General features: G+C 41.3%; 4 protein-coding genes and 2 long non-coding RNA genes across 8 annotated transcripts; 4 read left to right on the top strand and 2 right to left on the bottom strand.

Annotated features, from left to right (window-relative positions):
* The first annotated feature begins 7,161 nt into the window (after window positions 1-7,161).
* On the top strand, window positions 7,162-9,512 carry LOC133718300 ((R)-mandelonitrile lyase-like). Its single transcript, XM_062145110.1, has 2 exons — window positions 7,162-7,658; window positions 8,329-9,512. Exons 1-2 carry the CDS (start codon window positions 7,553-7,555, stop codon window positions 9,267-9,269), a joined length of 1,047 nt encoding a protein of 348 aa, XP_062001094.1. The 5' UTR covers window positions 7,162-7,552; the 3' UTR covers window positions 9,270-9,512.
* Window positions 9,513-37,770: 28,258 nt separating this feature from the next.
* Window positions 37,771-41,616, top strand: LOC133714660 (uncharacterized). 3 transcript variants are annotated; one of them, XM_062140825.1, is made up of 8 exons: window positions 37,771-37,999; window positions 38,313-38,782; window positions 38,971-39,136; window positions 39,227-39,277; window positions 39,375-39,557; window positions 39,693-39,786; window positions 40,125-40,855; window positions 40,954-41,616. In XM_062140825.1, exons 2-8 carry the CDS (start codon window positions 38,319-38,321, stop codon window positions 41,308-41,310), a joined length of 2,046 nt encoding a protein of 681 aa, XP_061996809.1. In that variant the 5' UTR covers window positions 37,771-37,999; window positions 38,313-38,318; the 3' UTR covers window positions 41,311-41,616. The 3 variants fall into 3 exon arrangements, with proteins under 3 accessions (XP_061996809.1, XP_061996808.1, XP_061996807.1); XM_062140824.1 differs by having other exon boundaries at window positions 37,777-38,098; window positions 40,951-41,616; XM_062140823.1 differs by having other exon boundaries at window positions 37,778-37,999; window positions 40,951-41,616.
* A 1,241-nt stretch (window positions 41,617-42,857) lies between these two features.
* LOC133714477 (G-type lectin S-receptor-like serine/threonine-protein kinase LECRK3) lies at window positions 42,858-44,027 on the top strand. The gene has a single exon (XM_062140600.1). It carries the CDS (start codon window positions 42,858-42,860, stop codon window positions 44,025-44,027), a length of 1,170 nt encoding a protein of 389 aa, XP_061996584.1.
* A 638-nt stretch (window positions 44,028-44,665) lies between these two features.
* Window positions 44,666-47,065, top strand: LOC133714476 (G-type lectin S-receptor-like serine/threonine-protein kinase LECRK3). The gene has a single exon (XM_062140599.1). The coding sequence runs from the start codon at window positions 44,666-44,668 to the stop codon at window positions 47,063-47,065; it is 2,400 nt and encodes a 799-aa protein (XP_061996583.1).
* A 5,485-nt stretch (window positions 47,066-52,550) lies between these two features.
* On the bottom strand, window positions 52,551-53,378 carry LOC133714481 (uncharacterized). Its single transcript, XR_009848690.1, has 3 exons — window positions 53,252-53,378; window positions 52,774-52,837; window positions 52,551-52,634 (listed from the first exon to the last, which is right to left on the bottom strand). It is a non-coding gene; the product is annotated as an uncharacterized LOC133714481 (long non-coding RNA).
* Window positions 53,379-53,431: 53 nt separating this feature from the next.
* Window positions 53,432-53,893, bottom strand: LOC133714482 (uncharacterized). The gene is made up of 3 exons (XR_009848691.1): window positions 53,824-53,893; window positions 53,565-53,708; window positions 53,432-53,482 (listed from the first exon to the last, which is right to left on the bottom strand). It is a non-coding gene; the product is annotated as an uncharacterized LOC133714482 (long non-coding RNA).
* Between the last annotated feature and the right edge of the window lie 1,168 nt (window positions 53,894-55,061).

The raw sequence follows: 55,061 nt of genomic DNA, 5'->3' as shown, positions 1-55,061 counted from the left end.
AGATAGTTGGTTAGGGGGAATACCTCTTCGATTGGGGGCTCATACACAATGATCGCGAGCATTGTCTCTGGGCTAGCTTCGCTGGGAACAGGAATTGAGTCAGGCGCTATCTGTTCCAGGACAGGAACGTCGCTTGGTTCCTCGCGAGGGGCGTCCAGTGGCAGTACTCTATTTTCAGCCTCCGGCGAGCTGTCATCTATGATCTGCACTGGTATCAAGGCCAATTGTGCGTTATCTACAGCGCCCGCAGGAGTCGGAGAGTGGTTCACAACAGTTGGCGCTGGAGCTTGGGAGGCAGATGTGCCTTCACCAACAATTGAAGATCCTTCTTCAACATGTCTCGAAGACCTGTGGCGAACCTGCAAATGAGGATTGTTACAGAGTCGCACAGAATGAAAAGAAATTTCTAACAAATGCTTAGTGTGCTTGTGTCTTACCAGTCGGTCAGCGATTGGTTCATCTTCTGCCCACAGGTCAGTTCGAGGATCAGAACGAGCGCGCTTCCGAGCCGAGAGAGCAGCGATCTGTTAGAGGCAGGGGATTAGGTATGACTCGTAAAGAAAGCATGACTTGTACAAACAGAGGGCTCTTACCGTTTGCATGTCATCATCATCAGAGGAGGAGTCTTTGTCCTCAGGCTCTATCATTACTGCCTTTTGCTTCCCAGACTGGCCAGCGGCTTGGGAAGCGTTGGCTGCGCGACTGCCAGAGAGTGGCGCGCTCCCCTGGAAAAACAAAGTTTGAATTTAAAGGGGAAGGGATAAAAGAACAAAGGGGAAAAAACATGAGTCAAGATTAGTTACCTCTTGAAGGGGTTCGCGGATTACGATACCAGCTTGGGCCTGACGTGGGGCTCGCGCGGGTCGCGGAGCCGGTTCAACAGCGGGAGGAGGAGCTTGTGCAGCGTCTTCAGGGATGCGAGCAAGTTGATCAACGTCGGCGGCGTAGGGATATCGCAGTTCCCCGAAGATGGCAGCGAATACCTCATCGTGTTGTTGCCGCCAGCAGTTAACAGAGACTTCTGCCCACCATGCATCATATCCTTCCTCAGTCGCGTCCACAGAGTCAATCTCTTTGGCCCAGTCAGGAAGATCAACCAGCGCGAGCGTGCTTTGTGCTGGCGGAGGCCCAGAAAGGGGCCCAATTCTACGCCAAGAAGTGTTGTAGTTCCAAGCATCATGTAGAGGGAATGGCACTAATTGGACAAGACCAAATTGACGAGCGAAATGGTTGGGAGCGTAGAGCTCATAACTGAGTTCGTCAGCGGCAATCCTGATGTCGGAACAGGAGATCGCGCGGCGAAAAGCCAAGCGCGCGCGATCACTGTAGCGAGAGGCGCCAGGGAGGAATCCATGTTCGAGCGGAGCTGGGAATCTTCTACTCAGCACTAAGTCGCAGTACGGCATCTCGTGCAGTAAGTACAAGTATGTGAAGCACTCAAAATAAGGAGGGGATGTGTACCTTTCGCCGCGACTGAGCCATCGACCCAAGAGTTGGTCAGTAGGCGGAAGTAATGGGATGTCGTCGCGACGAAAGTATGGAAAGTAAATTTGAATCCAGAAGTCAAGGATCCAAAAGGGGCCAGAAATGCTAGTCTCAAAGGGATGCATTGTGGCTTGATACAAAGTACGGTAGAGGGCACCTAATACTGGTTGTCCTAGTCCCACACGGTGGCCGTTGTAGAGGGCCGTCGCCAGAGAAGTCCAGGCACCAGTGGGCTTACAGGAGGAAGTACAGAAAATAAATTTACAGAGCCAGTACTCCAAGAATGCAATCCCGCCAGTCGCATTGTGCTCCTGGCGGTAATAGGCCAGCCACCGCGGATAGGAGCCGCTGTGGGCGCCGCGACCATGTTGGGCCATGGTGGAGGTGAAAGTATCAGAGTCGAATTGGCCATGCAGATAGGGTTCACCATCAATGGGTAGGCCAGTAATGGTGAGAATGTCCAATAAAGTGACACTCATTTGGCCAAATCGAAAATCAAAGGTGTTGGTAGCAGTGTTCCAGAAACAAAGAAAGGCAGCGAGTGGCGAACGATTGCCACCGCGCGGAAGACGAAAACAAAGATCAATAGTATGGGTGATACCTGCTGCGTTCCAGCGGGCTAGATCTAGAGCGCGTGCTTTCTGGTACCAAGAAAGCTCTTCCGCACTGATGGAGGATGGCCAATGCCCTATTTTCGATCGATGGTTAGGGGCACTCCAACTGGTAAAATACCCAGGAGTCCTTCGGAGGACGGGGATGGGGCGACGAACAGGTAGACCATAAAAGGCGATGGCGTCGGCCGGGAAAGCATCTCGCGGTGTTGGGCCCAGTCCGGCATGGTGGTTCGAAAGTCGGAGGAGCAGAGGTCTTTGGATGGCGGTCTGGAGAATCAGGCTGGCGCCAATCCCAGTTCCCCAAGAGCGTGCAGCCTGTTCATTCAGTTCTTCTTCTTGGTCGATAACCATCTTTTTCGGGGGAGCCATTTCTGGGTTTCTGTGAGAAGGATGTGTGCAACAGAGGGTTTCTGGGTTTAGGAGACTAAAAGAGTTTCTGATGTGACAGGTCTGGAGTGGCTGCGGATTTAAATAAGAGATTTTGTGAGGGAAACGATGCGACAAAAAGGCGTTTCGCGAGTGAAAAGACGCAACCCTTATTAATGACATCGTTTCGAGCATCGAACGCGTCGTTTTAGTCCCCTTCAATCAGTTACACTTTCATGGGCCTGATTTCGAGGCCTGGGGGGCAATGTTTGAGCCCAAAAGTAATTTTGGCAATATCCTTCAGTGGATCTAGCGCAGCGGGCCGATACCTGCGGCCCAAAAATAAACATACTTGGTTTTGGGCTGCAACTCCGCCTATTCCGGAATCCATGAGGAGAGCAAAGTCCTATTGGAATCAAGTAATAGAGATTGACTAGGAAACTCCAGTCAATAATCCTTCTACGACAAGGAGCGGTCGAAACCCTAGGTATATATACAAGGTTTCGAGGACAGATTAAGGACCTCTCTCAAATCAATCAATCCCAGCGATTACAAAGCCTCCCAGGAGCAAACCTTCAACCTCGTTGAACCCCGGTGACCGCGATACAGTCCCAGTCTCCCAGCGAGCCGACTGCTAGCATCACCAGATCAACCCGGCGACCGTACTTCCAGTCCCAGTCTCCCAGTGAGCCGACTGCAAGCGCAACCGCCATTGTTACTTCCAGCGAAGCAAGGGTAACGCCCTCGCACCCAGCGAAGCTAGAGTCACGCTTTAGCGCAACCCCGTGCTTCTCCCAACTTCCCAGTGATTGCTCTGCTTAGTCTACAACACTAAGTATCGATTTGGTGAACGCAAGAGACCACAACCAAAGCCCTTACCCAGTAAGGCAAGAAGTCCTTCTCCGGAAGGCTAGAGAAGAACCCCGTGACGAGGTTGGTGCTCTCCTCGTCCACGGTCGCTTGAAGAAGAAGTCAGGTCAAGGGACTACCCCGACGACTGCACCCCACGGTGCTGGCACGCCTGCGCAATCACACGCTCAAAAGAGACAGTTTGCAAGCCAACTGGTTTTGGAGCCAAACAGCCATAATAAATAGTGATTGATTATCCTTAACCTGACTGAGAGTCCAACCATCAAGTTTCGACCTGATATTCTAGATGTTCACAGAGAATTATTAAACATCAACCAGAAACAAAAGGACAAACCTTTGGACGTTTATGAATAAAAAGCTTGAGACAATCCCGCTGCCCTTTACAGAATGGCCTCAGCTGATGGTTCCATGCGCCAGGTTGTAGATGGTTTTCAAGAATAGAGATGTTCAATTTTCATTTACTCTGTAACAACATAAAAATATGCATCAGCCGTCCGAGGCCTGAACTAACAAATTAATGAACCATCGCTAGACCACTCAGAGATGGAGAGAAGCAGCCTCATCCGTGGTCGATTAGAACAACATCTGTTGAATGAAACCGCCACTCAATGGTCCCTGTGATGCATTTCTTCCTGCAGCAGACAACACAAACATATATCAAACTATTGACTGCTTCGAAGCCTCCACTTTTGCAATGATTCAAGTCAAACGTATTGCTAATGAAGAATCATAAGAAAAGTCTACAAACATGTAATCGTCAAGGCATGTTGTAGTCCATTTCATGAAATAATATATGAGATATTCAAAATCATCAGATTAGAACCAAATCATTAGATATCATGCTTGTCGTAGAGAACAGAAATTTATTGCATCATACCACAAGGACATAGAGTAGCAAGTGAGAAGAGTAAAGTAGCATTTGGATGAAACCCAAAGCATTCTACCAATCCAGAGTGGAAAGAAAGGTTTGAGAGATTAACTATGTCTCGAATCGAGTCTGATTTATCTCCCTTTTTGACATTCCAGTGGGTAGAAATAAGAGTTTCTTTCTCCCTTGAATGCATTGGCTTTGCACTCTTCGCATAACAGGGCCTTTGCTTTTTCTCCCTCCTCCACACCACTCACCAGTTTGCCGCACTGCAAAACCAGAACAGAGATTTTCTATAAACCATTGGTTTGGGTTTTGGGCGGGCAGAGAATGGGCTGGGTTTCCTATCCAATCCAATCCTTAATCAAATACTTTATATTTATTTTTTTCATTTTCTCCCAAGGGTGATTCTATTCATACCTCCAAATTTGCTTTTTAGACCTCTCTTAATTTTTGTAAACATTGAATTTCCATTTTAGCTCTAGAACAAAATGAATAAAGAAATAAGTATATAAAAATTCAGAAGAAGAATCAAAATTGAAGAGATACCATAGTTATTTCTCCTCCATCTCAGGGCGTTGCTATAAACATGATTACCTTCATTCATAATTTTCTTTAGTGATTCATAATCTTCTTCATTCATAATCTTCCCACGTCATTTAATACTGCAATTAACTCAGACGTTGTATACTAATATGGCACTCAATAAAACATCTACTATATATTATCAAGGAGCAAATAAACTCTAATCTGGGTACGTAGATTCTTGGCGAGTTGCTGCACCACGAGTCCCTAATTCTAGAATTTCTTTGCACTCAATTTGGTTGAATCACACCCAATAGACCATATATGATATATCAACTATGAATCAAGCAGCAATGAAACTTTATCTCAGTTGGCTTGGTGAGCTGCCACCCAAGTGCTCAACCAAATCTGATGGCCGGTGTCTATTCGGTTTTAATCTAGTGGGTTGTTTTTCTTTTTTAATTTTATTATGGGGGTAAGATAGGAATTAAAATTTCACAAAAATTATGGGAGGTTCAAAGAACAAATTAGGAGGTATGAATAGAACCACTCTTCTCCCAATCATTTAATTTTCTTTCTTAATTATAAAAAGAAGTCTCCAGGTAATACAATTTTGGAAAATATAGTTCACCATTTCTATCCAACAAAATGTTAATAAAATTTTCATGTTCAAACTCTCCCTCCCGTTGTGATCATCTATCATACTTATACCCGTTGTATTTTTCTTCCGAGGGTTAACCTCTAGTAATAAAATATCATGTTTCAACAAAGAAAAAAAAAACACTCTCCCCCCCCCCCCCCCCCCCCCCGTTTTGATATGTGTTCTATAATTCTATTACACTTTTAGAGAAGAAAAATTCTTAGGTAGGGCAGACGTGCCAAGTGGCTAATACGCCCAACCAAACACGTTTCTCTGTTTTCTAATTATATTTCAAAACTACTCATGTATAATTAAAATGAAATATCCAATACACCCCTTGCATAGGTACTGATTGGTTGGGCATACCGCCATGTGGCATGTCTGCCCTACCAAAGAATCAGGCCTATTTGACAGAGTAATTTACCTCCTATATTTTCTTTCAAACTTCCAATTATACTCTATGCTAAAACTCAATTCTAAAATCACTGTTCATTTTGTTTGTCTTTTAGCAAAATGAATAGTGACTTAACGGTTTTGCCCTCCCTTTATTTGGTATTTGCATGGTTTAGCGACATCTCTATGAATATGAATTTACGCTTCTACCCCTTAGTGTTATTGTGATTCGCAGAGGACTGTTGTTAACACTGTGTCTGCCCACAGCAAATCAACTCTTCTTTGCCGCCTCCAACTAAATTAGTACCCAAAAGCCACTACCTTCTTCTCCCTCCCGTTGTGATCATCTATCATACTTATACCCGTTGTATTTTTCTTCCGAGGGTTAACCTCTAGTAATAAAATATCATGTTTCAACAAAGAAAAAAAAAACACTCTCCCCCCCCCGTTTTGATATGTGTTCTATAATTCTATTACACTTTTAGAGAAGAAAAATTCTTAGATAGGGCAGACGTGCCAAGTGGCTAGTACGCCCAACCAATCACGTTTCTCTGTTTTCTAATTATATTTCAAAACTACTCATGTATAATTAAAATGAAATATCCAATACACCCCTTGCATAGGTACTGATTGGTTGGGCATACCGCCATGTGGCATGTCTGCCCTACCAAAGAATCAGGCCTATTTGACAGAGTAATTTACCTCCTATATTTTCTTTCAAACTTCCAATTATACTCTATGCTAAAACTCAATTCTAAAATCACTGTTCATTTTGTTTGTCTTTTAGCAAAATGAATAGTGACTTAACGGTTTTGCCCTCCCTTTATTTGGTATTTGCATGGTTTAGCGACATCTCTATGAATATGAATTTACGCTTCTACCCCTTAGTGTTATTGTGATTCGCAGAGGACTGTTGTTAACACTGTGTCTGCCCACAGCAAATCAACTCTTCTTTGCCGCCTCCAACTAAATTAGTACCCAAAAGCCACTACCTTCTTCTCCCTCCCGTTGTGATCATCTATCATACTTATACCCGTTGTATTTTTCTTCCGAGGGTTAACCTCTAGTAATAAAATATCATGTTTCAACAAAGAAAAAAAAAACACTCTCCCCCCCCGTTTTGATATGTGTTCTATAATTCTATTACACTTTTAGAGAAGAAAAATTCTTAGGTAGGGCAGACGTGCCAAGTGGCTAGTACGCCCAACCAATCACGTTTCTCTGTTTTCTAATTATATTTCAAAACTACTCATGTATAATTAAAATGAAATATCCAATACACCCCTTGCATAGGTACTGATTGGTTGGGCATACCGCCATGTGGCATGTCTGCCCTACCAAAGAATCAGGCCTATTTGACAGAGTAATTTACCTCCTATATTTTCTTTCAAACTTCCAATTATACTCTATGCTAAAACTCAATTCTAAAATCACTGTTCATTTTGTTTGTCTTTTAGCAAAATGAATAGTGACTTAACGGTTTTGCCCTCCCTTTATTTGGTATTTGCATGGTTTAGCGACATCTCTATGAATATGAATTTACGCTTCTACCCCTTAGTGTTATTGTGATTCGCAGAGGACTGTTGTTAACACTGTGTCTGCCCACAGCAAATCAACTCTTCTTTGCCGCCTCCAACTAAATTAGTACCCAAAAGCCACTACCTTCTTCTCTCTCTCCCCCCCCCCCCCCCCCCCTTCAAGCTCACACATACTTTTCTCTCCGAGCCCTATTTGGATTTCGAAACACAAGAATTCCATTCCTTCTTCAAGAAACACCGCGAGACTTCATCAATGGCGTCGAGACTAGCTTTGCTTGCATTTGTTTTTGCGCTGGTGGTGAATGTCGTCGCCGCTTCTTCAAGCCCGTCCTCTCAGCACCGACGTCGGCCTCGTCAAGGTAGCTCCATTCTTTTTCTCTCTCCGTTTCTTCATCTTTTTATGCTTAGCTTTTTGTTTTGGTTTTGTGAAATTGTTGAAATTTGAGGCAACTATGGTTGAAATGTTAGCAAGATTGAATCTTTGCGTTTTTTTCATGGTTTCCGAATTAGGATAAAGCTTGTATTGAATATGGCGTAGCTATTGGTTTTGTAAAGATTGAGAAATGTTTTTGTATGGTTAGTTTATGATGATATTTTGGTTTTGGGAGGGGGGAGGGTTTGTTTTCTCCATTTTGAGTTTATGATTTTTCGAGTGGGTTTTGTGTTTGATGAAATGAAACTGAAACCCTGTTCTTGACTAAAACTATTGCCTAAGGTGTGTTAGTTAGTCTTTCATAAATATTCAGTAATTTACTTGCTTTGAGATTCTGGGTTTTCATACAGATGTTAATTCCTCTTGTTATTGTAGAGAACTAGAGGTTCTCAATTGTTAGTTGGTTTAATAGTTTCTTTGAGCTTTCTAGGTTTTCATACAGATGTTATTTCCTCCTTTTATTTTATTGTAGAGAACTGGAAGATATCACATTGTTTTCGAAGCCATATGTATATATATATATATATATATATATATATTTTTTTTTTTTTTTTTTTTTTGTGAAATTGATTTATTGGTAACTGAATTTGTAACAGAGCCAAGTTACCTGAAGTTTGTTCCCAACGCCACTGACTTCCCATCGGAAGACTACTATGACTACATTATCATGGGAGGTGGCACTGCTGGGTGCTCTTTGGCTGCGACACTATCATCCAGGTTTCGGGTCCTCCAACTTGAAAAAGGTGGTGTTGCTTATGGCAATCGAAACTTGATGACCCAGGAAGGTTTCTTGGCCGCACTCATGGATGTCAACAACTTTGACTCCCCGACACAAGCCTTCACATCTGAAGATGGTGTTCCAAATGTCCGAGGACGCATTCTTGGAGGCAACAGTGCCATAAATGCTGGTTTCTATAGCCATGCAGATCACGAATCCTACAAAAGGTCCACTTCCAAATGGGATCTTAAATTGGTGAATGACTCCCATGAGTTGGTTGAAAGAGCAACTGTCTTCAGGCCTGATCTTAGGAATTGGCAGTCAGCAGTTCGAGATGGCTTATTGCAAGCTGGTATTGATCCCTATAATGGGTATTGTTTTGATCATGTAGTGGGGACCAAGACTAGTGGTTCGACATTTGATACTTTGGGAAGGAGACACAGTGCTGCTGACCTTCTTAAATATGCAAAGCCATTGAATATTCGAGTTGCAGTGCATGCCACTGTGGAAAAAGTTTTGTTGGCTTCATCTACTTCATCTCCAGTGTCGAGGCAGTCTACTGTTGGAGTTGTTTTTCGTGACAGAAGTGGGAGGTATCACCATGCTATGCTACGAAAACATGGAGAGGTCCTTCTCTCAGCTGCTTCAATTGGAACTCCACAGCTGCTTCTACTTAGTGGTTTTAGCCCTAGGCCTTGTCTTCCATATCTGGAGATCCCAGTCCATGCGCATGCAGCTGAATCAGCCAAAGCCATTGCATCTCCTGCCCGCTCTGTCCACTCAAACCCTGGCAAGGTTCTAAAAATCGCTAAGCGCTAGTCGGGCGGAGGCTAGGGGACTAGCGCTCAGGCGCCTAGGCGGATTTGTATTTTTTAATTTTATTTTTATTTTTATAGCATTTATTTACATAATTAAGAATATTTCAAGACCTAAAACCTTAAGAAAAAAACAAAGACTTAGAGAGTATATGGGGAGTGTGTTATTGTCTCCATCTATTAAAACAAAACAGGTGTGTGTTACTGCACAACTTCATCCCACGTGCCCTGGACCTTCTGGATGTATATTAAGTTATTAACCATTAATCCCACGTGCCTTGATATGAGATAAACTTTCTTGATTTTTTTCCTTATCTCCACCCACTTAAATCTCTTCTTTGATTTTTCATTCTTATCTGCAAACAAGCCAACAACAATGGCGACTCTCTCCAGACCTCACCCAACAACGATGCCATCCACCTCCGCAAAGCCTTCACGAGCTTCGGCTGCAACACCTCCCCCGTCATCAACATGCTCTAAGGACCTCACTAAGCGCCTCTCCTTCGAGCTGAGTGGAAATACTAAGAAATCCCTCCTCCTCTGGATCCCGACCCAACCACTCGAGACTCCACCATCCTCCGTCAAGCCCTCACCGCCCAGGCGCCTAGTCGGCTTCCCAAGCGCCTAGTCAGCCGCCCAAGTCAATCCCGCCCAATCCCGCCGATTTGGCATTAATCGAGTCGGTGAGCCGCCGCCCAGCGCCTAGGAGGGCTGGGCGGCCGAGTTTTAGAACAGTGAACCCTAGTAACACCAGTACAACAGAGTCCACTAGTCGTGCCAGACGGGAAACCTACGGCTGGATGGGAAGGCTATTGATGGCACTCGCAGTCTTAGCTTACCTCAATGATGATACAGAGGTACGCCTCTCATTAATGAATAATCTTTACTGATTATATCTTTGTATAGTCTTTGTGTAGCTAGTAATCTTTACTTATTTCTGGTCAATACCTTTATTCTAGTGACTGTGTTTTCTAGAAAACCATTGATGAATATTTTCTTTTTCTTGCAGTATATTCCCTCATACCAATCTGATCGGACTAATATTTCCTATGTTTTTAGTGCATTTCTCTTTACATTTTACTTTGTTATTCTCTAAACATTATCATTTCTAACTTAGTTTGTGTTTTTAGGTACTTTTGAGTCGAAAATGAAGGCAAGGAGGAAATGAGGCGTAGAAATGATCAGAAATGGAGAAATGAAGTTTTCCCAGTTCTACTAGGAGAAGGAATCTCAGTTGAAGTAGGAATCCTGAGTCAACTAGAAGTCAAGCTTGTGGAAATGATGAGAAATGGCGGAAATGCAAGAGTCCTAATTGGACTAGGAAACCTGTTGGCATAAGGAGTCCTGATGATACGAGGATTTCTGAGTGGACTAGGAGAGCCCAAGAACATTCATGAAGCTTCTAGATGATGTCATGGACGACATGTGCAACGCATGTGGCGGCAAAGCAATCAAGATTAGACAAGGAATCCTAATTTGACACAAGATACAAAGCATCAAAGTCAAATTCGTTTCAAATAGGAATCTGACGAAAATTAAGAAAGTTGTTGCTATTTTATAATAAGTACATATTCTATTTTATTTCTTGTCATATAGTAATAATTATTTGTAAAACTGGGTAGTTTTTGTGTACCTACATTTGCTTCCATGCTAGTGATACACAAATATTTTTTTTATTTGCTTATTTGTATTATATTAACATCAAGACGTCCACTATGAGTTTTACAATTCATTAAGGAATTCATTTGAAATACTGGGCGTATGCTATATCATTAACTAACCTCACTATTTTCGACGGTGAGCTTTTTGGTCGGAAATATTACATATATTTTCCGACGACAAAAAGGTCTCATCGGAAAATGATCTATTATTTTCCGACGATATCCAGTGTGGTCAGAAAAGTAATTAGGGGGAAATTTTCCCACCAAATAATAATTATTTCCAACCAAAATCTATACTTTTTTCGAGGGATTGGTGGTCGTCGGAAATAATGGCCATCAAAAAAGTGTATTTCCGACAGACAATTTTTTTTTTGTCGAAAAAATGATATTTCCGACCAAAAGTAGGATCCGTCGGAAAGATGTGGTCAGAAAAGACCATTTCTCTTGTAGTGCTCATCAACATCCTCCACCCTTTTGAAGATCATCATGCGTCCTTGAATCTCTTCAAAAGTGTAACTATGTCATTCTATCTTTTATTTTTGGTTTCTTTGTTTTGTAACGTTAAAGACAATTTCACTAGCGTTCTAGATTCTTGTTTTAAATGGATGTTTCGATATTTTGTGAGAATAAAGTTTATGTATTGATTTTTAGTTTTCTATAACCATAAAGCATGATAAACGTTTTAGGATTTTCAGATTGTTAATTGCGATATCTCTATGTGATGACGATTGTTTGTTGATTTTGTGCTTCAATCCCACCTTTTATGTGTTTATCTTAGTTGGTTCGAAACAATTAGGGTTTGCATGTAATTGAATCCAAATTAAGATATACTAGCGTTCTAGGTCTTAATTTCTTAAGTGGAAAACATATAATTCCTTAGGTAAATCAACAAAGAGAATTGCATGATAAGATTAGCGTTCTAACTTGTTGTCTTTGCTTAAATCAATCAAACTTTCTAAGTGTTTAATGCGTTAAATATGTTTTGTTAGTGAGTAGCGTTCTATGACTAGTATTGCATGTTTAATAGGGTTAACTATGGTGCGTTCATCTAGTTAATTTAATTAAGGGAAGTAATAAGGACTTTGTATGCGTTCATCTTTGTTCTTGATTGATTTCTTTCATCTACATATTTTGATTCGTGATTCGTGATTTGTGATTTGTGATTTGATATTATGTTTTCGTGTTAATGGTTGATAACTATATCTTGCATCTTTTTCATCCACTACTTCTATATATCTAGATTCATGGTTTGATCGATCATATGTATTATATAGTTAGATTAGAATACAAACACTTTCGAAATTCCCTTATCTTGTAATTTCGTAAATATATACTTTGTTTTATTTATTTTTTATACTTTGTGAATAATACTAATTTGTTTAACGTTTTTGACAGAAAGTATACCCCAATCCCTGGCCTAGAATGATACTATACTTACTCTTACTACAATTCAATGCAGGGTTTAAATTGACACTCACCTTGAGCGTATCACAATCTGACAGGGAAGATGACGATATAGATACCATGTCCCTTAAAGAGGAAGACTACGACGTTGGTCCGCTTGTTGATGAGAATCATTCTGTTGAAAATCCACCATCTGACGGCCTGCGAAGAAATGCAAGGCGGACTTGTAGAGGTCTTGTTGACTTTATCAGGATCAACAGAAGCCATTCGGAAACCAATGGCAATTCAGCTGCATTCAAGGGAGGCAATAGAAGGCAATCGACAAGCAGTGGCAATCCAGCTGTTATCAGAGGAAGAACCGAGAAAGCTAGGAGAAGACGTAGAGGAACTCAGAGTCAGGAAGTCTCAGCTGCAGTGAACGAGGGCACATGTCCAGAAAACCCTCCCCCCAATCCAGCGAATGAGGCCACACAGAAAACCCTCCCCCCAATCCTCTTGCTGAATTGATACTGGTCCTCAGAACCCCACCACCACTCCCACCTCGATTGCCACAACATGAGTACCTCAGGACACCGAAGCTCATTGTCTGCTTGGAGAAAACTCAAAGGGTGTTGTTTTATCACACCCCATGAGTTTGGGTACCAGCATTTGGGTCTTCTCCAGATTTTTAAATAGTGTTCAGTACAGATATACAATCTGCACCTACTTGGGACATTTGATCTAATTTCAAATGCTTTGTGACGCGAAAAATAGTGTTAAATAGCTGCATATTAGACTGATTTGGAGATTTGATTTTATACTTTGTTGTAGAACAGTTTGTATGGTAATTCAAACATCCAAGTAAATGATCAAGTGTAATTTTGTCCATATTGTTTCATTCAATTCAAAATATAGAGCCTGTATTGAAGAACTAAGAACCGTGTAGATACATGTAATGCCTCAAGCTACACCTCACCAGCCTAAGCTCGTTACAGTGCTGCGAGTCTCTAAAACACAAACCGAACGCTCGATTTACATCCTAGAGAACCACTAGGCATTTTGTTTGAAAAACTTTTTGTATAAACACAGCAGAAGCTACAAATATTTTTGAGGTGAAAATTTGTTTCATTCATCTAGAATTTGATGGAAACGCTCACTCAAATGTTACGAACTCCAAAGAATCAGATTTCAACAAATTTGACACAAGGTTGACTTTCAACAAATCTCGGAACACAAAGTTCAAGAAATACAATATATAGTAAAGTCCGGAAGATGGTTTACCGAACTTGCATCGCGCACCCAGCTCCGTCCACTACAATCCCATTTACCAGTGCACAGTACCTGCACATACACTGTTGTAGGGGTGAGCTTTCGTCCTCTCTGCTCTATGGGACCTACTCTGGCTAAGTTTGAAAATCAACTCAACTTTGTAATAATTTGGATTTGGGCCCAGTGTGAAAACAAAGCGAATAGATATATATATATATATATGAACGACAAACTTAAAATATTTTTCATCTTAAAACCCGATGCATGATTAGAAAACTACATGCGCTTTACCTGATGGCCTGGTTCCGTAGAACCAATATCCGACCTTACCAGTCACAGAGCGCCGAACTTAACACACTAGCTACACACACAGAACCGGGTTGTCGTTGCGATTGTGCAACCTCCGACCGGTGTAGCTAACCCTCCGAAGGTTTAGGGGTGGCTAATCCCTAAGGAAGTCATCGAACACCCTTCCGCTCTTTGTTTGACCAATCGGAATATTTAATGTTTAGATTGATTTTGTAATGCTGCATTTCAATGCTTCCGAGTTGTTGTATGAAATGTTAGCTGAATTAATTGTACATTTGAAACTTGAATTTTCTCATGTGGAACACAAGAAAATTCGATAAGGATGAAAAGGCCTTTAGATTTGGAAGGCAGTTTCTTAATCTTTTTTCCAAGAAGGGTTTACCCATTAAGTTTTACTTCTTCTTTTCTTAAAGACAGTATTTTTCATGTTGATCATTGGGGTTATAACTCTCATAGTTCTATTCAATTTCCCAAGAAGCTGATTTGCTAAAACTTAATTGGGATTGAAATGAATGAATATTGAATCCAATTTTAAGCTTTTGTTTTTTTTTCTTTTGAATCATACTTGAAGCTTATTCAAATAAGTTGGTCTTCTCATACATTGCTAATGTTGTTTTAAAAGACATGGAAGTTGAAATTTAATGGTGTTGTATTGTTTTTGGGAATTTGATGGTTGCAGTCTCCAGTACTACAAAATGGTTAAAATAAAACTTCAAGCTCAACAAAAGGAAAGCATTTTGTTATGTTGATGAATTAGTACATAGCCAGAACAAGAGGAGGTGTCCTAGCTGCATGTTCTATGTCGAAAAGTCCGTTGGTTGCTCCTACATGAAGTACAGGTGCTGAGCTGAACTTGGTTCTCTACTAGCTGATTGTGTTGGTTTGGATTTTGAAAATTGAAATGCTTAGCTTGATTGAGTACGGGTGCTTTTCTGATATTGCTTTCATTGTTTCATCTACTAGATGCAGGGCCGGCCCTGAGGGCTGCCACCTAAGGCAGTCGCCTCAGGCCACCGGCTCCCGGGGGCCTCCGAAGTTTCTGCATATATGATATAGATAGTATATATAAATATTGTTTGCTTTAGTAAACAAGAAACGGCGTGTTGCTGTAGCGGAAATGAGGAGAGTTTGCGTCCGTCCCACCACAGTTCGAATCGCGTTCCAATTTCCCTTCTCTTTTTCAGTTCCTTCAATAGTTCCTTTAATCAATTAAGCTATTTACGGAGGGCCCAAAGGCCTCATCAAACTTGCTTCATCCTTTCAGTTTATTTTTTTTTTAATTACTTATTTTTCTTGGACCCCGTAGCCCAGCTCACTGTTTTTTTTTGTTTTTACCTTTTCCTATTCCATATAAACTTTTCATTTCCTTTTTCCATATGAATAACTATTCCCTTTCCTTCTTCTCCGTATGGAAACTAACCCAAATTAAACTCTATATATTACTTGTGTATGCATAGAAAATTTCCCACATTAAACAAGATTGATTCTTTATTTTTAATATTGATATACTTTTGTTTTGTTATTAATTTCATCTTTATTTTTATTCACCATGATATTGTACGGTTATTTGGCTCAAATATATATATATATATATATATATATATATATATATATATATATATATATATATACAGATCTTATCTAGAGTGGAGCTCCGCTTTGAAAATTAACGTGTGAAGTTCGAATTTTGGGTCACTTTTCGGTTGCATATCCACATCTCGACCGTTCAGTTTTTAGGTACTAGTGTATAGATCGTCTCTGCAAATTTTCAGCCAAAATGATGATCGCTAAGGCATTGATAATTGCCTTAAAGCTAGTATGGTTCAGGTTGACAGATTCAGTCCGTCCATTGGTTTAAGCGAGTTAGATACCTTAACGATCATCAATTTGGCTGAAAATTTGCAGAGATGATCTATACACTAGTACCTAAAAACTGAACGGTCGAGATGTGGATATGCGACCAAAAAGTGGCCCAAAACTCGAACTTCACACGTTAATTTCAAAGCGGAGCTCTGCTCTGGATTGGATCTGTATATATATATATATATATATATATATATATATATATATATATATATATATATATAAGGCCACATTTTTACTCTTTGCCTCAGGCCGTTAGAATCTCAGGACCGACCCTGACTAGATGCCTCATATATAGATGTATTTTGTGTTAAAGTAATAGCTAGTTGTGAAAGATAGTAATTTTCTAACTGGGAATAGTGTCTATTTGCTATATAAGTGGAACATGTTAGTTTCTATATTTTAAAGGGAGTGGTTTTTGATCTCCACTTGAAACTACTTAAAATGGAGTTCAAGTATCAAAATGTGTTGAAATGTGGAGTGACTATTTTAATGTGTCATATTCGTATCATATCAAAACCACTTAGACTAGTTATGACTCCTTCAACTTAGAATAACTTTCTCTTTTGGGTGTATATATAATGTTTTTTTGTTTTAATATTGTTCATCATCAAAGATGTTTTGCAACAGGTGTGAATTTCTAGATTGTTTCTTTGTTTTACTGATGGATTGCAAATGTAAATTCTGCATGTGTGGATATGCATTCTGTTACCATTGTTGAGTACAAGTTGTCACTCATACAGCTACTTGTCGAAGTTGTCATAAGTAATGCTATTTGGCTTGCTTTTTGTTAATTGTAAGATTGCAAATCTTTTACGAGAAATAAGTTCTGTGGTTGGACTGATATGAGAAAATTATATGGTTTCAGGATTTTTTGACATTGCTTCTTCATATATTAAGTGATTCTTTGGTTCCAAAACAGATAGTCAACTGAAGTATGAAATATATTACATACAAAATTTGGGGAGTAAAAAAAACCCGCAGTGTCGTGCGGGTTTATGCACTAGTATCTATGAAACTTTATTATTTGATAAAGTAACGGGTTATCACAAAAAAAATGTATAGTTTAATGAAAACAATGATGATTGTGACATTAATGATTTCAGCATTGTACATGGGTAGTATGAAAACAAAGATAAATCATAGAATTGTTAATATCATTTTCATATCCACTACTTCAATGGTACTCGAAGATTTTTTTAGAAAAATAAAATTAAAGAGAATAAAAACTTCATGAGAGATGAAAAATTAAAAATGGAAGTAGTTAGTCAAAAACACCGCTTTAAAAAGGAAAATGTAGGGTTGGTTAAATTGAGAGATTTGCTCGCACTTGTCCAGTATCACCCTCGCGGTGGCGGTAGCTTTTCACCTCGTCTGGGTGCGTTAGGTGCAGCCATACATGCCTGCTTTTTGCATGCATGGTTCTGTAAATTGGCCTAGGCGCTAGGCGCCACACTATCGTTCGGATTTTTGCCTAGTCATTTGAGCTAGGCGCTGGGCCAATTTTCTGCCGCCTAGTCGGGCTGGGCGGAGTCTAGGCGTCCTGGGCAGGTCTTCCTCGGTGCTCGGCGCTAGGCGACTAGGAGCTGCCTACTTTTTTTTTTTTTTTTTTAACTCGTTGATAAACTCAACAAACCAATCGTAGTAAACTAAAAATTGAACCCAAAATCGACTCTATGTTAGTCTTGCAGTGACTGCAGCCGCCATCTCTCCCCCCGCTCTCTCTATCTCTCTCTCTTTCTGAGTCTCCGGCGCGGCCGCGTGGCCTCCTTTGCTCTCCAGCCTCTCCTCGACGGTGGTACTTGCCTAATTGGTAAGATCGAATTTCTGGGTTCGATTGCTCTCCAGCCTCTCCTTTGCACTCCAGCCTCTCCTCCTTTGCTCTCCAGCCTCTCCCTTTGCTCTCTTCCATATTATGGGTTCGATTCTTCAATCTTCAGTCGAAGTCTTGCTTGGACGCTTGGTAAGTTGCTGCTTTGCTCGGTATTCAATTATTCTGGGTTGCTCTTGTTTTGCCGTTTTGGATGATTGTGTATGGATATTTGCTTTGCTGCTTTCTGTACTAATTTGGCAATTGAATTGTATACGTGTTTAGTTGTATAATTGATTAGTTGCATGGTGTTGGATCGTGGCAGCATTGCAGCAAATAATCCAAATAAATATTTGTAAATAATCCAAATAAATATTTGTTATTCTCTTTTGAATTTTTGAACTTGTATCTGGTTTTGGGAATTTGACATTTTGGCATTTGGCATATGCTTTTCCAATTTTGAAATTGTATCTGATAATGATAGGAATCATGGGATTTTAAGTATTTTTTTTCCCATGCATATTTTAAGTATTTTCATTATTTTCAAACATTATAATACATTTTATAATTTTTATTTATATAATTATATGTTATAAAAATAAAAATAAATTGAAAAAAAAAAAACCGCCTAGTCCCCGCCTAGGCTCCCGTCTAGGCCCCTCGGCGCTAGTCCCCGAATTTCCTCCCGACTAGCGCCTAGCGTTTTTTAGAACCTTGGCTTTTTGGAGGCGGCTTCGGATATTAACAATTGATTATCAATTATAAGTGAGGGGTTGGGTTTAATCTTGGATAATGGTTGATGTTGGGATGAAGTGTAGTATGGAGATCAGTCGCTGCCAAAATTTGGGCTAGTGTCGGTGATGCATGATGTTGCTGTTGGAACGGATGGGTAGATTGGCTAGGAAACTTGTGATTGTGGGATCCATGGCGAGGTGCTTTAGCGATAGTTGACTGGTCAAGTTGGGAAGGCCATTTGCGATAGTTGTTTGGAGGTTTGGGTCAACTATGATTTTAATGGTGACTTAGTGTGTTGACAGAGTTGCTACTGTTGGGTGGTTGTTGGTCATGGAGGGTTTGCAAGTGTGGATTGAAGTCAAGAATGAGTTTTGGGTGAGTAGGATCAAATCGGTACTAGGTGAGGAACATGTTGTGATTGATTACGGATCCCACTGGCTTAACTACAGTAGTGGTGTAATGGTAGGGTTGATGAAAGGGAAGACACCTATGGCTGACTACACGTCCTACTTTGATACAATCTTGTTTTTTTGTTTCTATTTATTTTTAATCTCTTGGTCTTGTTAGTTTTTGGATCTGTCTTCAGATCTCGAATAAGTCCATAATTTTTCGAGTCAAGGTAGTCGTCATGAATTCCAGTGTGTGGTTGGACTTAGTTAGTGGGTAATGGTCAATAAAACCCAACCCCTTGTCACAGCTTAAGGCTGCACAATTTAGTTCCAGCTTGCTCTTATGTGATTAGGAGATCCTGGGATGGACCACACAACATGTCACTATTGTGGTAGACCTGTAAATCGACCAGATTTTGATTCGTATCCACTCCGGATCTGTGGTTATTGAACGGGTTTGGATTGAAAATTTGATCCGTTGATCCGTTAGTAGTTCAGATCCGTTAATCATTTTATTTAACCGATCAAACACGGATTTAAGTTGATCCGATCCATTAGTGATCCAATCTGTTTTTATAATAATTCAGTATTATTTTTATATTAATAAAATATTACTTTTTAAAATATTGACTATGTTGTAGAGAAACTGAAATTGAGAGGAATTTGCTGTGTATTCTCATTGATAATAGGGGCCTCTTTATATAGAGAATTACAATGCATAGAATCTCAATCATACAAGGAAAGTAATTCTACATTGATTAGGATTCTAGATCTTTCTAATTAAATCCTATTACCACTAGGTCAAGTAACCTAGAGTTTGGGCCAAACACAAATAAAGATATCCTTAAACACTCCCCCTTGTGTTGTCCAAACGCGGTGCTTCTCTCGTTGCCTCATTAAAAACCTTGCCGAGTAACAAAAACCCAGTGGGACAAAAATAACCTCGGTCGAAGGGGAAAAAGAGCACAACACACCCTTCACGTTTCGAGGTGAACATGTAGACATCTCCCCCTGATGTCTGCGCCTCCCCCTGATGACTACGATCATGGGAGTTCAGATAATTTCCGCAAGCCAATTCTTGCCACATGTTTCTCGAACGTGGATTTGGGCAATGACTTAGTAAACAAGTCTGCCTCATTGTCCTCAGATCGAACCTGGTTCACTTTGATCTTGAGGAGTTTCTGTTGTTGCTGATTGTAGAAGAATTTGGGCGATATATGCTTGGTGTTGTCGCCTTTGATGTAGCCTTGCTTCATTTGTTCAATGCAAGCAGCATTATCCTCATAAATGCTCGTTGGCTCATCTGTGGTAGACTTCAAACCACAATTGCTTCGAATATGCGTAACTATGGATCGAAGCCATATACATTCACGAACTGCTTCGTGAAGAGCAATAATCTCTGCATGATTCGAAGAAGTAGCGACTAAGGTCTGTTTTGTAGACCTCCAAGATATCGCGGTCTTTCCCATGGTGAAAACATAACTAGTTTGGGAGCGACCTTTGTGTGGGTCAGAGAGGTACCCAGCATCAGCAAAACCTTCCAAAACACTTATATCGTTTTGGGATGGGGATAGGGGACGCAGTCCACTATGTGTGGCGTCCCTGGCACTTGATGGGTCCGAATCCATCTTCTCTCTGTAGGGATAGAACAAGCCCATATCGATCGTACCACTTAGGTATCGAAAGATATCTTTAACACCAGTCCAATGGCGTCGTGTAGGCGCAGAGTTATATCTAGCTAGCAAGTTCACAGCGAATGAGATATCCGGTCTTGTGCATTGAGCTAAGTACAATAATGCGCCTATTGCACTTAGGTAGGGCACCTCTGCCTCTAGCACTTCTTCATCGTCATCTTTTGGACGAAATTGATCCTTCTTTGGATCAAGACTACGGACGACCATTGGGGTGCTTGAAGGCTTAATCTTATCAGTGTTGAAACGCCTAAGCATCTTTTGGGTATAAGCTGATTGATGAATCAGGATACCATCTCTACGGTGCTCAAGTTCTAAACCGAGGCAAAACCGTGTTTTCCCAAGATCTTTCATCTCAAACTCGGATTTCAAGTGTTCAGCGGTTTCCCTTAACTCTTTAAGGGTGCCAATTATGTTCATGTCATCGACATAAACCGCTACTATTGCAAATCCGGAACTTGTCCTTTTTATGAACACACATGGGCACAGTTCATTGTTGACATATCCCTTTCCAATCAAGTAGTCACTTAGACGGTTATACCACATCCGTCCGGATTGTTTCAATCCATATAGTGAGCGTTTCAATCTAATCGCAAACGCGCTCCGTGGTTTAGAGCCACTTGATTTGGGTAACTGAATTCCGTCTGGAATCTTCATGTATATCTCCGTATCTAGATCCCCATATAGATACGCAGTAACCACATCCATAAGCTGCATGTTCAGTTTTTCGGAAACTACCAAACTGACAAGGTAGCGGAACGTTATGACGTCCATTACGGGAGAATAGGTCTCCTCGTAGTCGATTCCAGGGCGTTGTGAGAAACCTTGCGCCACAAGGCGAGCTTTGTACCTTACAATCTCGTTTTTCTCATTACGCTTTCTAACGAATACCCATTTGTGACCAACTGGTTTGGTGTTGGGCGGTATTGGCACAACCGGTCCGAATACCTTTCTTTTCGCTAGAGAATCAAGTTCTGCCTGGATCGCATCTTTCCACTTTGGCCAATCAGCTCTACGTTGGCATTCATCAACGGAGCGTGGTTCGATGTCATCGGTCTCAATAATCTCACGCGCCACTGAATACGCGAATACATCATCAATGACGATGAAGTTTCTTTCCCATGTCCCATGTACACTAGTGTAATTAACAGAGATCTCTACGTTCTCAGGGATAGGTTCTGACATTGAGGCGTCCCCCAATGATGTCTCTTGGACATAACCATAATCCGGAACATTCTCATGGGACGGATTTTGAGTATCGATGATCAAAGGATTTGTTTGTGCCTCATTCGCTCTCTTTCTAGGGCGAGTATCCTTCGAACCAATCGGTCTACCGCGCTTTCTTGCGGGACCTGCGGCCATAGATGCCACATCATTGCCATGTTGGGCAATGGCGCCATCTCCTGGTGTCACAGGAGAGGCGTGATGTCCAGTATTTGGGACATCGATCCTTGCAGGCACGTTTGCAGCAGGTATGTGTGATCTCGTCACTTTGGCAACATCAGAAAACGCATCAAGCAGAGTGTCTGCTACGTTCTGGAGCTCGATTATTCTTCGCACTTCAAGTTCGGACTGTGCAGTACGGGGATCGAGATGAGACATAGTGGGGACAGACCACGACAATTCCTGTCGTTCCTGTTGAACAGATGTGTTCTTATCTCCCCCTAACGATGGGAAGACTGTCTCATCAAAGTGACAATTCGCAAATCTAGCGGTAAAGAGATCGCCTGTCAAGGGTTCAAGGTAGCGGACGATCGTTGGAGATTCATATCCAACATAAATGCCCATTTGTCGTTGTGGACCCATCTTAGTACGCTGTGCCGGCGTAATAGGCACATAAATGGCACACCCAAAAATGCGTAAGTGCGAGATATCGGGCTCGTACCCAGTCACTAGCTGTAACGCAGAGTAAGATTGGGTGGCAGTGGGTCGTAGACGAATTAGCGTCGCTGCATGCAATATTGCATATCCCCAAGCAGAAACAGGGAGATTGGTGCGCATAACCAATGTCCGTGCTATCATCTGTAGTCGTTTGATAGCGGCTTCTGCGAGACCATTTTGGGTATGAACATGGGGAACTGGATGCTCTACATCAATCCCCAGTGACATGCAATAGTCATCGAATGTTTTCGATGTAAATTCCCCAGCATTATCAAGTCGAATTGACTTAATAGGATGGTCAGGGTAGTGAGCCCGTAGACGGATAATCTGGGCGAGGAGTTTAGCATAAGCAGCATTTCGAGTGGACAGTAGCGCGACATGTGACCAGCGTGTCGACGCATCAACCAAAACCATAAAGTATTTAAAAGGTCCGCATGGTGGTTGAATGGGTCCACAGATATCCCATTGGATTCTCTGTAAGAACGGAATGAGTATTTTGGGATCCTTTGCGTAGGACGGTCTCGGTCCTAATTTCCCGAAGGAACAGGCTTTGCAGAAAGAGCGAGGGGCCTTAGAAGCAACCAATGAAGATTTTGGTTGGGTCTGAGCGTCTGTAGCGCTATTAGAAGCAAAGTGTGTGACTACATCTCCCATTATGGCGTTAGAGCCATGGAAATTGGTGTGTGTGGCGTCATGGCCACTAGGAGGAACAACCATGGCGTCATGCTCATGGTTGGCGCCATTAATGGCGTCATCACATGGGACTTGGGCGGCCCTATGGCGCCCCAAGACGGCTGCAGCTCCAGATGCTGCAATTGTTGCGGTCTTGCTAAGTCCTGGAATCAATTTTCGATTCTTGCTTCTTCTCACTCTGAAGAATGGATGTCCGTGTGAAGTCTTTAGTATACGGAGCATCATATCACGACCAGGATGTCCTAGTCGGTCATGCCAAAGCCAATATGTGTCTGAATCCAAGAGATCTTCTCTTATGACATTGTGGGATTCAATTGGTCGAATTGTAGTGACATAAAGTCCACTAGATTGACACATAAGCTTCTCTAAGATGCGCTTTCTTCCGCAATCATTAGAGGTAATGCAAAGGAATTCTATTCCGTTCTCACTATGCGTTTCCGCATGGAATCCGTTGGCTCTAATATCTTTAAAGCTCAATAAGGTTCGATTTGCCTTAGGAGCGTAGAGAGCTTCAATGACTTTAATCAAGGTGCCATTAGGCAAAAGGAATTGGGCCATTCCATGTCCTTGAACTAAACCTGATGGCCCAGCCATCGTAGTCACAGATGAATATGTAGGCAACATCTCCAAGAATAATTGCCTATGTCGTAGAATGGTGTGCGTAGTCGCACTATCCGCAAGACATTGAAGTTCATCCATTCCTAAAAGAAAAGCTCGTAATTAAAAAAGGAGTCATAAAGAAAAGAACTCAACTTTTATTAATAAGCCAAACGGAATTACATCATCGTTTCTTTAACCAAAGAAAATCTAATCCAATAAACTAGTTAATGCAAAACAATGGTAGTCGTATAACTCCTTTCGGTAATTCCAATGTAAATGTGACCAGGTGTGTAGAGAGATGTCGGTGGAGCGAGGCTCACTTAAGTACCACTTATCTCAAAACCATCCTAGACATCACACTCACATTGAGTACGCCTACTTTGAAGAAAGACTAATAGCATTGGCATCTACTATAAAAATAATATGGCAATTGCCTACATCTCTTGGAAATAAAAAGACTTAATCAAAATTGCCAGTTTCTGGGTCTTGATCCTTGTAGTCTTCCACCCTTAGATCGAGATCTCCATCTTGATCTTCTTGTTCCATGTAATTTGCCTCCCTTGCTTCACGATACAACTTGTATGCGTTTGCAACGTTCTGGGATGCAGTACACTTCTTTGCCCAATGTCCACTTGATCCACATCTGAGACAAGCATCATTATGGTCAGGTTCCCTTGATCGAGGCGCTCTGGGAGCGTTTTGTTGGCGGTTATTGCCTTTGGTGGCGTTACCACTATAACCGGAGGCTTGGCCTCTCTCTCTCTTCACACGTTTACCTCCACGGTTCCGTGCACGCCTATCTTGGCGATTTCCTTCCTCTTTAGGGCGAGAATATGGACCAGAACGTCCAGAATTATCCCTACTCTTAGGGTTTCGCTCCTTGCGTCCTCCCTTGGAGGCGCGACTATAATTAGACTCCGGAATTGACTTGGTTCCCACGGGTCTGGAGTTATAGTTCTTCACAAGTATGTTGTCGTGCTTTTCAGCTACGTTCAAGGCACCAATTAGCTCATGAAATCTTGTGATGCGTCTGGCATTGACATCAATCCGATAGTTTTTGGCTATCATCAATGCAGAGACGGGGAAGGTGGAGAGAGTTTTCTCGATCAACATCGTATCAGTGATGTTCTGTCCACAGAATTCCATCATAGACTTGATACGAAGTGCTTCTGAATTGTAGTCAAGTATAGACTTGAAATCACAGAAGCGGAGGCTAGACCATCTCACTTCTAAGTCTGGAAGCAGGGAATCACGGACGTTGCCAAAACGGTGCTCAAGTTCTACCCATAGTCTTCTTGGGTCTTCCTCATTGAGGTACTCATTTTGGAGCGCGTCATTCATGTGCCTTGTCATGAGAATGATGGCTTTGGCTTCATTCGCCTCTCTCGTAGCTCTATTTGCTTCAAAAGCAGCAGCTTGTTGAGGAGTACGCACGTCCTGACTTGGCTCTTGGATCGTACTCAGGATCCCATCAGCCTTAAGATGCTGGCGCACATCACGGACCCACTTGTGGTATCCTGCGCCTGTTGTCTCTAGTGGAGCGAAGCTCAACTTGTTCAGGTTACTCATCCTGAAAAACAACAAGAAAATAGGGTTAGTTTCGGAGCGAAAAAGGCTACCACGAAAAACTATAAAATTTCTGAGCGTAGTCGCTTCCAAGAAATTAGGGATTTTCTGAGCGTAGTCACTTCCAAGAAAATCCGATTCCAAGAGGGGTTTTTGGATTAGATCGAAACGACGATGTAAGTGGTCGATCGTTTTCTTCTCAACAAACTCTAAGTTTGGAGGACTCTACAAGCTCTAAGCTTGGAGTGAGCACGAACCCCCACAGTTCGGCTTTTGGTCTCCCCTATGAAGAAGAAAGGGGGGTAGAAGAAGGGATGTTGGAAGTCCCCGAGAAAAAGAAGAAGAAATTGAAAAACTTCAAAAACGGGAACTTTTAGAAAAGTTTACCTTGAAAAATAGCCGGAAATCTTGACCGGAAAAGATGACGGAGGTGGCCGGAAAAAGGTTGCAGGAGGTGGCCGAAAAATGGCCGGAAACTGGTGGCCGGAGCTAGGCAGGGTTGCTGCAGGGGTTGTGCAGGAGGTGTGCGGAGGCTGTGCAGGGGCTGTGCAGGGCTGGCAGGCAGCTGCTCGGCGGGTGTCGGCAGGTGCTCGGCAGGTCTCGGCAGGTGCTCGGCAGGTGCTCGACAGGTGCTCGGCAGGTGTCGGCAGGTGCTATGCGGAGCTTTCGGCAGATGTAGACAGGGGCAGGCACAGGTCTCGGCAGGTGTCTCGGCAGCTCTCGGCAGATGTCTCGGCAGCTCTCGGCAGATGCAGGCACAGGGCTCGGCAGGTCTCGGCAGATCTCGGCAGCTGCTCGGCAGATCTCGGTAGCTGCTCGGCAGGGCTCGCAGGGGCAGGCACAGGGCAGGCACAAGGCAGGGGCCGGTCCGATTTTTCCGACGGCCGGTTCAGGGGGTTTCCGGCCGGTTCCGGTGGTTCCGCCGCCGGTTCTGGGCTCCTTGGGAATAGGGCTTCAATATGTGGGGCGGTGGTTTCAGGATTTTGAAGGTTACGAAATTAGGGTTTTCAGGGTTAGGGCTTCGTGCTGATAACGTGTTGTAGAGAAACTGAAATTGAGAGAAATTTGCTGTGTATTCTCATTGATAATAGGGGCCTCTTTATATAGAGGATTACAATGCATAGAATCTCAATCATACAAGGAAAGTAATTCTACATTGATTAGGATTCTAGATCCTTCTAATTAAATCCTATTACCACTAGGTCAAGTAACCTAGAGTTTGGGCCAAACACAAATAAAGATATCCTTAAACAGACTATAATTAAACACGGCTTAATGGTTTAATTGATGTTATTTAGTTTCTTAGGTCCGTGGGGGTTCTCATTTGGAGGACAATTTGTTCCCATATTGATGTATTCATTTGAATTAATAAAATTATTCTTCGATATAAAGAAATATTAAGAATATTAATTACTTTTAAATATTAATAATAGATACACCATATTTTATTAATATTTTGTAAGTACAAGTTACTGACATTCTTAGTACTAAACCTAGAGTCATAGGTTTGCTAGGGTTATCAAGTGTAAACTGGAAGTTATTTATGTTTCATGCAATGCTTCAGCTGACTCTTCTAAGTACTTCAGGTAAGAGCATGTGCATTTGCATTTCATAAAGGTCAGCTTACATGCATATTGGGATTGTAGTCTGTGCTACATTCCCAGTCTGGTTAAGAGTACTTTCGATTTTGTTCATTCTATTTCATGTTTTGTGGCATTCATTAGCTGTGTCCTAAAAGGATATAACTCATGTCTGATTTTTTTTTTTAAAAGAACTCAAGTCTGAAATGTCTAGTTAAGTGTATCGTCTCAATTTGAGATAAAATCTCCTCATGGTTATTGCATATCTTTTTAAGGAAATCACTTAATTTCCAATTAGAAGTCAATTAGGGTTAGAGTCATAATTGAGGAAGAGTCTGCATACTACATATAGAGAGAGAAAAATGCATTCATTTTTTCATGTGCTTAAAGAGAAACATTTGTTGCCTCGTGCATATGAGTTATTTAGAGTTTTTCATCATTTCAGAAAACCATGTTTTTCATATTGAGTCATTGATTCACTTGTTCCTTGTTGAAGTGAATCATTGAGTCTAACATTCTTTCATCATTCATCACACTCTGCATATAATTGTGCTCTCGAGGTCAGTTAGAGTACTTGGTGTATACTGAAGATTGAAGGTCGAGGCCAATACCTATCAATCAGAGAAGACAACTTAAAGGTGGCGAAGATCTATGAAGACTTGTTCAGACAATCTACTAGGTGTGTTTAGTAAGTAAGCCAAGGTCAGAGCTTTGGATTGTTTGTAAAGAACTCGTATTTTCCCATTTAGTGAATTGTTTTCATTAGGGCCTGCCTTTAAGATTAAAGGCCCTACAATTGTTACCTCATTGTGGAGGGTTTTACTGCATAAACAAATATTGTGTCTTTGATTTGTGCTCTCTTGTGTTTCTGGATTTCTGGGATTCATTGCTTCATTTCTATCCTCAATCTGATTCTGTTGTGACTTTAACAATTATTAAAAATTGTGTAAACAACCTATTCACCCCCACCCCCCAAGGCCTTATAGTTTCATCCATGTATTTTCATATTTCATGAAGTATCATGAAAAAAAATTAATATTATTATTAAAATTTAAATTATTTGTTATTATAAACGGATCATTAGCGGATAGGGTATCCATTAATCTGGCGGATACAGATTTGGATTGAGCTATCAACGATCCGTTTGGTTAATGGATCGAGTTAGGTGTAAAGTTTTATTTTTTTGAATAAAGGGCTGGTGCGGTTGCCCTCAAATCTTGATTAATGAAACTGTAGAATACAAGGGGGGACATTGAGCCTAAACCCCTGATTACAATAAGCATCTAGAGAACATCCTGAAATAATATCAAGTCTGTACCAAATAAATGTATCCAACCAGGCACCAACTAGCAAAGAGTGCTCTACTAGCTACTCTATTTGCTTTGACATAACGGTGACATAACGGAAAGATAACTCGATATATAACAAGATTAATTACAACATAGCATAATTACCATAAGCACAGCTTTCTTACTATGTTGGCCCCGGAGGGTAACTTCGACGACACTCAGCTTCACCCTGCCACTAGGCAGTAGCGATCATTTGATGACGAAGCAAGGAACTTGCCACTTACCTAGAACAGATAAGACACTTTGAGTGCACACACATGCAAATAGCCTGACTAGCCCTACACGACAAATAGAGGGACTTATTGCTCGCAAGACGCGCAAACTAACTAGACAACATAAAAAGAACAACTCTAAATAAAAAAGCAACTTACGCAGGGCCCAAGATTTGAGCGGAAACCCCCTTACCAGCCCAGATAAGGCCCACTGGCAATATCCAGGCCCAAAGGGCCAAGCCAGCAAAGGAACAGTATTCATTCTTCTCTGCCCAAAACAGAGGCTACAATAGTACCTCCCCGCCTCCAAACCCACCACCCCACTGTTGGCTTCCAGCCACCCCCACCAACACGTCTCCGCCACCGTCAGACCGATCGGCGGCACTAAATTTCAAGGCCATCACCCCACACCAATCGACAAAAGGTATCCCCACATCTGAAACTGATTCAGGCGTCAAAATACCTACGTCTACCAGATCCATTGCAGTCAGCCATCGAACCTAGTCAGTCGTCCACTGACCGCCGTCCATCGACGTCGCTCGAATCTGGCTTAATCCCAAACCGATTCCAGTCCCAACCCACAGCCTCGATGCAGCCACCGCCTTCAACCGAAAGAGAAGAGTCACAACTCCTTCCAGCCCCAGCCTTCGGGCTTGAGACACACCCACCACACAAGCCTCCCATCCAGCCGCACACATCGTGTGCCGGCGAGGCCAAAAGCCTGCACCAATGCCAAGGAGAGGCCGGACAGGAACGAAGAAGGACAACGACTTTTTCTCTAGGGTTTTAGCATTCTAGAGATGTCGTAAGAAATTCGTTGTTTTGTATTTATGGGGTGTAAATTTTTTATTGCTAAATGAATTCGGATGTAGGTCGATCCACTCCAAATCTGGTTTATTTATAGGTCTATATTGTGGTCACATGTCCTAGTTATTGTAGTCATTTTTGATCAATTTGATCTAGTTAGCTGTTGAGTTCAGTCCTTGTCGTTGAATTGATTAACATGATGGTCTTTCCTCCTTCGAGTATACAAGCGTAGTTTTTTTAATGTCTTGATATCTTATCATTGTTGTTGTAATCCCTTAGTATAGGGTTGTAATTACAGTCAATTTGTAGTTGCGGTTATAATGAATTTTCATTTGAAACATTTGTCAACTATTTGAAGCCTACAATCCCCTAGATTACTCTTAAGATCTCCTCATGCAAATTTAATCCCCTCTCTGTTCCAGATCTAATCCTGGGCACCAATGCGTTCAACATCTTTCACCGTTCATCAACCGTCAGTAAGACTGTATTTGTCACTAAGGGGGGACTCCGTATGGTTGGTAAGGTTATTTGGCTAGCACAAACCATCGAATCGACCCTTCGGTTTTCAACTTCTCCGACATTGAAACCGATCAAAAATTCTCAATACTGATTGAGTCGTTTTAATCAGTCTCAGCTTTGATTTTGCTATCGGTTCAGTATTGCATGTATATTGATGTTTTCAAGCATGGTTTTCTAATCTATCTTTTTAAATCTATCATGAATCGATCTGAGAAGAATATATTGATTCCCTAGAGCTCTTTCAAATCTATAAAACTATGCTTTAACTACTTTCACTCATTTGTACAACACAAATAGAGATATGTTTAAGGATATCTCTATTTGTGTTTGGCCCAAACTCTAGGTTACTTGACCTAGTAGTAATAGGGTTAAATTAGAAGGATCTAGATTTCTATTCAATGTACGATTACTTTCCTTGTACGATTGAGATTCTATGCATTGTAATCCTCTATATAAAGAGGCCCCTATTATCAATGAGAATACACAACAATTTCCTCTCAATTTCAGTTTCTCTACAACACGTTATCGGCACGAGCCCTAACCCTGAAATCCTAAATTCGTAGCCTTCAAATCCCAGAAACCATCGCCGCCCACCTTGAAGATCTCAACTCCAGGAGTCCAGAACCGGCGGCCCCGCCCCCAGAACCGGCCGGAAAATATCCGAACCGGCCACCGGAATCTTCATGACCTGAACCGGCAGAAAAAAAAAAAAAAAGAAAAAAAAAAAAAGGAGGAAGCCACAGCCCAAGTCCATCTGCTGCAGCCCAAGTCTACTTGCTGCAGCCCAAAACTTGAGCCCACTTGCAGTAGGCTCCAAGCCGCCAAGCCAAGCCACCTAGTCGCCAAACTGATCTGCCACATCAGCAACGTGCCACGTCAGCACATCGGTCAACGATCAGTCAACGCCGGTCAACCCACCGGTCAAAGACCGGTCAACACTTTTCCGGCCAACTTCCGGCCACTTTCCGGCGATTTTTCCGGCCACTTTCAGCAGTTTCCGGTGACTTTTTCCGGCCACATTCCGGTCAGCTACAGTACTTTCGGACAACATTTTCCGGCCATCTTTTAAGGTAAACTTTTCTAAAAGTTCCCGTTTTTGAAGTTTTTATTACTTTTCTTCTTCTTTTCTCGGGGACTTGCAACCTCCCTTCTTCTACCCCCCTTTCTTCTTCATAGGGGAGACCAATAGCCGAACTGTGGGGGTTCGTGCTCACTCCAAGCTTGGAGCTTGTTGAGATCTCCAAACTTAGAGTTTGTAGAGAATCTATGATCGACCACTTACATCATTGTTTCGATCTATCCAATCCCTCTTGGAATCGAATTTCTTGGAAGCGACTACGCTCGGAAATTCCTAATTTCTTGGAAGCGACTACGCTCAGAAATTTTATATGTTTTCGTGGTAGCTTTTTCCGCTCCGAAACTAACCCTAATTTCTTGTTCTCTTTCAGAATGAGTAACCTGAACAAATTGGACTTTGCTCCATTGGGAACAACTGGCTCTGGATATCACAGGTGGGTTCGTGATGTCCGCCAGCATCTCAAGGCCAATGGAATCCTGGATACGATTCTCAAGCCTAGCCAGGACGTGCTAACTGTTGAGCAAGCTCAAGCTTTGGAAGCAAATAGAGCAGCCTTCGAGGCAAATAAGGCGAAAGCCATCATCCTAATGACTCGTCATATGGATGATTCGCTCCAGTACGAGTGTATGAATGAAGAAGACCCCAGAAAGCTGTGGGCCTCACTCGAAGAAAGATTTGGCAACGTTCGTGACTCCCTGCTTCCTGACCTAGTAGTGAGATGGCATAGCCTCCGCTTCTGTGATTTCAAGTCAGTTCTTGACTACAACTCGAAAGCACTTCGCATTAAATCCTTAATGGAATTCTGTGGTAAAGAGATCACAAATGCGATGTTGATTGAGAAGACTCTCTCTACTTTCCCCGTCTCTGCATTGATGGTTGCTAAGAACTATCGAATCGATGTTAATGCAAGACGAATCACAAGGTTTCATGAGCTCATTGGAGCTATGAATGTCGCTGAAAAGCATGACAACATCCTTGTGAAGAACTATAATTCGAGATCCGTGGGAACAGAGCATATTCCGGAATCCAATTATAGTCGCGCCCTAAAGAGAGGGCGCCAAGAGCGAAACCCTAATATTAGGGATACTTCTGGACGTTCTGGTCCATATAATCGCTCTACTTGGGAAGGTAACCGCCAAAATAGGCGAACACGAAACCGAAGAGGTAAACGTGGAAAGAGAGAGGGAGGCAACGCCTCTGGCCATGTTGGTGGCGCCACCAACACTAAGAGCCATCTAAATGACGCTTTCAAAGCGCCTCAATCAATGGAGTTTGAGCAAAGAGATGTATGTTCCCGATGTGGAGTGTCTGATCATTGGGCACACATTTGTAGAGCTCGTGAAGAAATTGTCACCGCCTACAAAGCATATTGTGAAGCAAGAGAAGCTCACTATGTGGAACAAGAAGATCAAGAAGATGATCTAGAGTAAAGGGTTGAAGACTACAAATTTGGCTGGGATCAATAGATCGCCAATTCTGTTTAAGCCTTTATTTTCCAAGAGATGTAGGCAATTGCCATATCATTTTTGTAGTAGATGCCAATGTTTTTGTCTTTCTTCAAAGTAGGCGTACTCAACGTAAATGTGATGTCTAGGAAGGTTTTGAGATTAGTGGTACTTAAGCGAGCCTTGCTCCACCGACATCTCTCTACTCACCTGGTCACATTTATTTTGGAATTACCGAAAGAAGTTAGACGACTACCATTGTTTTGCATTAGCTAGCATTTGGATTAGATTCTCCTAATGATTAAGGGACAATGATGTACTCCTTTGGCTTATGAATAAAATTTTGAGTTCTTTTCATTATGACTCCATTTTGATTCATGAGCATGTTACCTTGTGACTACGATGGCTGGGCCATCAGTATTAATTCAAGGACATGGAATAGCCCAAGTCTCTTTGCCAAATGGCACCTTGATTAATGTCACAGAAACTCTCTACGCTCCTAGGGCAACTCGCACCTAAGGATAGCCAACGGATTCCATGCGAAAACGCATATAGAGAACGGAAATGAGTTTCTTTGCAATACCTCTAATGATTGCGAACAAAGGCGCATCTTAGAGAAGTTTATGTGTCTCTCTAGTGGACTCTATGTCACTATTCGAGCTATTAAATCCAATAAAGTTATGAGAGAAGATCTCTTGGATTTAGACACATATTGGCTTTGTCTCGACAGGATAAGTCACCCTGGTCATGATATGGTGATCCGTCTACTAAAGACTTCATATGGACACCCTCGAGCGAAATGAAGCAAGAATCAAAAATTGGTTCCTGGACTTAGCAAGACCGCAACAATTGCAGCATCTGGCGCTGCAGCTGTCTTGGGGCGCCATATGGCCGCCCAAGTCCCTTGTGACAACGCCATATATGGCGCTACCCATGGCCATGACGCCATGGATGTCAATCCCCATGGTTATAACGCCATGGATGCCACTTCCCATGGTCATGACACCATGATGGGTGATGTAGTCACAAACTTTGCTTCAATATGCGTTTCAGACGCTCAGGCCCAACCAAAATTCTCATTGGTTGCTTCTAAAGCCTCTCACTCGTTTTACAAAGCCCGTTCCTTAGGGAAATTAGGACTGAGACCGTCCTATGCAAAGGATATGAAAATACTCATTATGTTCTTACATAGAATCCGTAGGGATTCTGTGGACTAATTCCACTAACTTGCGGACGTTTAAATATCTCATGATGTTGGTTGATATGCAAACACGCTGGTCACGTGTTGTGCCATTGTCCACTTGTAATGCTGCTTATGAAACACTCCTAGCACACATCATATGACAACGGGCTCACTCTCCGAATCATCCTATTCAGTCAATTGGATTTGACTATGCTAGTGAGTTTACATCGAAGACTTTCGATAGTTATTGCATTTGGGACTGATGTTGGACATCATATTCCCATGAGCACACCCAAATGGTCTCGCGGAAATGACTACGATGGTAGTCCGGACATTGGTAATGCGCACCAACCGCCTTATATCCGCTTGGGGTGATGCAATATCGCATGCAGCAATGCTAATTCGTCTACGACCCACCGCCACTCAATGTACCTCTGCGTTACAGCTAGTGACTGGGTACAAGTATCGTACTTACGCGTATTTGAGTGAGCCATTTATGTGCCAATTGCGCAGCCACAGCGCTCTATGATGGGTCCTTACAGACGAATGGGCAACTCAGTTGGATTTGAGACTCCAACAATCGTCCGCCACTTAATGCCCTTGCATGGCGATCTCCTTACCGCTAGATTTGCGGATGTCACTTTGATGAGACAGTCTTCCCGTCGTTAGGGGGAGATAAGAACATAGATGTTCAGCAGGAACGACAGGAATTGTCGTGGCCTGTCCCCACTATGTCTCATCTCGATCCCTACTAAAGTGATGAGATCACACAAATATGCTGCAAACATGCCTGCAATGATGGACGTCCCTACGAGAGGACGTAGCGCCACCCTACACAGAGGAAGGCATGGTGCCAACGCCATAGAGAGTGGCACTCTGGCGTTACAGGCCATGGCCCCAACTAGGATGCATGGGAGGCCCGTGGATTCGAAGGATACTTTGGCACATTCCAATCCTTTGATCATCGACACTCATAATCCGTCTCATGAGAATCTTCCGGGTTATGGTTATCGTTGGGGGACGCCTCAACGTTAGAACCCTATTCCTGAGAATATAGAGCTCTATGAAACTTACACTAGTGTACATGAGACGTGGGATAAAAACTCCATCATAATTGATGATGTAGTCACGCATTTCGTTGCGCATGAGTTTGTTGAGTCCGATGATATCGAACCACGCTCCGTTGATGAATGAATGCCAACGTAGAGAGATTTGGCCTAAATGGAAATATGCGATCCAGGTTAAGATGGATTCTCTAACGAAGAGGAAGGTTTTCTGAGCTAGTGATGCCAACACCTCCTGACATAAAACCTGTTGACTAATGGGTCTTCGTTAGAAAGCGTGATGAGAAAAAGAGATGACAATCTCGCCTTATGGCGCAAGGCTTCTCACAAAACGCCCTGGAATCGACTACGATGAGACATATTCTCTCGTAATGGATGTCATTGCACTCCACTACCTTGTCAGTTTGGTAGTTTCCGAATAACTGAACATGCAGCTTACAAATGTGGTCACTACGTATCTCTATGGGGATCTAGATACGGAATATACATGAAGGTTCATGGTGAACTTCATTTACCCAAGTCAAGTGGCTCTAGACCACGGAGCGCGTTTACAAAGAGGTTGAAACGCTCACTAAAGTGACTACTTGATTGGGAAGGGATATGCCCACGCGTTTCCATAACAAGTTTCGGATTCTATCGCGGTTCATGTTGGACATGATCTTCATTAGAAGCCCTTAAAGAGTTAAGGGAAACCACTGAACACTAGAAATCCGAGTTTGAGATGAAGGATTTTGGGAGAACACGATTATGTCTCGGTTTGGAACTTGAGCATCGTGTTGATAGATGCTTAGGCATTTTGACAAGGTCAAACCTTCAAGCACCCCCATGATCGTCCGTAGTCTTGATCCTGAAAAGGATCCTCTTCGTTCAAAGGATGATGACGAAGATGTGCTAGGGGCAGAAATGCCCTAGTTAAGTACAATATGTGCATTATTGTACTTAGCTCCATGCATAAGACCGGACATCTCATATATTGTGAACTTGTTAGCTAGATATAGCTCTGCGCCAACGCGACGCCATTGGATTGGTGTAAAAGATATCTTTCGATACTTGAGATGTACGATTGATATGGGCTTGTTCTATCCCTACAGAGAGATGATGGATTCGGACCCATCACACACCAGGAACGCCGCCAACACTGGCCTGCGTCCCCTCTCCCCATCCCAAAACGAAGTTAGCGTTTTGGAAGGTTTTGCTGATGCTGAGTATCTCTCTGACCCACACAAAGGTCATTCCCAAACTGGTTAAGTGTTCACCATGGGTAAAGACTGCGATATCTTGGAGGTCTACAGAAATAGACCATAGTCGCTATATCTTCGAACAATGCAGAGACCATTGCTCTTCACGAAGAGATTCGTGAATGTATATGGATTGGATCCATAATTACGCATGTTCGAACAATTGTGGTTTGAAGTCTACCATAGATGAGCCTACGAGCATTTAGGATAATGCAACTTGTTTTGAACAAATGAAGTAAGGCTACATCAAAGCGACAACACCAAGCTTAATCAGCAACAACAGACTCTCCTCAAGATCAAAATGAACTAGGTTCGATCTGAGGACAGTGTGGCAGACTTGCTCACTAAGTCATTGCCTAAATTCCACTTTCGAGAAACATGTTGGTAGCATCGTTTACGGAAGTTATCCGAACTCCCATGACCGTAGTCATCAGGGGGAGATGCAGACATCAGGGGGAGATGTCTACATGTATGGTCTCGAAACGTGAAGGGTGTGTTGTGCTCTTTTTCCCTTTCGACCGAGGTTATTTTTGTCCCACTGGGTTTTTGTTACTCGGCAAGGTTTTTAACGAGGCAACGAGAGAAGCACCGCGTTTGGACAACACAAGGGGGAGTGTTTAAGGATATCTCTATTTGTGTTTGGCCCAAACTCTAGGTTACTTGACCTAGTAGTAATAGGGTTAAATTAGAAGGATCTAGATTCCTATTCAATGTACGATTACTTTCCTTGTACGATTGAGATTCTATGCATTGTAATCCTCTATATAAAGAGGCCCCTATTATCAATGAGAATACACAACAATTTCCTCTCAATTTCAGTTTCTCTACAACAAGATATGAATTATTCGTTAAAAAAATAGAGGTATGAATTAAACAAAAACCATATTTAAAATTGTAATAATCAAGCTAGCCTGGCTAAAATGAGGAACAAGATGAGGAGGAAATAATTGGGTTTGGTTTTGTCTTTGAAGAGAAGAGGAAGAAATTGAAAGTCGTTGACCATTGAAGAAGAGAAAGAAACTGGAGAGAGAAAAGAAACGAGCTTGGGTGATAGGAATAAACAGCTTTAGTAGTAATCCAGTGTATGCAAGCCTAGAATAAGAGTTTTGAACCAATAATATGCTGATAGTTCAATTAAATGTAGAAACTATAGTCACATGTATGCAATAAAAGTGCTTATATACCAATGGGATGTAAGAGAATTGGTTCGTTTCGGTTCACTGTTGGTTTCTTTTAAGGCAGAACCGTGAATCGGAATCAAAGTGATTGGTGCGGTGTGGTTTCCATCATTGAGCGATTAGTTGGTTTAGTTTCGATTTTTTTTGTGACGGTTCAATGTCAGTTCGGTGCTGGTTTGACCGATTTTCTGTTTTTTGGTGTTCAAAAGTCCACCCCTAACTGTCACTGATATCACTCCTTTGAGTGTTGTTTTAAGCAATTATCCACTCGTGCACAAGGGATTCTTCCCAGTAGTGCAATAGAGTACTGTTAACCATTTGGTTATTGTAGCTTTGATCTTTTAAATATATATATGCTTGTTTTTCTACTTCTTCAAGATTTCATGTTTCTTATGAGGGTTTTTCAATGCGGTTGTGATTTGGTATTTACTGACTCGTGTTCATGAATTTGGAAGGTGATTTTGTGGGTGCTCTTTGTTTGCAATTGTTGTCATCATATTCCGAACTACCTTGTTTGGTTGGCTTGCTATGGCGTCTCCTGTTGCCATTTTGTGATGTGGCATCCTTCTCTTCTAAATTATTGTTTGGGTGCTTTAATTGAAGTTGCTGGTTAAAGCCCATCTCTATGCCAAAAAAAAAAAAAAAAAAAAGTTGATAAAATTTCAATTCATCTTTACTCGTATAGTTGTTCTGTATATGAAAGTTAAATTTGATAAAATAGAAGGTTTTGGGTACACGACATGTAACTTCACGTACCGCTGAGATTGGAAGATTTTGAGTGATAAATAACTGACCCCACGTATGAATGGTTGAGATTGCATGTTTGTTGTATGTGGACTTGCACCGCCATGTATACTAGAATTTATCAACGAATTTTCGTTGATAAAAATGATTGAGCATTACGACGCGGCGTTGGCAAAAGTTACAGCGACGTGCTCAGGTGCACATCCTCTACAGCTACGGCAGGAACCCATCCGTCCAGCCCAGGTGCTGTTATATAGGAGCAGCCATATCTCCATTTGCCGCCCCACCTTGATTTCTCTGTTTCTCCATATTTTTATATATGAAATGGTTTTTGTTTTCCGCTGAATATTAAACAATTGGGTTGGAGAAAAGAAAAGGCTCTTTCTTTCTTTGTTTGGTTTCAGAGGAGAGAGTCTGGATCAGCACGTAATCTGTTCACATTGTAGATCTCTCTCTGCACCTTCAATACTTCAACTTCAACTTCCAGGTACACCCTCCCATTGACATCTTGTGTTTGCTTCATGCTCAGATCTGCTTCTTGGAAGTCGATCACTTTTTGTTGTTGTTGCAACAAACAGATCTATCCGTATGTTGTTACTTTTGATTCTCCTGCTCCTGCTTCTGCTTCTTGTTAAATTCTAGGGCTTTCTGATATTTGAATCATCAAGATGAATTCTTGTTAGATTTTCAGGGTTTTATATCTTTCTTTTGAAAGATTATTAATTTAGAATCTGTATTGGTTTGGTTTGATCAAAGAGTTTAGAATTGCATTCACGATCATGTATGCTATTGCTTTGCAGTTCATAATGTGGAGGTTCAAGCCTTTTATGCACAAGGAGCCAGCTGGCCTCGAAGGCCGCTCCATTGACGTCGGAACTCTCAAGATTCAGGTGAAGAATGTCATTGCCGAAGGAGGGTTCTCTTGCGTTTACTTAGCTCGGGACCTTGTCCACACCTCAAAGCAGTATGCTTTGAAGCACATCATATGTAATGATGAAGAGTTGCTGGAGTTGGTGATGAAGGAAATCTCCGTCATGAAGGTACTCAGAGGGCATCCCAATGTTGTCACTCTCTATGCCCACGCCATCATGGATTTGGGCCGCACAAAGGAGGCACTCATTGTCATGGAATATTGTGACAAGTCTCTGGTTACCGTACTCGATAGCAGAGGTGCTGGGTTTTTTGATGAGAAACAGGTCCTTGCAGTCTTCAGAGATGTGTGTACTGCAGTTTTTGCAATGCACACACTGTCTCCTCCCATTGCTCATAGGTACTTTGGCCGGAACTTGACTTTTTAATGTGTATCTTGCTACTTTCCTTTCGGCACTTTGAGGGTTTTAATTCACCCATAACACTTTCTTTTAAATTGTTCTTGGTTGCCCCTTTGTTTTACTGGCTACTAGTCGTGTTTCATGACAAGTACCAAAAGAAACTCATAATGATCGATTGCATTTTCAGGGATTTGAAAGCTGAGAATCTTCTGTTGGGGCCGGATGGACTGTGGAAATTGTGTGATTTTGGAAGCACCTCTACCAACCACAAGCGCTTTGAGAAGCCTGAAGAAATGGGTATTGAAGAAGACATTATCAGAAAGCACACAACACCTGCCTACAGGGCCCCTGAGGTTGAGCATAAACCCTTGTTTTTCAATATTTCAATATAATCACTTCAATTTTTAGAATGTTTGATTCATTTCTTTCTCCTTCTGAATTAGATGTGGGATCTATTTCGGAGAGAACTTATCAATGAGAAAGTAGACATATGGGTAAGTAGATTGGTCCTCCAGATCATTAGTAATTCTGAATAGTTGAACACTTACATTAAAATGTTACCTGGAGCTGACACAACACTATCATTTGTAGGCTCTTGGCTGCCTTCTCTTTCGCATTTGCTACTTCAAAAGTGCATTCGATGGAGAGTCAAAGCTGCAGATCTTGAATGGAAACTATCGCATTCCTGAGTTACCTACATACGGCTCGTCGATTACAGATCTCATCAGAGACATGCTTCAGGCATCACCAGACGACAGACCAGATATCACGCAGGCAAGCGCTTTGCTTGATTGGCCATTCATCTCCATGAATTTAGGTTAGTTTTAGATCATTCGAGTCCATGCAACAATAGGTGTGGAGATTCTAATACTAGTTACTGATTCTTTTTTCCCTCTTCTGTGGTGACAGGTGTGGTTTCGTGTTAATGAGTTGTTACCAGTTGGTTTACAGAAGTCTTTACCTGATAGGCCACCTGAAATGCACTCTGCTGGAAAACATGAAGGTGAGCATAGCATCTACCAAAACTTCTGTTTTTTTTGTTTTCTTTCTTTCTGTTTTTTTTTTTTCTCTTTATTTATTTTATCTATTATTTTTTATTTTTGAAAATGTAGCTTAAACTTTTTTCTTTGGTATCAATTTGCTTTTTATTCCTCAAGTACTTGACATGAAGTTTAGACCTTACTTTTAGCCTTTTCCTTTTCAAAGAAAACCTGGTTTTAGTTTTTAAGTGTCTTGCTACTTTACTAAAACTACATCAAAAGTATTAATTGCAACCAGAGAAATTAATAAAATATATGAAGCTTTCAGTTTTGAAGTGACTGTATTATTGCAAATCTGCAGGTTTTTCAAGGCCCGCAAACAAGTCGCCTGAAATGCCTCGTAGAAGCCCACCCCCACCACCTTCAGTGGGAGAATCAGCTAGAAATCCATCACAACCGTCAAATATGTCCAAGGCAGGGGGAGGTGGAGGGCCACTTGGTGCATTCTGGTCCACTCAGCATGCTGAGGATTCAGTTGTTGCTGAAGAAAAGGCTGTACCTAAGTTTGATGATTCTAATCATCCTTTACCCAAGAACAGTGCCCCTGCAAAAGTGGAAAATACACCAACCTATGCTGCACGAAGAAACTCACACGTGAAATCGCACAAGCATGAAGATGGATTTCCAAAGGACATTGAAATAAATTTCTTCCAGAAGGATACTGACCATGGTGCTGAGAGGCCAAAGGCATCCAAGCCTGAGAGTGCAACTAGTTTTCACGATGATGCATTTAACTCGTTTGTTGCTGAATTTGATACTAATAAACTCAGCGTGGGAGCTAGTAATAGCAAATCAGGAAAAGAAGGAGCATTAGAGACTGAAGTAGAGAGATTGAAGGAGCAGCTGAACCAAGCCAACATAGAAAAGGCTGAAATAACTTCCAAATTTGAAAAGCTATCAGCCATCTGCCGATCTCAAAGGCAAGAGTTGCAGGAGCTTAAGCAGACGCTTGCCGCTAGAACACCTTCACCGAATAAAGATGCTTTGAGAAATCAAATGTCACCTGGCATTCAGTCATCTGCAACCCCACCGGTACTGTTTTCAAAAGTTTGTACCCAAACTGTTTTGACTTTTTATTGTTTTCTGTCTATTATGTTATTATTTGATCGAATTTATCATTTTTGCAGCAGAGGGAGAAGATAGAAGGAGCCATTTGGGAACTCCAGCAGGATAAATCTGACCGGAAAACTCCGAGTCCAGAGACAAAGTCATGGCAGCCATTTGCAGAACCGCAGCCTTCTTCAACGGACAACACTGTCAAATCTGTCAGGACAAGAAATGGTCACCAGAACAAGCAAGCTACGACTCAAGTAAATACTGGTTTTGACTCGTGGGGTTTTGGAACAGAGAGCTTTTCTGCTGCGCCCACTGGAAGCACCCAAATATCAAGACCTATGGGTGAAGGAAATATTTCTCAGCGTTTTGGTGACACAAAGGCTATGGAGAGCAAGCCAGCTTCTCAACCTGCTGGATGGGCTGGTTTCTAATTATGGCCTTCTGGAATGGTTGCTATGAGGATGTATTTGATGACAACCCTGACATTGTTGTTGGCAACAATGCCGAGGTAAGTGAGGGTGGAAAGTAAGAGATGCATGCCTTTGATTTGAATTTGATTTGTGCTTTTGAGTGCTGGTGTTTTATAGATTTTATTCTGCCTCTTCTGCGGTAGAACATGTACACATGTTTCTCTGGACTATGTGACAGACTTCAAGTGTATACTTACGCTGCATATGTCGATTGTTGGCTAAGAAAATAATCTGTGTTTTATAGGTTAGCTGTAGTTCTTTTGTCAAGAGTTGAGTTGGCCAATATGTGGTTGCTAGTTCTTTTCATGAGAGCATTTAATTAGTTACTTGTCAAATGATGGTTCATACATAATCCTCAATGGCTCTTAGCATTGACATTTGCACTGATAGCATGACATGTCATTTAGGGTGAGAGTTGAGCCTTTGGTATTTTATTTATTACATATTTATTTTAATTTTATTTTTGACACGAAAAGACTAGAGAACAAGGAAGTTAAATACAAAAGCCCCTAGGATTAGAGCCTAAGACGTTAAGCCTTCGGGTTGCAAATAGAATTTCCTGTTGTGATTTTTATACTTTAAGTGACAAGCTACAAAGAATTCAGGTAGTTCAGAATTCTGGGCGTTCTTACACGTAATGTGCATAAGTGGTAAATTATGGCTATTGGAAGAGTCACCACCCATGGCCGGAAGAAGACGCAACTAACATATACCCTCTATCGAAACCTAAGACAGTAGCGGACACTGTACTGTTGGTTCCTTCTTACCACAAATATTGTTATGTCAGCAATTAGGATGCTGGTCTCGTTGGTTTGTATTCTCTTCATACTTCAGTCTTCTTCGTGGTTGTCAATTTCTCTTCAGACCAAGAGTGGCATCACGCACCAAAATAACTTCACACCCGTAGTCAATTTGCTTTTGATTGAATGATCAAATTAATCTTTAGGAGAGTTTCAGAACACAGAGTATTAGACATTTTGGGGTGATGCTAGGGGGGGAATTCCTTTTCACCTGCCCAGTTGATTCAGTGCATCTTATCTGTACAGCTTGGAAGTCCATATCAATAATCTGCCCAGAAAATTTGGTCTTTGTTCAATCTTGGCTTTCTTCTAGTTTCTACTTGGCTCAGTAATATTCAAACTTCAAAGTAGGTGGCAACAATGAATAATCAAAGAAAAGCAAACTAAAAATATTGAATAGCCAGCCATCCGTCATAACAAGTCAACCTTCACTAGTCATTAGTCAAGGCTCAAGAGTCGTAAGCTTCTGGAATTTTAAGATAGCCTGGACACATGTACACAGATCCAAACACATGTACTGAGCTTTTGGACTCCCAAAAGATAAGGAAATCAAAACCAAATTTTTTCATGCACCAAATATGCAGCCAAAGAAAACTCGCTCCGACACGTTTCATAACATAAATGGCACCCAAGAATTTTTCTAAATATGTAAGACCCTTGGTTACCTTGTTGTACAAACCCACTGTGCTCTTCAGATTGTGTCCCAAAATGGACTTCTCTGTTCTCCACCTACTTGGCCTATACCTTGTCATTGAACCATTTTTTGTAGCTGCTGCCCAAACTGCAAATATCAGCTTGGGCTCGTCTCTCACTGCATCAGACAACTCTCTTGTTTGGTATGCAAATGGAGACAATCCAGCACCAAAAGGATCCAAAGTGGAGCTCACAAAGGACGGTCATTTCAGACTCACTGGCCCTCGGGGAGAAGAAATCTGGCCCCAGCCTGTTATTAGTGGAGTTGCTTATGCTGCCATGCTTGACACAGGTAACTTTGTTCTTGCAAACCAGAATTCAGTACCTTTATGGCAAAGCTTCAAAAACCCTATAGACACCATTTTACCAACCCAAGTGTTGGAAATTGGCGAAAAGCTATCTTCTAGGCAGACTGCTAGCAACTACTCAAAGGGGAAGTTTCAACTCCAATTTAAACCAGCAGGTACGCTTGAGCTGTATCTCATAGCGTTGCCTACAGAGCAAGCATATTCAGCATACTACAAAAGCAATACATCTGATGCAGCTGATAAAATGAACTCCGGCTATCAGCTAGTCTTCAATGAGTCAGGTCATATCAATGTTGTTCAGCGGAATGGAAATATAGTAACCCTCACAAACAAAACCGCATCCCCACCAAGAGATTACTATTACAGAGCAACACTAGATTATGATGGGCTTTTTACCCTATATGCTTATCCAAAAAATGGGAGCGGGACATCCTGGTCCTCTTTGTGGTCTATTCCAGAAAACATTTGCTTCGATTCAACTGGAAACGAGGGCGGCGGGCCATGTGGATATAACAGTTACTGCAGACTTGATGCAAACACAAGGCCAATTTGTGAATGCCTTCCTGGCTTTTCTGCTTTAGATCCTGAATATAAGTTGCGCGGCTGCAAACAAAACAGGATGCACAGTTGTGAACTAGGTGATTCAAAGCCACAAGATGTATATGTGATGCATGAGCTACCAAATACTTTCTGGCCCAGTTCTGCAAACTATGAAGAGTTGCAGCCACTCAATGAAGATGATTGTAGCAGATTTTGCCTCGATGATTGTAACTGTGTGGTAGCTGTTATCAAACTGTGTGGTAACATGTATGAAAACTGGGTCGGGTTTAAAAGTCCATGTACTTATGTTGGGTTTTATAAACGTTGGCCACCTTAATTCGGAGTGGCATTAAATTCATGTACTGTTCTTAAAAATTTCCCTACTAATTATTATAGTTCAAGTTTGCCTCCGGACAAATTCAAATTCGTCCCCTGACAAACTCCCTCCTGAATGCGCCACTGTCAAAAGCGTGGACAGCGTTCCGCCAGCAACTCTACGGCATTAAATTCATGTACTGTTCTTAAAAATTTCCCTACTAATTATTATAGTTCAAGTTTGCCTCCGGACAAATTCAAATTCGTCCCCTGACAAACTCCCTCCTGAATGCGCCACTGTCAAAAGCGTGGACAGCGTTCCGCCAGCAACTCTACGGCATGCATATTCTAGGCATCTCTTGATGAGCAAACAAAAATATTGACAAGTCGACCATGACTCAAGACACGGGAGTCGTCAGTTTCTGAAATCTAGACACATGTTCACAGATCCAAACAGAGGTGTCACAACTAATAAAGCAGAAGTAAGGAAATGAAAACCAAGTTTTGTCATAGAATGCAGCAATTACATACGCAGCAATGCAGCATGTTCATCCATACCCTAAACCTAGATTTTTTTTATTTTTTATTTTATTATTGTTATTTTCTTGTTTATAAATGTAAGACCCCTAACTTGATCAGATTTGTATCCCATAAAATTAAATGGCCTTCTCTGTTCTCCACTTGCTTGCGCTGTACCTTATCGTCCAACCATTTTGTGTACCTGCTGCTCAAACTGCAAATATAAGCTTGGGGTTGTCCCTAAGTGCATCAGACAACTCTCTTTCGTGGCAATCTCCCTCCGGAGAATTTGCGTTTGGGTTTCGCCGTATTGGTGATCAGGACCTCTTCTTGCTTGCCATTTGGTATGACAAGATTCCAGAAAAGACTCTTGTTTGGTATGCAAATGGAGACAATCCAGCATCAAAAGGATCCAAAGTGGAGCTCACAAAAGATGGTTATTTCAGGCTCACTGGCCCTCGGAAAGAGGAAATCTGGCCGCAGCCTGTTATTAGTGGAGTTGCTTATGCTGCCATGCTTGACTCAGGTAACTTTGTTCTAGCAAACCAGAATTCAGCTCCTTTATGGCAGAGCTTCAAAGACCCCAGAGACACCATTTTACCAACCCGAGTGTTGGAAATTGGAGAAACGCTATCTTCTAGGCAGACTGCAAGCAACTACTCAAAGGGGAAGTTTCAACTCCAATTTAAACCAGCCGGTAATCTTGAGTTGTACCCCATAGCCTTGCCTACGGAGTTTGAATATAAAGCTTACTACAAAAGCAATACATCTGATGCAGCTGATAAATTGAATTCTGGCTATCAGCTAGCCTTCAATGAGTCGGGTCATATCAACGTTGTTCTGCGGAATGGAAATATAGTAACCCTCACAAACAAAACCGCATCGCCATCAAGAGATTACTATTACAGAGCAACACTAGATTATGATGGGCTTTTTACCCTATATGCTTATCCAAAAAATGGGAGCGGGACATCCTGGTCCTCTTTGTGGTCTATCCCAGAAAACATTTGCTTCGCCTTCGATTCAACTGGAGAGGAGGGCGGCGGGCCATGTGGATATAACAGTTACTGCAGACTTGATGCAAACACAAGGCCAATTTGTGAATGCGTTCCTGGCTTTTCTGCTTTAGATCCCCAATATAAGTTGCGCGGCTGCAAACAAAACAGGATGCACAGTTGTGAACTAGGTGATTCAAAGCCACAAGATGTATATGTGATGCATGAGCTACCAAATACTTTCTGGCCCTCTTCTTCAAACTTTGAAGTATTGCAGCAACTCAATGAAGATGATTGTAGCAGGTCTTGCCTCGATGATTGTAACTGTGTGGTAGCTGTTGTCAGAGCTGGGAGCTGCTGGAAGAAGAAACTGCCACTCTCCAATGGAAGGCAGGACTGGAATGAGTATGGCAAGGCTCTCATCAAAATGCCAAAATCTGATGCTTTTGAGAAGCCTGCATCTCGAGATTCAAACACAGAAAAGAAAGATCAGAAAACTCTCATCTTAGTAGGAGCACTCCTTCTAGGTAGCTCTGTGTTTATCAACTTCCTATTGGTTGCAGCAATTGCTTTGCTTGTTTTCTACACATACCGAAAAACACATAGGGTTATCACTAGCACATCCAGTATCTTAGAAGCAAATCTACGCGGTTTTACTTACAAAGAGCTCGAAGAAGCCACAGATGGTTTCAGAGAAGAACTTGGAAGAGGGGCTTTTGGCACTGTGTATAAGGGAGTCATATCATCTCCAAGCTCAACAAACTATGTGGCGATCAAGAAGTTGGACAAGGTGGCACAACAAGGTGAAAAGGAATTCAAAACAGAAGTGAGTGCAATAGCCAAGACCCATCATAAAAACCTCGTCAGACTGCTTGGCATGTGTGATGAAGGGGCAAATAGACTCCTAGTCTATGAGTTTATGAGCAATGGAACACTAGCTAGCTTTCTGTTTGGGATTTCAAGGCCTGATTGGAACAAACGAATCCAAATTGCGCTTGGTATTGCAAGAGGGCTCATGTACTTGCACGACGAGTGTAGCACGCAGATCATCCACTGTGATATCAAACCCCACAACATACTTCTCGATGATTCATTCACAGCAAGGATTTCGGATTTCGGATTGGCAAAGCTTCTGCTAAGTGATCAAACTCTGACTCATACAGTCATTAGAGGGACCAGAGGGTATGTTGCACCAGAATGGTTCAGAAATACTCCAGTTACTGCAAAGGTTGATGTTTACAGTTACGGGGTGATGCTGTTTGAGATTATCTGTTGCAGGAGGAGCCTCGAAATGGAAAGGAAAAATGAAGAAGAAAAGATACTAACTGACTGGGTTTATGATTGCTACAAGCAGAGGAGATTAAACAAGATGATCGGGGACGATGAGGAGGCCAGAAATGACATGAAAAGGCTGGAGAGGCTAGTAATGGTGGCAATCTGGTGCATACAAGAGGATCCATCTTTGAGACCCACAATGAAGAAGGTTACACAAATGCTCGAAGGAGTGGTTGATGTATCTGTACCTCCAAGTCCTTTCTCCTTTTAGTTCAATATGCTGAAACTTACTGTATCGATCCATGCATCCATAGTTGTTTCTTCACTACTAAGTAAAGTGTGTATAAGTTTAATAATTCATTCTACAAAGTTTTTGTTGCGCCAACTTTAATCGAAGTAGCTAGTGTTTCGAGATAAAAAAAATTAATATATTTGTTTAACAGTTTCTACAATTTATTTACAGTCTAATTCTAAAATTGAACTTTTTCTTTCCTCTTGAATTTAAGGTGAGAAGGTCTTAGAGGAAACCTGTTTACCTTCTAATGAGTTCTTGTTAATGGATTATCAAATGAGCTCCAAAATAAAATATACAAAAAAACTAGAATAAATTACTTCCAATAATGGTCTCTCCCTTGTTTTTTTTTTTTTTTTTTTTTTTGAATTACTGATAACTTCATTGATGAAAACTCATGCCAAAATGGCCAATACATACCCACCTGCTGTCTCACAATGGACAAAACAATGCTTCATGGTAAAAACCACAGTGATACATAGGATAGACCAACTATATTCGGAATTTATCGCTTACTTATTTAAAGCGAGTACTACAACAATACTATAGGCAAAGTAAATAAAAGTTAGCACTTGAAGGGTGACCCACTTCTTTTAAGGCCCATAGAGGCAAAGACCTCATTCCAGCCCCAAACGGAGTAAGTAAGCCCAAAAGGCCCAGGCAAGCTTGACGCCCTTAGCGACCAAACAGTGTCGTGCACTCGTGCTCCTGGATTGCTCCGCCACCAAACACTTGAAGTCACCGCATCGAAAAGCTTTCAATGCCCCATCACCATAGCTTCCTGGTGCACCATGAGGACGCCCCATCTCAGGCCATTGCATGTTGAATCTGGTCGGAACCAGACTGACGAGAGTTAGGCCTGCTCCGTCATCGGAACTCTGCCAATTTCTATAGAAAGAAAGATGTCGCCCGAGTCCGATTGCGGATCTCCTTCCTAGAACACAGACCCATCCTCGCCATGGTCAAAACCCCAAGTCGAGCCAATCTACTAGAGTTGCCAAGAAACCGGCAGCCCAATCGTCCTTGCAACGAGGATTGAACTGAGACAAAGAGATATCTGGAGGCGTCATAGGTCTCCTTTGAAGCAACCCTAAGGAGGCACCGCTATAATGTCAAAAGAAAAAGCTCTCGCCATTTGTTCCAACAATGGTCTTATCTGCACTCCTAAAATAGAGATAGAGATGGGCACTGGGCAACAAATTTCATTAAATAAGATGGGCATTGGGCAACAAATTTCTTATCATACAAAAATCACTAGGAGGCGAGAATAAATATGATTTTTAAGGTTACAATTTATTTCAATTTTCTGATATTGTTGTCAATAATATTATTTTAAAAAATAAGTAATAGTTTATGGTTGGAGCAAGATTATAGTATTAAGACTAGAATTTGCGCTCGCGCGTTGCTGCGGGTTAGGGAATGCTCAAGTACTTTGATATGATCTCCCTAGGTACTTTCATCTCGATGACTTCTGCAACCATATTAAGCTCAAAGCTTATCAACAAAACTGAAAAATCAAAGCGATGCAACTGGCTCAATCTCAATGAAGAGATTTGATCCAGATTTTTGATCGAGATTTGAGAGCGTTTAAATTTGAGAGAGAGAGAGAGTGTGTAACGTCCCGTATCTTAATTTACCCGTTTACTAGTCATTTGGACGGTAAACGACAACTACTTTCACTTTTACTGTCATTTCAGTACTTTTAGTGGCCCTAAAAGTTGACTTTTTGTTCGGGTCAAAATTTGAGAAAATGTTCTTCATGGAAGTTGTAGAGGACGTTAAACCGAGCGTGTGCATAAGTGGTTCGTAAAAATCAGAGTTCATATGCGAAAGTTATGAGTGAATTAAGAAAGTTACTGTTCATGGTAGAAATTTGTATAAATAATGAAAATTTACTGTGGTAGGTTTCCAAATCCGGAAACCCCCACCTTTCTCTCTCCTCTCCCCCGATCTCTCCCCTTTCCTCTTCGGGCGATTCCTTATCCCCTTCGATTCGCCGCCGTCCGGCCATTAACCGGCGGGCAACCGGCCACCACGTGATCGCCTCTTCCTCCTCTTGACGCTAGTGCCCTTGGATTTCGGCAATTTGACCGGAAAACCTCGAATCGAAGCAAAGAACTTCATGGGGGCAGTTTGAGCTTTTCCGGCGATTCAGCCATTTCCGGCCGTTTCCGACCACCAAATTGGGACCGTAGGGGCGCCTCAAGCCGGTGATCATTTCCCCCAAGGCCATTCACTTCAATTTGCAGTGTGGAGGTCGAATCGACGATTTCAAGTTCTAGGGTTCGGAGGTTTTTCTGGGTTTTCTTCACCGGCCAATTTTGAGTGCTTTAAGGTAAAATTGGATTGTGATGTAGTTGAGAAAATTGTTGGGTCTGTTGTGATGTTGCTGCTGCCAAAATTTAGTGGCCATCAGAGGTGTTGGCCGCCGGCGCGTGGGGCCCACGCGCTGCCACTGTGGGTGGCGCGTGGAGGCGAGTAAAGTAGGTTTTTAATTTTCTGTTTTAGCCCAATTAAATCCTAAATGTTGTGGAGCTTGTATGTGAAGTTTGGTGGAAATTGGAGGAGGTTTGGATATTGATCGGAATTTTTCCAAAGTTCAATAGTTTGGTTATTGATTTTCGAGAATTCCACCGTTGGATTTCTCTCAACTTTGCCCTAGAAACTTTGAATTAAAGAATTGGTGTTAATGATGAAGTTTTGGTTAAATTGGAAGTTTGATTTAGGAGGACAAGATATTAGAATCGTATTTAATTGCCGAATCGTTATTCACGAATTATAATATTGTACAGGGCGATGTATCGAGCTACTGCTCGACGAAGGAACTCGTTTACGTGATCGTCGGAATAGTACTGTGAGTGGACTTTTGTTTTTAAGAATTGATGCATGCATTGTTTCTTAAATTAATGCTTTATTTAACTATCATATTATTCTTTGAGCATATTATTTAGTTTCGGATATTATTTGGTTTTGAATATTTATTGGAATTTTCATTGGATTTTCCATCATGATTTTCGAACGTGAGTTTCTATGCTCGGATTTGAATTTATGATTGATATGGATATTCGACGAATTATTTCTGAGGTGGTTTTCGGAATTAAATATATTTCTATTCGTCGATTTGAGATTTCTGAAAGATTTTCAAAATGGAATTTCGTTGGAGTTATATTTCTTATTTATTTATTGACTTTCGGTTTTGGCATTGGGAATGCCTTAATGATGATTTTGAGATTTTCTGGAATATTATCGGAAATGGGATTTCCTAAGGAAATTATAATTATTTATTATTTCTTGCCCATTTGTTTATGACTTCGAGACTATTTTGGCGTGCGGGGCCACGTCATTGGAAGATATCTTTTCTCGTGAGATATTGGGGAAGCTTTATGGATTTATGGATTTACTGGTTTTCGATTGTTTTCCTTACCATACCGGGGTCCAATACTAGGTCTCCTCCTCACTTACTTTGTGTTTGTGAGTGGCAGTTGAGGTAGTTTATTCTCCTCCTCACGTGAGTGGTAGTCGAGGTTATTAGTTCTCCTCCTCACACAATCTATGTGTGGGTGGCAGTCGAGGGTAGGTAGAGCCTAAGGGGCTCCTTTACCCGTATGGTGATATCTCTTCCCCATATCCTATTATTACTTGACTAGCGGGGCCTAGTCCGATTTCTCTTAACCAGCAAGGCTGGTATGTTTTCACGAGATTTTGAGTTTAAAGAAATATGTTTTATAAACGTTGCATGCATCGAGGTTTTATAAATTTAAATAAGTGGGAGAGTATTCAAGTTTGCTTCATTTAAATCATCTTAATTATTTATTTTTGTCCACTCACACTAACGTGTTTTTTTTCAATACTTTCCCCCTGGGCCCTTCGGTTTCAAATGCCCAGTTTGCAGGCGAAATTAGTTGAGGTCGGGCGTACATGGAATTGAGGCATAGTCAACAGCATGGCTTCCGCGTTGGCCTTTGAATTAGGTTTTCCTTGTTTACCTTTCTATTAGAATTGCTCTGATTACCTGTGGGATTAATGTTATTCAAGTTGCGTTTTGTGTTATGTGAATTGGACGATGTTGTGATTTGGGGAGCAGGGTGGCTCCAGGAGAATAAGGATGAGTGATTTAGAAGTGTAAATTTCCTTTCTACAGGTTTTGGGTAGTCCATTTTAGGGGAAGTTCTGCCAAATTTTTGGAAGAATTTCTTCTAAGGTGGACCCCGCAGGGCCACTTCGGATTTCAGGGTGAAATTCGGGGGCGGGTCCTGTCAGAGAGAGAGAGAGAGAGAGAGAGAGAGAGAGAGAGAGAGAGAGAGAGAGAGAGAGAGAGAGAGAGAGAGAGAGAGAGAGAGAGAGAGAGAGAGAGAGAGAGAGAGAGAGAGAGAGAGAGAGAGAGAGAGAGGAGCGCGAGGGAAAAAGAGCAGCTTGCGCACACTACACCAATTTTTCAATCAGACGACAGTTTTTCACTGTCGTCTTATTATAGGCATTGCTGTTGTCTATCTCAATGCCGTCTGATATATAATCAGACAATACCAGAAAACTGTCGTCTGATAAAGTTTAGTACAACAGCAGTTACCATCATGTCTGTTGTCTGAATACCACGAAGAACAACAATAGCTTATATACTTACTGTTGTCTGATAAAGTTTAGTACAACAGCAGCTACTATCATGTCTGTTGTCTGAATACCACGAAGAACAACAGCAGCTTATATACTTACTGTTGTCTGAAGGCTGTGCCAGACAACAGGGGCTTATATGCTTGCTGTTGTCTGAAGGCTTGATCAGACAATATGTACTTGCAAATCCCATTGTCTATCTATTATTGATACTATAGATTTCTAAAAAAAAACCATTGTTTGTTGTTTTGCTGGACAATGGCTTTCTCGTTCTTTTAGCCCTTAAAGTATTATAGTTAGATGACTCATACAACAGTTTTTGTTAGGCATTTTATGATGATCAATTATTGGACAATAGTTTTTAGTTGGAATAGAATGGTCCGAGAGACATTCAAAAGACCTACATTCTGCATATATGGGATCCAAATGACAACCCAAAACACATTTATTTATGTAAAGATTCGATACATTCATCCATATATCCAACAAAGTCATTCTATCCCAACATTAACCCCCATGATACTTGTCCATAAATGTGATGCACATTAACCTTGCCTAAACCTCACAAATATGTGAAAACAATGTACCGGCAGCTTTAAGTACATCCTTTTGTTTACCCTCGGTAAGAACTTGCATATAATAATGTAGAGATGAGTGAATACATTATATATTAGTATTATATATCTTAAGAAGCTGTAAAGAGATTGTAGAAATATTAGAGATAAAGGCGTTCAATTAATCAAATGCAAATTAGAGTTCTTACAAGAATTTACTCAGTTCTACCTGCTAAGATCTTAGCAAAGCATAAGTTTATGGAATATAGATCTAACACTTCGAGACAACTGAAACAAAAAGCATACCTTGAATATAGATCAATAGGTCCTTATCGATCTGCTTTCAGTTTTGCTAGCTGAGCATGATTTTATATCTACTGTCCAATCTGCCATTCATATATACATGCTGCAAGTAACCCATGATTATTGAAGCATCAGAAAGACAAAAGGAAAAAAAAAAAAAAAAACAGAAATATATATATGGATCCACAAATATATATGGATCGACAACAAAGCAAAGCATACCTTGAATATGGATCAACAGGTCCTTATCGATCTGCTTTCAGTTCTACCCCTATGAGTTGTCTTTCTACACAAATCAAAAGTAAATATATTTAAAAGAAGAATTTTAATACACAGAAGGCATGAACTTATAAACACAGTTAGTACAACAACAACAACCAACATCTATTAGAGATTCAACAAACAAATGGATATGATATTACAGATTATAAGATTCATATGGTATTGCATGATTTTGGTAATTGTAATTGCTGTATGAGAATTCAACAATAAAAAGAACACAGTTTGCATGCCATCTGACCATAATTGAGCACAGTTGTCTAGACAACTTCCCTTCTTAGTGGTTTATCTTACTAAATCCAACAAAAGTAACTCATAGCACATAACCTAAGCCAAAGAGCCTAATTAAAAAACCAAAAAAAAAAAAAAAACAAACAAACAAACAGGAAGAAAGAAGAAGAATGGGAGCTAGATTCATCACCATGTCAGTTTATGCTCTTCCTTCTTGCCTTCAATTTCTTGGTCCCTTCGTCTCCCTAATCTGCAGAACCAATTAGTTCCTACGTATATAGTGAACATAACATTTATTTTATTTTAGTGATAACAAAAAAATTGACAAAGAAAAATTAGAAAGATGGACAGACTGTAGAAATCAGTTAATAACCTTTGTTCAATATGCTCCTTAATTCCTCACAGCTTCGAGCAATTCTTCCTTAATTGCTAATGCATCATAAATTTATGCAATCGAAAACTACAAACCAACTGAATCGTTGATCAAGCATGTAATGGCATACCTAATATGGACTTCAATTCCAATTTCACCAAACAAACTAATATCCTTACTTCCAATTGTTGTTGGTAACTGTAAAAAGAGGGGCTGGGTTAAGGCCTATGCTGGAATCAATAGCTGCATTAAGATGAAGGTACTGCACATCTAGCTGCAATCACATAAAGAAACGGATTCAAGACTTTTACCGGAAACAATCAATATGACATCAACATTCATATTTCACCATCAGAATTGTGGACCCAAACCCATGCTCTGAAACTTACTCTTAACAATCAGATCCAGTTCTTGAAGCTTGAAATTTAAGGGAGTTTGTAACCTGTACATACATGGTTAAAACATATTTTGTAGTCATGTAATGTAATAGCCTTCACACACAAACCCCAAAACAATTCGTTCCTTTAGGAATAACACAACTGAAGCACAATTTAGAACACAAACACAAATATACCTTAAAAGAATGCTCAAGTGGATTTGCCTACTACTTGAGCAAAACAAAGCCCAAAGATAAATAAATGTAATGCACATGTTCCATAAGTAAAAGAATTTATTCATTTGAAACTAACTGTAAACAAACGAACCAAAATTGTGAATATACATACTTGAAATCAATTACCCAAGGATCACAGCAAACTTCTGAATTACCCAAGGATCACAGCAAACTTCACAATTATTCTTGACAAAAAAAAAAACCAAGTGAATATGAGATTGTGAAGGCGTATGAACAGCCAATTAGTTTTGAATAGAGATGAACTGAACTAACCGTTCAAGTATTAAACGTAATCCAATGACAGGTTTCACCCATGTCAATAACCCGTGGATTGGATTATAGAAAACCTGAAAAGATAACCAATTGAATCTGAAAATCAATGAAAAATGAAATTTGAAAATTACCCAATGGGAATTATCAAGTCTGCAAACTGTCAGCCGATTTGTTTCTTTCTCTTTCCCCTCCTTCTGGGTTTGATTCCGCTCTGTTCTATTTTCTGTGTTTGTTTTCTATGTTCGCAATAACCGTGAATTGGAAGAGGAATGAGTACTGATGCAGATCGTGCCCGGGCAATTCCATTTGCATAATCCATTTGTACTCCGATCAATTCCCACGTCGTCCTGAGCCTCCGTCTGTGTTGAGATCGTGCCTGGGCAGTTCTCCTCTAATCTGGAGATCGTGTGCAACTGCGTTTTTTTTTTTTTTTTTTCTAATTTCTTCTTTCTTGCTTTCTGCCGCAGAATCCTTTTGCCTTATTAATCTGGAGCAGGGTGAATGAGTCGGAATAGAGCTTGGGCAACCCAAAAAAAAACAGATCTAACACTTCGCACTTCAAGCCTATTTGCCTGAAATCTCTTAACAACCTACTGGGACATGATATCGAAAAGGATTTCAGGATTCACACTAATTTTTCTTCTCTTTTCTCAAGGTTTCCCCATCATCCATACAATCTTGGTTTCTTTTCGGCACCCTCATACACCTAACTCCGGATTATATTTTAGCAAATAATAAACC

The sequence above is a fragment of the Rosa rugosa genome, chromosome 6 (assembly GCF_958449725.1).
Source record: "Rosa rugosa chromosome 6, drRosRugo1.1, whole genome shotgun sequence".
NCBI classification, from domain to species: Eukaryota; Viridiplantae; Streptophyta; class Magnoliopsida; order Rosales; family Rosaceae; genus Rosa; species Rosa rugosa.
This window is presented reverse-complemented; position numbering and strand designations above follow the sequence as displayed.

Excerpts from the sequence above, each read along its gene's own strand:
- LOC133718300 (XM_062145110.1), top strand. The coding sequence starts at position 7,553 with ATGGCGTCGAGACTAGCTTTGCTTGCATTTGTTTTTGCGCTGGTGGTG. Across the intron at positions 7,659-8,328 it reads CCGACGTCGGCCTCGTCAAG|AGCCAAGTTACCTGAAGTTT; the intron begins GTAGCTCCATTC and ends AATTTGTAACAG.
- LOC133714660 (XM_062140824.1), top strand. The coding sequence starts at position 38,319 with ATGTGGAGGTTCAAGCCTTTTATGCACAAGGAGCCAGCTGGCCTCGAA. Across the intron at positions 39,137-39,226 it reads CTGCCTACAGGGCCCCTGAG|ATGTGGGATCTATTTCGGAG; the intron begins GTTGAGCATAAA and ends CTTCTGAATTAG. Across the intron at positions 40,856-40,950 it reads AGTCATCTGCAACCCCACCG|CAGAGGGAGAAGATAGAAGG; the intron begins GTACTGTTTTCA and ends TCATTTTTGCAG.
- LOC133714477 (XM_062140600.1), top strand. The coding sequence starts at position 42,858 with ATGGACTTCTCTGTTCTCCACCTACTTGGCCTATACCTTGTCATTGAA.
- LOC133714476 (XM_062140599.1), top strand. The coding sequence starts at position 44,666 with ATGGCCTTCTCTGTTCTCCACTTGCTTGCGCTGTACCTTATCGTCCAA.